Source organism: Actinia tenebrosa, unplaced genomic scaffold, assembly GCF_029948245.1.
Source record: "Actinia tenebrosa isolate PJP-AT-01 unplaced genomic scaffold, QUT_ActTen_1.0 PGA_scaffold9__36_contigs__length_13948895, whole genome shotgun sequence".
Classification (NCBI taxonomy): Eukaryota; Metazoa; Cnidaria; class Anthozoa; order Actiniaria; family Actiniidae; genus Actinia; species Actinia tenebrosa.
Genome location: NW_028292586.1, coordinates 4,314,675 through 4,386,005, shown reverse-complemented (window position 1 = coordinate 4,386,005; position 71,331 = coordinate 4,314,675). Strand labels below are relative to the sequence as shown.

Sequence of the window (71,331 nt, the reverse complement as noted above, 5' to 3'; positions counted from 1 at the left end):
TTGACCATACAGATACATCAAATCATCACGCTCATCATTTGACAACTCAATTTCCTTCAAGACTTTCTTTGTTTCTTCTAGGGCACTTTGTATTGCTTCGCACTGCTGACAGAATTCATCATGGACATGTGAGCAAGTCGACTCTAAATTGTTATTCTTACTGTCACCTAGGGCGTATACCATGCAGTGATCGGCGACTCGGGAGTCCTTTGAAATGTGAACCTAAAAGAAGACATTAAATTCATTAAACATCATTTTTACAATCAAGAACATAAAAAGGACTAGCCACATCATTGATATCATACAAATCAGGGGCGGATCCAGGAATTTGTTCAGGGAGGGGTGCTGCGCACAAAGTTAACCCAGGGAGTGGTGCACCCCTTAAAATCAAAGGGAAAAAACATTATTTTGTATTGGTTATCTTCGAAGTATAGGGGCACAAAGTCGAACCAGGGAGGGGTGCGCACCCCCTGCACCCTTCCTCTGGATCCGCCACTGCAAATACAAACTGTTTGCATCTCATTAGATATTATATATTTTATATGGTTTATAACCAAACGACAGGATGCATTTTTCGCGTGCTGTCATTGGTTCAAAGCGCAACATTTACACAAGACGGAATCAGAAGGTATCCCAGAACGGGTTTATTTACAATTTTGTTTTATTAAAGGATTACCTTATAGTCCGTCTTCAGGTACTGTTTACCTTCTTTCAGATCCTTCTTTAACAACATCAGTTTTTTCCTATCAACACCACTCTTCGCCTCTACTCTGTCAAGCAAGCCATAAAGATCATCAAAGGCTTTAGCCCCTTCAGCTGAAAAATAATCAAGACCTTGCAATGACCTCCGGACTGTTGCACTGCAGCATGACAATATGCGTAGCATGGTAGATGATCCAAACGGTTTGAAATTCGACTCCTGACAATACTGTTGATATTGTTGTACGATTCTTTGAGGGATGATTGTACGAATGACATTTGGAGTCTCGAGGATCTCTCCGGACGAAAGGTGTAAGTATCTCTGTCCAAATGGAAGGTCTTGAATTACGTGTGAGCTGGTAATAAAGGATAGAAAATGATCGAGTTGATCCATGTTGACACGCATTCTTGGACTTTTGTCTAAAGGTAAGGGAACGCCCCGTCCATATTTTAGTCCATGCATTCTTGCTATTTTGAACCTGTACTCAGTGAGTCCTGGTATGTACTGTCGAAGTCCTTCTAGGGTCGTTAAATCCGCCATGATTGACAAGATTTGTCTCCTTGTATCACATGTGGAGGCGTTTCTGTATGTTTCAGCAAGGGCGTCTAGGTATTTGTTGTCATCACTCTCTATGTTGAGAAGTTGTTCAACAGCTCGAGACGCTTTGAGTGCGTCCCACAGCAAACCAGGTTCTCCAGGAGCAATGACATTGAGGACAGCCACAACTGCATCTTTTGTCTTGATGATGCGATCTTGTTTGGCTCTTGAAGTGATATTACCAAAATTATTTTTAGAAGGCCCAACTGATGGTAGATCGCAAGAAGACAGGAATTCATTTAGTTTCCTTCTTCGGACAGCAAGGGATGCTGTGTTCAAACAAGCATCACTTGATGTACTAGACGCTAGCGATTCATGACTGCTACCAGCAACACTAGAGGAAGGGCTTGATGTAGGTTCGTCCAACAAATTCGCCAATGACATGTTCTTGAAGACTGCGCATAATTCTTTAAAATCATTTTCCTAGTTAAAAAGAAAAAATGACGTCATCTACAATGTAAGACAAATCTTATTGGAAATGCAGGTTATAATTATTGCACTATTCAGTTGAAACCCCCATTCCTGACATGTGAGGAATTCAACATTCAGCTAGTTTAAATTTCCAGCCCTATCCCAGATACAAGCGGGAAAAGAATTTTGTTTGACATTTTTAAAGTTGATGCTGTTAAAGTGGCAAAACTGTTGCAGTACGCTTTTAGTGTCCCTTGTCTCCGTGCATTCACGTTGTTAAATGCGAGTCAAGGCCCTGGTAACGCCGGGTTAATCCCCCGCCCTGTCCGGGGACCGGAGGTTTTAATCTATCGACCAGTGAATAAACGAAGTCTGTACCTCCGTGTTTTCCATTTCTGATATTTGATCACTTTGAGATTCTTCCTCCTGAAAGGCAGTGTCTTGTTCTTGACGCTCAGATTGTTCTTCCAGTTTCTTGCATTGGTACGACAACCTCATATCCTCAACCTTACGCAATCTTTCTCTACATCTTCGGCAAATTGCTAAGAACAGTGTGCAAGAAAATAATTAGATTTGTGTTTTTGTGTTTTTTTGTTTTTTTGTTTCTGTGTGTGAGTGTGTGGGGGGAGGGGGAGTAGCATCAAAAACTGTGTACTATTTCTTGGTTTATCCTCGTCATCATGTACGTCCACAACTCAGATTGGGTGGGTGGGGGGGGGGGGGGGTGGGAGATTGTTTACTCCACGTTTGTAGACCCACCAAAAATGTGTAATAAATAAAGACTTACGTGAGCCAACTGGTATCAGTATTTTTGTAAACTTGAAAAGGCGTTTGGATTGTTCCACGGTAATGCCTCGATCACCTTTTGGGGGTTGAGTTCCATGACCCGACCAGTCAATGGGACATGCGCAACTTTTCTTGTTACAGCGCCATCTTACACCAAATTGGTCACGATGCCTTGGACATACATTGTATCCAATAGAGAGTTCTTCCGTTTTGTCAAAAACACCTTGAGATCGAAATCAAATGCACGAAACATTAATTCTAGTAGGAAATATCTATGAGAAATCGCTTCTCATGCAAGCGCTCGATGTTTTGAGTTCTTACCTGCTCGAGCTAATAGAAGTTTTGATTCAGTGTCCAAAGCCGAATCTGACACGGCAAACAACTTCAGATGGTTCCTGATGTCTCTATTACATTGGCTTACTATCACACATTCTGCATTGCCAGGATTAAAAGTACTCGAACCACAATCACCACCAACGAGTGTCGAATAGCTACAAGCTGCCATGTTTCTGGAGAGCGCTGGCCGGTCTGCACGATTATCACAAATGACAGGTTGCGTTGTGCCGTCCCGTCGGAACCAGTTTTAAAGCTGATGTCTTGCGAGTTTTTTTGTTTCAAAATGAGTTTAAACTTTGCCCGAACTTTCCAATACTCTCGGCTATTTGTGGTTTTCAAATATCCAGTCATTAATTTATACATTATTCTTGAATTTATGGGTTTTTCTTTTTACAAAAAAAACCTTTTACCCTTGGTCGGAATCACTTTGACATTAATTATAAAGTAATCGACGTCTGCGATCGTCCGACTTCCCGACAATAGAGCTCGAGAAGTGAGACAGAGATTGCTCATATTAATTCGATGTAATCCTTATTCTTCAGCCGCTGATGCGATCTGGTATTTCTAACTGGATTTAGTTATTGACTTCTGATTAACAACTCCTTTTAGGCCATTTTTAACTTGGTAAAAAGTTTTCGCTAGTTTATTTTCTGTTATGCTTGTTTATTTACCGGATTGAAGTTCATGTCATCGTGTTTGAATTGGCCTAAAAAAATAACAGAATTTTTTGGCTTCGAAAACCCTTCAAAACTTTGAGATATGATCTATTGTATTAGTTTTTTATTACAAGCAATAAATTGTTCGGTAAATTTTTAAGTTCGCAATTTTTGAAAGACAAGTTGTTGATTTCGTGTTGTTATGTATAAGGTTAAAGGGTCACGATATTTACGAAAGTAGGGTAAACGTTCGACGCTCTTAAAAATTCCGATTTCAAGTGCCCAAGAATTTTATTTCACAAATTTGTAGCCGAAATATCAGTCTATCTGTCGAGTATAAAACCAACCGGCTAGTCCATGTACCAATTGGGTTTTTTGGGGTTTGAATTATGTGAATTTTTGACTACGGCAAAGTTGGTCGAAAGAGGGGTAAGTAAAAAAAACCCGAAAAAATTCCAGTTTTCGAAATACTTGATAAAGCGACTGGAATACTTCGAAGACATAATTCTTTATTGAGAAAACAAGCATTGACTAAGTTTCGTATTTGTTTAGTTGTCGTATAGAGCTGTTTAAAATCGGCCTTCTCGAGCCGCTAAAATCGGTCGATGAACGTCAAATCATAAAATGCTCGATAACTCGCCAAAAAAAGATCGGATGAAACTAAAAGTTATATTTTTGTGATAAGGGCTTTGAGGGTATTCTTCGAATGAGTTTTGAAAATTTTCGATTTTTCTATCCTTCATGGCCCAGCCGACGCTTACAGACAATTGCTCTTAAGTACTCTTGTCGCTATAAATATAAGATTGTATATGATATGCTAGCCCAAACGTGACAAAACTTCAAGTTGCATTTTTTCATGATCAAGCAGTACTTTTTATACATCAAGTTGATTTTCATTACACCAAGACCCTTGTGTTCTATGTCTAGTCATTTGTTTCGCTTGTCTAGTCATTTGTTTTTGATATCAAGCGCAATGTTTAAGTTGACAAGCAGCCATCGCAGTTAAAAGTCATTTTGGTCTTTGCGATTTGCATACAAAAGGGAACGCTAGAAGCACTCAGGAGAAGATTGATTTCGATCAGCTTGCGATCGATGAACGCGCTAGGTCTGGAAGCTAGTTGCAGGGCGGGAGGAGGGATGGCGTTGAAACGGGCATGAGCACTACTCTGCCTGTCAACAATGGTGGGCCGTTTGTGAAGGAAGTTCGGCTGACAAGAAGATCTTTCAGAGGTAAATTTAGGCTTGTTTATCTTTGTTTTTAGCTAATAAAACAATTTTATTGGTGTTAGAGAACACCCAAAACATGATAAGAGTTTTCATTATGAAGAATTCGCTAGTTTTGGTACTCAAAGAACCATTTTTCATGGTGTTTACGCTAGATTTTATATAGCAAATGCGGGCGCAGTTGCTAATCTACATTTGAGATGTCAAAAAACCAATCTTGCTCAAATTTGCTCAGTCTGATTTTTTTTCACATAAGTAGAACACTATATAAATATTTCAAAAAATATATAAACTAGGTTTTGGAAAACATTGTAATAAAGCCAAAAATCCCCTGCGCCCGCATTTGCTATATAAAATCTAGTGCCCATACCCGTTTCAACGCCCTCCCTCCTCCCGCCCTGCAACTAGCTTCCAGACCTAGTGCGTTCATCGATCACAAGCTGATCGAAATCAATCTTCTCTTGAGTGCTTCTAGCGTTCCCTTTTGTATGCAAATCGCAAAGACCTAAATGACTTTTAATTGCGATGGCTGCTTGTCAATACTTAAACGTTGCACTTGATATCAAAAACAAATGACTAGATAAGCGAAACAAATGACTAGACAAGAGAAACAAATGACTAGACATAGAACACAAGGGTCTTGGTGTAATGAAAATCAACTTGATGTATAAAAAGTACTGCTTGATCATGAAAAAATGCAACTTGAAGTTTTGTCACGTTTGGGCTAGCATAATATGAAGTTATGAGTTCATCAGTCAACTGAGGAATGAAATTCTCATAACTTCTAAAGAATTTTTAAATTACATTAAAATATATCTTCCTTAAACTTTCTAACTTAGAGCTTTATCAAAATATGAATTCGAAAAATTATGATTATGAAGCGGCATTCAATGGTAGACGTGACCTTGACCTTCCAATCCAATATCTATGCGATGACATCATAACTTATTTTAATAGATTGTTTATCATAAAATTGAGTTCTTTGAATAAGCAAAACCTTCAAAGATTTCATCTTTATTCATAGAATTATTTTTTAATTTAATGAATGAATGATTTTACTCACCGTAAGAAGTGTTGTAACAACCATGCCACTGAAGGTGCTTCCCATTTTGATTGAGGTTTTCTTTGGGTTTTTTACGATGATTATAGCTATCTTTGACTCCTGTGATAAATGAAATGTGTTATTAACACTAATCTTGTCAATATTTTACACCTTTTTACGTTTAAATGCTGTAACTTCATAACGAAGCAAACGTAGTTAAGTTTCCCAAGTCATGGTGCGACTAGCAACTATATAGACACAGTCTTTTCGTCTTTTCATATACTCTTATCCCTTAGAAAAAACATATTAAACTTACTACACATTCTTCAACCACAAAGCCACTTAATACTAAAGAGGATTCTCACCTGATACGAATGCTTGAACTTTAATGTATTTTCATCGTCATTACATGCAGCATTTGCATGCCAAATTTTCAGCTAAACCAGGTGGATGATATTACTAGTAGAATACTAGTGTAGACTGCGTCGGTGTTTCTGAATAAAACAGTAGGAACTTGTAGATAAATTGAATCACCGTAAAGAGATTAATGGGAACTGCCGCTTCGGAACTTATATAGTCCTTCGTCGGAGTAAGCTAAAGCGTCAGCTAAATCGTCTTCCTATAATTTACAGTGACTTTGTTTTGTTTGTTATACCTTTAAACCTTTGCTTTAAAGTTTAGATTTAAATAACCTTAGAAGATCGCGTGTAAGAGAGCCAAACAAACGGGAATATCCCTATATTTTTCAACACTTGTCTGCCGCGAATATTGCCAAGGAAAGAAGGAACGAAAATGATTGAGTAAGCAGTTTTTATTTGATCTCTTGTGCAATCTCGTACCCAGAGCCTGCGTTTCTTCTGGCCTGCGGCGAAGAAGGGCTCTGGCATTCTTGGACCTCCTTCCTCCTCCTCCTCCTTCCCTTATGGTTCTAGGTATTATTTAGTCTCCCCCACAGCCGCTGTCACTGTCGTCACGCGACGCTTTCTCAGGGGAAAGCGTTGCGTGACGACACTGGAAGCGGCTGTGGGTGAGACTAGTATAGGTATTATAAGACTGGAAAATACTTTTACTTTGAAATCATCATTGCAATAAAATCTCAATATTTACCTCATATGGATATATATTTTTGCAGATAACGAAGGCTACTCATTAGATTTCAGCCGTCGATAAGATCGTCGATAGCAGCAGCAGTAAGGGGGACTAGCGAAGCGGGTACAGAGGCAAAATAGACCCCCGGCCCCCCCTGGGCTTTTTCGGGTTTGACGAGGCCCTACAGGGGGTCTTGCGCGATCCGGGTACAGCCGCGCGATAAGTCCTTACTGCTGCTGTGTTGGGTACCGCAAACGCAGTAAGGGGGACTCGCGATCGATGCCGTATATTTGCGGGTTTAACCCGCGGAATTCCGAACGCGGGTACAGCAGATTCACGGGATTTCCCGCGGTGTGTTCTTACTGCTGCTGTGTTGGGTACCGCGAACGGAGGTTAAAATATCCTTTATATATAGATGGATACCATCAAAAGCATTAGAAATTAGTAGAGTGTACAGAATCCCATTTTCCCGGCAACCACTTTCGGCTACCTTTTTTGTGTTCCAAAAGATGCGTATGCGTGTCCCCAAAAGATGCGTATGCGTGTCCCAAAAGATGCGTATGCGTGTCCCAAAAGATGTGTATGCGTGTCCCAAAAGACGTGCATGTGCTAAAAAAGTGTCTCAGAATGTTAAGTATAAGGTTGTTAAATTGTTTAAGGGTGTAACTCAGCGTGACACCCTTAACGCACAGCCCAATGCCGTGTATTTTAGAAGAGTGTATCGTTTGTCCGCGCCTCGACTACCTTTTTTTGTGTTCCAAAAGAGTGTATGCGTGTTCCAAAAGATGTGGATCCGTGTTCCAAAAGATGTGGATCCGTGTTCCAAAAGATGCAGATCCGCGTCCCCAAAGGTGTCGATCCGGATATCCCCCGTAGAATGTCGACAATAAGGTTAAATCTTTGTTAAGTATATGTGGAAACTATTTCAAAGAGTGTCTTAGAATGTCGACAATAAGGTTAAATCTTTGTTTAGGATGTTAGAGTGTACAGAATCCCATTTTCCCGGCCGGCTACCTTTTTTTGTGTTCCGAAAGATGTACATCCGTGTTCCGAAAGATGTGCATTGCGTGTCCCATAGGAGAGTGTATGGATTGTCCGCGCCTCGACAACCTAAAAGACACCTTAGAATGTTAACTATAAGGTTGTTAAGGATGTCTGCATGAGTCGTTTAAAAGACACTTCAGAATGTTGAGTATAAGGTTGTTAAATCGTTAAAGATATCTCGCATGCTGTTTAAAAGACACTTCAGAATGTTAAGGACATACTGCACGAGTCGTTTAAAAGACACTTCAGAATGTTGAGTATAAGGTTGTTATATTGTTAAGGATGTGTGTATGCTGCTTTAAAAGATACCTTAGAATGTTAAAGATAAGGTTGTTATATTGTTAAGGATGTATCATATGTTTCTTAAAAGATACCTTAGAATGTTAAAGATAAGGTTGTTAAATTGTTAAGGATGCTGCTTTAAAAGACACTTCAGAATGTTAAGTATAAGGTTGTTATATTGTTAAGGATGTGCTGTTTTCATTAAGAATGGGATTTACACAAACCTTATTCTGAGACATCTCTTAAAATAGTAGTCTTAACAATATAACAACCTTATCTTTAACATTCTGAAGTGTCTTTTAAATGACTCATACACACATCCTTAACAATATAACAACCTTATCTTTAACATTCTTAGGTGTCTTTTAAACAGCATACGAGACATCCTTAACAATATAACAACCTTATACTTAACATTCTGAGACCCTTTTAGAATGGGGTTTGCGCAAAGAGTCTCAAATCCCATTCTTATTTTTATTTATTATTATTAAGAATAATGAATTAAGGATATTTAATAATAATAAATAAAAATAAGAACCCCTTTTAAAGGGCACTTGCAGAATTTAATAATAATAAATGAAAATGGGAACCCCTTTTAAAGGTATATGCTAGCCTACGCAGCCGGGGTCTCTATTATTCTTGTTGTTTTGTTATTGTTAATCCCTAACAAACAACAAGAAAAATAAAGTCGTATTTTCGAACTCTTTGCACAAACCAAGACATCTATCGACATCCCTAGAAATATGGATCTACATCCCTAGAAATATGGATCTACATCTTTTGGAATATGGATCTACGTCTTTCGGCTACTCCATCTCCGGAATTCGAGAGCTTGGTTTTTTTGGTGGCTCTGGAATATATTTGTATACAACTTTGGGTTCTTGTCTGGCGGCCCAAACAAGCGCTCCAATACCCAAGACGGCAAATAGCACATTCCCAGCTATTTGCCAGTCTATTTTCGTGGATATCTCCTCTACTTCTTCGGACAAATCCTCTGCCTCGCTGGATAGGCTTTCCAAATCGCCGGTTGGCAGCTGTTTCTCCAGATCGCCTATTCGCTCCAGCAATTCTTCCTTTGCTTTCCGTAGGTCGTCGAGGACAATAGCAAAAGAATCCTGCACTTCCAGGAAATGTTTCTGCAGATCCGTGGTTGGTGGCTTCTCGGGTATTGCAACCTCTACGCCATTTTCTTTTTCTATCCTGCGTATTTTGGGTATTCCTATACCGTACTTTTTGGCTACCTTCTGCAGCCCCATACCATTCTTTCGGTCTTCCAACAATTCGGCAATCTCCTCTTCGGATAGTATCTTTGGCGTGGCCATATATATCTGTGGACACATGTTTTTTGTGTCTAGACACCTATGGATCCATAGGGTATTCCATGGACAAACACTATGGATCCATATGGTAGATACCTGTTTGTCCACAGATATAGCATGTATTTGTACATAGCTACGGGTATAGCTGCATACATGCTGGGAAAACAGCGGACAATACAAATACTTTTGGAAATCTTGGAAGGTCTCTACCGAGCGCAAAAGACAATACGAGGAATTCGCCTACCGGGCTACGTAGCAACTTTGGCACAGCTACCGCGACGTCGATAGGGGAACGACTCGTTACCCTTGCAAAGGGTGCGGATTCTGGTGGATAAAAAATACTACCTGGCAGGAGTAGAAAAGGGCGTCATTCTGGCGGACACCCTTGCTACCAGCGCAGAGGACACAAAAAAATACTACTTTGTGCCTACGAGGAATGCCTGTGTGGGAGTAGAAAGGTAGCCGAAAATGGTTGCCGGGAAAATGGGATTCTGTACACTCTACTAAAGGCAAAGTCGGCGTCTAAGCGGTCCAGCACCTGAGTTCTGAGCTTGCGCACAGTTTTATTTCTAATGCTTTTGATGGTATCCATCTATATATAAAGGATATTTTAACCTCCGTTTACGGTACCCAACACAGCAGCAGTAAGGACTTGTCGCGCGGGAAATCCCGTAAATCTGCTGTACCCGCGTTCGGAATTCCGCGGGTTAAACCCGCAAATATACGGCATCGATCGCGAGTCCCCCTTACTGCGTTTGCGGTACCCAACACAGCAGCAGTAAGGACTTATCGCGCGGCTGTACCCGGATCGCGCAAGACCCCCTGTAGGGCCTCGTCAAACCCGAAAAAGCCCAGGGGGGGCCGGGGGTCTATTTTGCCTCTGTACCCGCTTCGCTAGTCCCCCTTACTGCTGCTATAGCACGTCATCTTTCTCAGGGAGGGTCTGCTTATGAGCTTTTTTACGGCAAATACAAATTGTTTACAGTTATCGTGGAACTTGAAATCTTCATTTTGTGAAAGTTGAATATCTCTAGCCATTGCTGTACGTGTTCCTTCTCCGTTGATTGTGGCGAGGGAAGAAGAATACCAGCATTGCTCGTGACCGAAGGAAAAGAGTATATGCGGAAGTAAGGGAATCTTGACCTTCTTGGAAAATGTTAGACTCTTCCACAGTCTCTCGCTCGTCCGTTCCGTCTCCACGCTTAGAGACTGTAACGGTACAATGACCGAAAGGACTTATGGGTCCCGAAAACTTGGACCCAGCGTGCTTTGGGAACCAAAATACTCGTCCACAGTCTCTCTCGTTTTCGCCGCCATCTTGAAAATATTGAAACGAGAGAGACTGTGGAAGTAAGAACTAAGAAGTGAGTAGTGAGGGGAGAACTCAGCTAAAATCCACCAAATCGTCCTGAAATCGCCACCAAACAACAATAAAAACATAAGGAACACCACATGAAGGTTTGGATTTATTTTCTTTATTTTTCACAGAGTTATAAGCTAGAGAGTAATTTCCCATACATTGCCTTATGAACCGTCCTGTTATATGAGATTGGGCTTCCTGTGCTTCTTTAACGGCCGTTCCGTACTTGACTCTGTTCGTACCATACCAACAACAAGGCGACCGCGCGATGCTCCTTACGTCAGTAATATTCAACCGTCCAGAGTTAATATGGTTAATCAAATTCACCCATATAGACTCTAATGGTTCATTTTAATCACAGGTAGCCCAAGCTTGGTTTCTGTGGTGTCCTGTTATAAGGAAATGTATGGAGATTCATCAAAAATTTCAATAAAATCATTGAAACGTGAAATAAAGCCTCGAAATTTTACCCGATCACTGAGAAATAGCCCCTCTTTCGCTCTGCGTGGTTATTTTTTGAATTTAGCCCGTTTCAAGGATTTTTTCCTCCACCAGTAAGAAATACTGACTATGTTTCACTTCCGGAAAGCTGCGCATGCGCCAAAAATGGATTATGCCCTCGTTTTTCGCCGCAGGCCGAAAGAAACGCAGGCTCTGGGAACGAGATTGATGAAAATCATGCTTTCAAACCTGCTTTCAAACAGAGTTCTGTGTTTACTTCCGTTCAACATAAGAATTAGAAATCGGGAACATATTTTTTTATTTTTGGCAAGTCTTTTAACGCATACGCTCTTATACCGGAAGTCCAAGAAATCCTGGTCTCAAAAAATGGATTATGCCAGAGCCCTCGTTCTTCGCCGCAGGCCAGAAGAAACGCAGGCTCTGGGTACGAGATTGAAGATTAGCCTGCGATTTAGGCATGCGCAGTTGAAACTTCCGGTCTGAGATTCATGGACCGGATACCGGATGCTACTGTAATAGCGCAGCGCAGCCGTGACGTCATAAAGAAACAAACAAACTTACAAGTTTACTTTCAACAGATAATTTTCACATCCGATCGCAGTTGATCTTACATGACGAGCTGGAGAGACCATTTTACGGTAAACAGCATGTAGTCTTGGTTGCTACAGATAATAGTTAATCCGATTTCTGTGATGTCAAGATGACGAATGCCAGGCAAAAACATCAAGCATCTGTAAATATGCCTACACTCGATTTATTTAGAGTTATAAACCAAGTCGTTCGCACAAATAGGTCGCTCGGCTATGAAAGTCCCAATAAGACACCCAAAACAATATACTTGTCATATAATCACTTATTACCTGTAGCATTAAAAATGCCAATGAAACAATTTGATTGAAATAAACATTTATGAAAATATATACCTTTAACACGCTCCCAAAAGAACAACACCAGCAACACAAGCTAAGAACAGACGTATTATGTACAAAACAGAAACAGAGTCACATCTATCACAAAACACAGTGATCTAAGTAAGCATACAAATTATACAGGTATACGAGTACCTAAGTACAAATGTGCCTACAGATCTAATACATAACACGGACAGCGATCTAAGTAAGGATGCGAATTATACAGGTATACGAGTACCTAAGTATAAATGCGCCTACAGATCTATCACAAAACACAGTGATCTAAGTAAGCATGCAAATCATACAGGTATACGAGTACCTAAGTATAAATGCGCCTACAGATCTATCACAAAACACAGTGATCTAAGTAAGCATGCAAATTATACAGGTATACAAGTACCTAAGTATAAATGCGCCTACAGATCTATCACAAAACACAGTGATCTAAGTAAGCATGCAAATTATACAGGTATACAAGTACCTAAGCATAAATGCTGCCTACAGATCTATCACAAAACACAGTGATCTAAGTAAGCATGCAAATTATACAGGTATACAAGTACCTAAGTATAAATGCGCCTACAGATCTATCACAAAACACAGTGATCTAAGTAAGCATGCAAATTATACAGGTATACAAGTACCTAAGCATAAATGCTGCCTACAGATCTATCACAAAACACAGTGATCTAAGTAAGCATGCAAATTATACAGGTATACAAGTACCTAAGCATAAATGCTGCCTACAGATCTAATACAAAGACAATAAAAGCACATCACATACATAAAATAACAGCAAAAGGGTTAGATAGGCAGTGATAATGTGTAAGAAAAACCTGAAATCCTTTGATCTTGGACAATAAGTTCATCGGAACGTTCTCAGTGACCCTTTCAAATAAAGCGCCACAGTAGAGTCACATGATATCTTATAACGACGTAAATATTGTTTCAGTGATGTAATGTGCCGTCCATTGATAGTGGCATGCTATGTGCTCATGCTGTGTTAATCCGTACGATGACATGCATTACGCAAGTATTCCCTATGCAATGAATAGAAATGAAATCTGAGACGAGCACTTTGAAAGTCACTATCCTTCTAAAACGAGATTGTGTGGCTTTCTTCCTGTAAATTCGCGAACTCGACTCGAAGTATTAACGTAAAGCTTATAGCTTTTTGTCTCTATTATTAGTTTATAGGTTTTTTTATAGGTTTAAATATCGACTCTACTATGCAAAGTGGTTCTCAGTAAGGTGGTTCTCAAAACTGCGCAAGCTCCCCGCGTTATAACTCAGGGTTTTTCCTTTTTTTTTGAAAAGGCAAACCAAGCTCTGAACCAGGATAAACCGGTAACGTCTATAAAATCCCCAAACTTTGCTGTCCTCAAAATTAGCTAGTCGCGCAAATCTTGACCTCTTGTTTGTCATTGGTAGTTGTTAAAAGCAAATATTTTGAGTTTTGGCTTGATAATAGAAAACGAGAGGAGCATCTTATCAGATATTTCCATAAACTTTACACCAACAATTAGAAGCAAAAATAGACTATGTGAAAAGCGATCGAATTAGAAGTGTGTTGAGAATGATTCGAAATTCAAAAAAGTTTTTGTAGTGTCCACACACCGTGAGCCATGCAGAGTAAAATATTTCAATCTATGGCATAGCTAGACTCTTTCCAGTCGCACCCAATACGAAAAGATACTAGATCTCTCGTATACATTAAGACATAAAATCAAAATTTGGTTCCAATAAAACTGAATAAAAGGTTTGAGACTGGTGATGAAGATGAAGATGGAGACACGTGTTGGAATCTCCTAAACCGGCGATTATTCATTCCATGTAGTTGGTGGACATGATTTTTAAAGAGCTGACTCTATTCGAATTTCTACTTTCCTTATAATTTAGGTATGGACCCGCAAAATCAAGAATAAAACATCGTTTTGATTATACTTACATCAAATCGGTTCTTCTCTAAGTTAGTGAATATAACTTCTTTGACCTTCCTGGTATTTAAGCCCAACTGATACGCTCCGCTGCATAAAAGCAGTCCCTATCAACCTTGGAGTCGTAGGTAACGGTAAACCCCGCACTTTCGAGTCGTTTACTCAGGATTTCCATACTAACACAGAGAACTACTAAGAAATAGTGAAACAAGATTTCTCGCAACGATAAAAAACATAGAACGAGGAGAAACACGATGCCGAAAACGCGAATTTGCTGTCCATCAACTTCACACGTTTGCAGCGGCTTGTCGCTCCAGTTTCTAGGTAACATCTTGATAAAGTCCATTGAAGACTCCTCGTTGAAGCGAGACAAAGTAGAAGACTAGTTGTTTTTTTTTTTCTTTTTCTTTTTTTTTCCCCGCCAAATTTATGTTTGAACAGTAAGGCCAATATAAATGAAATGTAAGAAAGTGCTAAAAGGTTTTCCAGGCCACCAATTTTGGTGTATTTTTATAACACTGTCACGCAAATCAGACACAGACTACCTTGCACAACCCACAATTACACCGAATTTATAGGAACAAAGCCACACGATTTCGTTTTGGAAGTATAGTGATAAATTTAAATTTATAAATGATAAATTTTGAAAAAAATTGGAACCCACGACTTCGTACCCACGACCCACGACCCACGACCATTAGGCAAACTCGCTTCACGCCGGTAACTAAGCCGTGTAGCTCGTCATGTACATGGGTTATTATTGTAACTTTAAGTAAAAATAATAAAATCGGTTCGTATAATCCTCGTAGCGGTTAAACAGAATGCAATGTTTGTCCGAATCTTTAAGCTATTTTTAGAATCAGCGCGCTGCGCTATTCGATCGACTCCTAAATTGAGCTTGGGATACCTGTGTTACAGCCACAGCCTCTCGTGTGGCGGTGCTGACCAAGAGGCACGTGGGCTCTGGGTAAGAGATTGACATTTTCCTAGACTCTTCCACAGTCTCTCGCTCGTCCGTACCGTCTCCACGCTTAGAGACTGTAACGGTACAAAGACCGAAATGACTTATGGGTCCCGTTAAAGAAGCACAGGAAGCCCAATCTCATATAACAGGACGGTTCATAAGGCAATGTATGGGAAATTACTCTCTAGCTTATAACTCTGTGAAAAATAAAGAAAATAAATCCAAACCTTCATGTGGTGTTCCTTATGTTTTTATTGTTGTTTGGTGGCGATTTCAGGACGATTTGGTGGATTTTAGCTGAGTTCTCCCCTCACTACTAAGAAGTGAGTAGTGAGGGGAGAACTCAGCTAAAATCCACCAAATCGTCCTGAAATCGCCACCAAACAACAATAAAAACATAAGGAACACCACATGAAGGTTTGGATTTATTTTCTTTATTTTTCACAGAGTTATAAGCTAGAGAGTAATTTCCCATACATTGCCTTATGAACCGTCCTGTTATATGAGATTGGGCTTCCTGTGAAAGAAGTAACGCTCATCGGCTATTCAAACCGTTTGACCTTTGGAATGAAAACGTCTGCATTACAACAGCGAAAGAAGGAACATGGACACAAGATAAGTAAACAAGTATAACGTTAATTTAATTCAAATAATCGAAAGGAAAAAAAAACCTATAGAAATCCAACCACATTCGGTGTCCTAGTGCCCTTGCTCTAACTATTCAGCATAGTATTACGTAGAAATCTGACGTCGAAGCATCCTGGCCATATTCTTGTACATGCGCAGTCAATGTCACAGAGTGTCAAGTTCTATTTCAAAACAATATCTTACTTGTATTCGATACACGTGTTTAGACATGTATTTTGACTTGTATTTCGCCTCATATCAGTGCCTTCGGAACCAAAAAAACTCTCAGTCTCTCTCGTCACAGGTCTTCTGCTTACTTGAGCAGAACATTCCTTTCCAATTGTTACTATGGGCCAATCGAAATCGGCTCGTTTGTCGAGGAGCCAACTAAAATCCTCAATAGAATTTCGCGCCAAAACCAAATGATTGCCGCATGCTGTCAAATTTTGTGTTGGAATATATTAGCTAAGGTGACAAAGAAGATCTGTAAAAGAAAACTTTACAAGAAACAACGCACTGATTTCTTTGTGGTTTCGAACCACCAAGCAACGAAAGAGTGAATGTTTTTGGAAATATTTCATTTGACATTCCGGCCTTGGAAAACCACAGGCAAGCCCAAACAATGTATCCGTTGTGCTGTCTTATGCTGAAAAAATCATACCTTGATCTTAACTTGTTCTTAGTGGCTTTTAACTTCTTCTAACTATCAATATGGCCACCAGACGTACTCAGAATTACTAAGATTGTGTGTATAGTGCCATGTCATACATCTTCAGTACAACATCCTTTCTATCTATTTTAAATAGAATATCTACAAACTCATCTACTTTTTTTGCTTGGCTGATCATCACTTTGAAAACATCCTCCATAGGGTTTTCTTTTGCTAAATTCTCTCTCTGATAGTATTTCAAGCCAATTTCCTCAGCTACCTTGCGATAGTCATAGGCTTTTAGCCTTTGTATAGGGTTAAGCATTAGACATACTTCATGTGTGACGTCATGGGGCATATCTTCAACTTTGGGACCATATGTCTTATGAATCAGTTCTTTTTTCTCTGTTTTTGCCCTTTCTTCTTCAGGATTCATAGGACGGCTTGTATGCCTTCCTGATACTAGTACTAACTTTGAGCCAATTGGTCCATCTTCAGACTCCTGAGAGTTGTCCGTTCTTCCTTCAATCCTTCCAGAGGTAGGCTGCTGTAGAGGAGGGTTGTCCCTTTCTTCTTCAATCCTTCCAGAAGGAGACTGTTCTAGAGTAGGGTTGTCCGTTCTTCCTTCAATCCTTCCAGAAGGAGGATGCTGTAGAGGAGGGTTGCCCCTTTCTTCTTCAATCCTTCCAGCAGGAGACTGTTCTAGAGTAGGAATGTCCATTCTTCCTTCAATCCTTCCAGATGGAGGATGCTGTAGAGGAGGGTTGTCCCTTTCTTCTTCAATCCTTCCAGAGGAAGGCTGGTCTGGAGGAGGGTTGTCCGTCCCTCTTGCAGGTTCAGCAATTTCTTCTAGTCCTGTTCCAAAACATCATTAATTTATTCATACTTGAATGTAAATTAACATGAAATTTATCAATTTATAATTAATTCATTCATCCATCCGCACATCCATTCGTCAATTATTGTTTGATTGTACTGAAACTGTCCTTTCTTTCTTTTAATGAATGAATGAATGAAGGAATGAATGAATGTATGAATGAATGAATGAATGCATGAATAAATGAATGAATAAATGGATAGATGAATAATTAAATGAATGAATGTATGAATGAATCGATGGATGAATGAATGGATGAATGACATTACATTTATGGAGGGAGTGAATAAACAGGGGCGGATCCAGGAATTTTAGAAGGGGAGTGATGATTACAAATTTACCAGGAATTCGAGGTAAAGGAGAGTGACTGTTACTAACAATAATACTGAGAAATTTGAGCAAAAGGGGGGTGACTAGTCACCCCTTATACCACTCCTTGATCCCCCTGATAAATTTTAGTATTTCTGTTTTGAAGGAGGCAGAAATGGCTAAAAAATGACAGGGAAGAGGGAGAAACAATGCAAAAATATACGGAGAAGGGAGAGTCGGCACAAAGATCAGAGAAAAGGGATAAGATCACTATTATTCAAATTAGCAGTAAATTTGTTTGAAGAGGAAGAAATGGTCAAAAAAATTGGGAAGGGAAAGAGATGGCATAAAAAATAGAAAGGGGAATATTAAAGCCCGGGGGGTACTCCCCTATATTTGCTATACGGGTATGTGCCACCCTATAGGGTATGGTTTTTCGGCTTTTGGGTCTGGGGTAGGGTATCATTTTTTGACATTTTGTCTGGGATAGGGTATCATTTTAGTCTGGGTTAGGGTCAACGATTTGGTCATTTTTGTCTGGCGAATAGGCTACGCTTTCTGCCGGCACAAAAACAATAAAAACGTTAGTAAATATTGATTGCAATCTGTTGAAAAACCGTCTTTTCCGTCTTTTAGGCTGGGATAGGGTGTACAATTCTTAGTTTTAGTCTGGGGTAGGGTATGTAAAATCAAAATTTTAGGTCTGGGATAGGGTCAGGGTTTTGAGGTCCTGGTGGCACACCCCTACCCAAGTTGGGGTGGTAGTACCCCCCCCCCCCCGGGTATTAAAATGACTGTTTCTCTCTGCTCTATTATATACTAATGATTCATAAAAATACTTAGTAATGTGATTTGATTTACTTATTTACTTTACCTTTTAAAAGGAAACAATACTTTTTAATTCTGCCGTTCTCCTTCTTGTAGCATCCAATCACATAGCTTTCATAGATTGATGGACGAATCAGTAGAACACCCTGCTTTTCCAGCTTGTTAAATTCCTTGTCAAACCGACAATATTTGAATGAAGTCTCGTCTTTTTTGAATCCACAAAAGGAATTCTCCCTAGGTGAAATTTGGCTTGAATTGTTGTGTAAGAGGAGGTCTGAGCTCCATTTTTTTAAAAAAGAAGACTTTTGGAAATGTTTAAATTCTGGACAAGGAATGACAAAATAGTTATCACTGTGATAATTTTCAAAAATCGTTTTACTGTTATCCTCATCTACCAAAAACTCTTTTCCTCGTACCTTTTTATAACGGTGAAGTTTCACCTCAATTTTCGTACTGTTTTCATTCACTTCTCTTCTACATGAGTGGAACCAAGGCACAAAAATGAAATACTCCATTTCAATATTTGTTTCCACTTTAAGAATATTTCTGAGGCTTTCATCTTTCTTTGACAGATGTATAACACAACCCACCAGCTCTACTTTTTTGTTGGTACTTCCATCTATCAGTCCAACTTTGGCTATTCCTTGGGTATCATCTGGTTGATTTCCAGCTATAGTTTTTTCATACCTCGCCATATTGAATGAATAGATCTTCTGATGGGTATATGCAAATAAGAATACGAATAATTTTACATTGAGGTAATAACATTCTACAGAGTTTATTACAGATCAAAGGCAGATTATGGGATGGTTTGAGCCTGCAATTCAACCAGCCAGGCTTCCCCATTCGACCTCTTTACCTTGGGTGTAATCTTTTATAATACATTTCCCATCTCAGTCCAGGTAACATTCTCTAGATTATCACTACTTTGTTTAATGGTTGCACATGAGAAGGCACATAAATAAATATACAGTCAATGTCATTAACGTTGTCACCGTATAAAGACATTTATTTACACATTCACACATTTACACATTTAGACTAAAAGATATATCAAGTGTTTTATTCTGTATTAAAAATAATGTGATATCCCCTTCCCTACCTCCATATTTTTCTAAAAGTAGGGGGGAAGGGACAGCCCTCACCTTTTGCTATTACTAATGACCCTCCCATCTGAATCCCAACCACCCCCCCCCCCCCCCCCCCCCCCCACCATATAAAGAACGTACTCTTCCCTAACAAGCTTTCCTAAAAAATGTACCACCATTTAAAAAAAATTGCTGACTTGTTCTCATCTTTAAAAAAATCTAAAAATCTAAGAGTCAACTCTCAACTTTTAGTATATTATTAAATGCATAATTTATCATTCCCCACCTTGTAACTTTAGTAGTATAGGGGATGGGGGTTCCAGCGCAACGACCACCGGAGGATTACCCGTCTAAAGTGAATTCCTCGATTCGTGCCGCGATTACCCGCATCCCGTGTTTATGTAGTTAAATATGTTAGTCTATATATGGAGTGCGAAGAATGTAAGAGAACTTTTAAGAAAGAAGTGGACTTGAAGAAGCATTTGAAGATGAAGACGAAATGTATGAGCAGCTATGATTGTGGATGTGGTAAGAAGTTTGAGACTAAGGTTAAATTGTTTTGGCATTGTCAGGATTGTGAGTATGACTACGACGATCTGAAAAGGGTCTGGAATTAGGTATAAGATATTTCCTATTATATAGATGGAATCCCAAAGCAATTTCGAAACGGTGTCAATGCCTGGTAACGGTGAGATTGACGTTAGACAGTTTTGGCGTCAGACAGAAAGGAAGGTCAAGAGAACGCTTCGAAAAGGTATAGAAGAATTAGGAGCCCTGAAAGCGAGTATAATGGTAGAAGTAAGTTTGTCAAAAGATGAGGTAACGACGACAGCAATGCTGCGATCAAAGTCACTGGTTATATTAGAGTCCACGAATCTGGATAGGTCACTCAGCGAAGCCTTAGAAGCAATAATGGAGTCGCTGTCTAACTACACGAAAGAAGGATCAGGTTGGACAGTGGAGGAGGTAGAAGGTATGGAGGTTAGCATGGCAAGGTACGTGCCAATATGAGGAGGAAGTTACGTGCCCCTGCCGGTGTGGGTAGAAAGGAAGAAGGCAATCGTTAACGTAAAGAATGACGACAACCGTTGCTTTATGTGGGCAATACGATCCGCACTGTATCCAGTAGATAAGGATCCATGTAGGCCAAGCAAGTACCCAACAGACGATTTGGAGTGGGACGGCGTGGAGTTCCCAATGCAGCTGACAGACATACCGATATTCGAGCAGGAAAATGACCTAGCCATTAACGTTTATGGAGTCAGAGACCAAACGATAGTACCACTAGTGTTGTCAAAGAGTAAAGGAGAACGAATACACCTTTTCTACCACGGCGGACATTATTCGTGGGTTAAACATATTAGCAGACTGTTTTACAGACACACCAAGCACAAAGGTAAGAAATACTTCTGCGATTGCTGCTTATTATCGTTTACCAGCGTTAAAGCTCTAAAGGATCACGACGAAGTATGTCGCGGAGTCGAAGAAGTGGCGCAACGGATCCAGATGCCCACAGATAAGAACCTAGCGTACTCAGACCATCAAAAGCAGATGCAGGTGCCTTACGTGATATATGCAGACTTTGAAGCGTTGATAACTAAGGAAGAGCAGAAAAGTGGTGCCACGAATAAGGTGGGATTACACGAGATCTGCTCCTTTGGTTACATAGTAGTCAGTTCAGATGGTAAGGCCGACCCTCCTGTAATTTACCGAGGTAAGAACGCAGCTAATGAGTTTCTAGAAGCATTGCGAGAAGAGGAGGAAGAGATAAGAGAACAATTAAGACGTCCAAAGAAGATGGTATTTACCAAAGAGAACCAGGAGGCTTTTACCAAGGCAAAGAAATGCCACATTTGCCAACATACGCTTCTCCAGTTTGGAAGACGAGCCAAGAAAGCATGGGACGAAGATGGAAAGTATCTAGGAGAAGCTCATTTTAAATGTGGTAGGTATGCAAGGAAGGGGGAAAAGCCCGACAAGCCTTCCACCCACTGCATTCATTGTCATAAAGCATTCGTTGAGGATTTCTATGTAGATAAGGTTAGAGATCACTGCCACATCACGGGTAAATACAGAGGAGCGGCTCATTGGAAATGCAATATAAACTTCAAAGTAGATCCAGAAATGGAAATACCCGTATTCTTTCACAATTTAAGGGGTTACGACAGTCACTTACTTTTACAAGGAACAGACGGCTCCGAAGTAAAGTGCATACCCAACAACAAAGAAAGGTACATGTCCGTAACTGTAGGCAAGCTAAAGTTCTTAGATTCGCAGCAGTTTATGGCGGACTCCTTAGCAAACTTGGTTAAATACAACACGGAGTTCCCCATTTCCAGTCAATACGGCGCGGAAAGGAAAGGAGTCTACCCATACGAATACATGGATTCCTGGGAGCGATTCGAAGAACCCCTACCGCCCAAAGAGAGATTCTACAGCACCCTAAACGAGTCTGGTATAAAAGACGAAGAGTACCAGCATGCGTTAGATGTGTGGGAAAAGTACTCCTGTGAGAATATGGGGGACTACCACGACATCTACCTAAGATCGGACGTTGTACTACTAGCGGACGTCTTCCAAAGCTTCAGAAAGATGGCTATGGAATACTACGGGTTGGATCCAGCGAACTTTTACACAGCACCCGGACTCTCCTGGAGTGCGCTCTTAAAGAAGACAAACGCGCAACTGGATCTCCTAACAGAATACGACATGTACCGCTTTATGGAAGACGGTATCCGCGGAGGCGTTTGCGGACCCAGCAGACGTTACGCCCGCGCAAACAATCCCCTGGTAGAGCACGACCCGGAGAAGCCAACCACATACATCTTCTACTTAGACGCAAACAACCTCTACGGTTGGGCAATGTCGCAGTACTTACCTGTACGCGACTTCGAATGGGACAACATAAAGCCCATAGAGTTTTACCTAAACGTAGGTAAAGAAGACGACAAAGGTTACGTGCTGGAGGTTGATTTGGAATACCCAGAGCACTTGCACGACGCGCATGATGAGTTCCCATTAGCACCAGAAGCAATAGAGATACCATTTAAGCAGCTGAGTCCGCTGCAAAAGCAAATGTGTCCCGGATACAAGCCATACAGGAAGCTAACGATGAACCTGATGGACAAGAAGAAGTACGTGGTGCATTACCGCAACCTGCAGTTCTATGTGCGCCACGGCTTACGCGTGAAGAAGATCCACCGCGTTTTGAAGTTCACGCAGGAACCATGGATGCGCTCCTACATTGACTTTAACACACAAAAGCGTACGCAGGCAAAGAATGACTTCGAAAAGAACCTGTTTAAACTAATGAACAATAGCGTATTTGGTAAGACAATGGAGAACATCCGCAAGCGCGTAAGCATAAAGATAGCCAGCACCAGAGAGGAAGCAGAAGCATACGTGTCACAGCCTGGATTCGTTAGATACGTAGAAATGTTAAACTTCTACGTGATTCACATGAAGAAAGCGAATCTATTCCTGAATAAACCCGTATACACGGGGTTTACAGTGTTAGACCTATCAAAGCTACTCATGTATGAGTTTTACTACGACAAGCTAAAACCGAAATACGGTGATAAGTGCCGCCTCTTATATACCGACACCGATTCCTTGATACTAGAGGTGCAGACGGAAGACATTTACGAAGACTGTGTTCCCGACATCGATGAATACGACACTAGCGATTACCCACGCGACCACTTTCTTTACTCCCCTAAAAACAAGAAAGTAATCGGGAAAATGAAGGATGAGATGAAAGGAAAACCCATTGTGGAATACGTGGGCCTGAAACCCAAGATGTACAGCGTACTAAAGCTGGACGGTGTAGAAAAGAAAGCTAAAGGCGTAAAAAAATACGTGGTTAAGAAGGACATAACCCACGATTCCTACTTAAAGGTCCTGCGTACGCGTAAGGAACAGCGACATAAAATGAACAGCCTGCGCAGCTACGGACATCAAATACACAACGTTACACAGGAGAAGGTGTCACTGTCTGCATTTGACGGTAAGAGGTGGATGTGTGATGATGGTATCCATACGATAGCATTCGGACATCACACGATAAGCAGTTCTTCTTTGACGAACCCACGAGTGGGACCATCATGAAGATAATACAAGATGGGCTGACCCTTCTTAGCTAGCGCACTTCGGATCTGGTAAGTTTCCAAAGACCAATTAGGATCCGTAGCTCTTTTGGATCCTCCTTCTAATTCACCCGGCTCATAGAGATATCGAACCGTGACATCACCTTATCTCTTTTCCTGGGGGAAGACCGCCCTCGAACTTCTGACGAAGGACTTGTGTTCCACGTGTTTCTTTTTTATGGCATCCTTGGGTTTCATTCCCGTAGCCCTGGCCGCCTCGTTGTTCAAAGCCGCGACGACCTGGGGGAGCCTCTGAGTCCATTCCCTGTTGCGTTTGGAGGGATCTTCCAGCTCCTTCCAATACTGGTACCCAAAGAGGCGCTCGGCCAGGGTCTTATTGAATCTTTCAACAATGCTCTGACCCCTGTGGTACTCTGCCTCGGCTCTCCTAATTTTAGTGCTGTGGTCTTTCAGGGTCTTAGTTACCACGCCCATGAACTCTGTCCCCGCATCCACTTGCAGCAGCTTAGGCCATTTCAAAACGCGCTTATAAATCCTACCTAGGGCTTCTGCGACTTCCCCAGAATCCTTGCTGGTTATGGGTTCGGCGTCCTTATATCTGCTTGCGATATCAACTACGGTCAAAGCGTACCTATAGGTCTTTTTTCTCACCTTATCGTGCGGCAAGAAAAGCAAATCCGCCTGATGAACTTCATTGGGGGCATTTACGGTGAAGCTGGGCCTGGGAATGTACTTAGGCACGGGAAGATAGACCTGCCAGAGGGTTTGTTTTTTTAACCAGTTCTTAGCCGTTTCTTCTGATACCCTGGCCGCGGTCGCAAGTTTCTTGATAGCTGACGCTCCTCTCCAATAGCCCTCAGGCCCGTAGTAAATCCTTTTGAGTTTGTCCTCTACGCGGCCCATTATATGAATTCCAAAACAAGATTGATCTTTTGCCCGTTGAAATCCACCGTCTTTCCGTCCACTTTAATGGTGATGTTTATGCTTTATACCAAATTAGACAAGTCATAGCTTAAAGAAATGGGAGTGTATTCTACCAGGTCAAATGGATTACCTTTGGGCAGAAACTTGGACATGAGAGAAGACTTTTCTCCATTGTTGTAACTATGGACCAAGTCGCAATAGACTTCGTAAGAGGATGCGACTTTCCATTTCACAGGTATGGCTGTGTCGGTAATTGTCTTGCCCGAGGCACATAATAAAGATCCCAATGGGTCAAACTTTCCAAAAGTTACTGAATAGTTTGGCATATTATGTTTGAGGGTCATTTCGTGTGGTAATCCCATGGTGAGAGTATAACCGCGCTTGGCGAGCTCCTTAGCAAGGGTGATTGGCGTGTAATGTCCATCGGGTAGCATTTCACCTTGATATTTGTTAGGCGCCTTAAGTACGGTGACCAAGGCATTGACTAAATTATACCAAGAATTGTACAAAGAGCAACTAACCAGCCGAACCTTATGGGCTTTGATGGGGGGATTCAAATAAGTTGTAAAGTTATTTTTATCGCTTTCCAAAAAGACGATCATATATTTCAGGAAACACAGTTCCCCTCTAGTGATCTGAGCGCAGCTCAGAGCAGATACGCCAAAGCTACGCCTCCCGCCAGCCCTGCGACTCCTACAAAGACCAGCTCATTGTCTTTTTGTTTCTTAGAAGGCTGATAGTAATTCTTAAACTGAGGCTTTCTCAACCCCGTCGATGCCGCGGGGTGTGCTTGCGCATAGAGCTTAAAGGCGTAGTCGGTATTTTCGAAGTTCTTATCCGCCTGCATCTTGTCTTCGTAATTCTTATCCAACCAATCCCTGTAAGCTTGTCTTTTTTCATTCCAAGCCGCCACGTCCCGCTGATATTTCTCCAGCGCTAAGTCGTGCCTTTTCCTTTCCGCGGCCAAATCTCCGCTTTTGTCGCCTCTAACTAATCTATCCAAATATTGACCGCCATAATTAGCTCCAGTGAATGCTAAAGCTGCAATAACTCCACCTACGACCGCGCTAGCCATTATATATTAGAAAATCACAGAGATTTTCACGAGTTACGTCGTTGGCAGGTACTTTTCCTTCCGTAGGTAATCCTTTACCATGATAGCCCCACCCACGGCAGCGGTCATTTTAGCAAAATTAGCGAAGCTTTTGCTTGGGTCTTCAGTAAAGTCTTCTTTGAGCACTTTCTTACCTACCCAACCAATACCCGCAACGATGGAAGTAATAATAGCTGCTTCTTCAACAGTTTTCAATAACGCGGTTGACATTATATTACAAAGCGAGAAGGTTATTACTTCATTTCAGGGATCTTACTTTTTCTAACAGCCGGTTCCACGGGTGCGTGCACGGGCGCGTGATATGTTGGCGGTTCTACCTTTTTCGTTGCCCGCCATTGTAAGTAAAGGCTGCCTGCAGCTACGATGACTCCCAACGCGCCAATGACGTACCCAGGATTGATAAAGGATTCCTCTTCTCTTTCCTCCACCTTTTCTCCTTTTTTGGCTTTGTTCTTTTTATTCATCTCCGCGAGCTTCTTTCCGGCAGCGACTCTGCCTGGAGATTTAGCCTTGGTAATCTTTTGCTCCTCTTGGGGCTGCTCTACCTTCGACTCTGGTTCACTCATTTATATCTAAGGACTTGAAGGACTTGATAAGTACTTGAGAATGACTTAAGTAAGTACTTAAGGACGACTTGACTAAGTACTTGAGGCGACCTGGGCAATTCCCGCGAATGACTTAACTAAGTACTTGAGGCGACTTGATCAGGTACCTCAGCAAGTGCCGCCTGGAAGACCTTTTCAACGTCCCTGTCCTTCTTAAAGTCCTTCCAAGAGGCCGTAAGTTCCTTCAAGTCGACGTGCTGAGCTACGTGAAGTGCCGCAGAGGCGACTGCCATTAACTTACCGCACTTCAAAGACAACCACCCGCAGGTTATCTTAAGTTCTTGGGCGATGACATAGTCCTCGCTTATGTCCTTCCGCAGTTGCTCCACGTCGTCTATGGGCAGCGCAAGTCCAAGCAATTTAGTTGCCAGCTTAATGGCGGAGTCTGCTACGGCGTCCGTGGTCTTACTTGCAAGGGCGGCCTCGTACCTCTTATGGAACTTTTTGACTTCCTCTTCTGACAACTTATTAACCTGCTCATGGGTAAGTTCCTTGCCTATCATTTCTTTACACTTCCCAGAAGACACAAGGATGTTGAGTTGTTCCTTAAGGTTACTTTCGTCTAACTGTGTGGGAACTTCATCTAAGAGCTGCTCAATCTCCATATACATTAGGAATCATAGATTCCAACCGTGTACGGAAATCTCAAAGAGAAGATCATCTTGGAATGTTGGTGCGTCTTTAAATGCCGCATGTATTCATGCCACTGTCCCTTGCTTATCTCGCCGCCGTAGTCGCTCAAGATGGTTTCCAGGTCTGACTTGCTCGGAGTATAAAATACGACAAGTGAACCTATGTTTTCCCTAAAAGGCTTGGAGACACTGGTAAGCTGCTGGGAAAGCAACCAAACGCTAATATTGTCGTGTCTGCCGCTGAAAGCGAGCTTCACTAATTCGGAGGTGCGTCTTTTTACGTCGTCCCCGCAGGCGATGTCATCCAATATGAGGAGTGTCTGCGTATCCTTAGGGAATTGCTTGTGCCAAAACTTAAGATGGCTGGATAACTCGTTAGGGTCTAAGATATCTACGAAGAAGTCGTCGTCTTTCACTCCTATGCCCGTCCAGGTGCGGTTATTCACGTAGGTGGGGCATAATAGCACTATGTAGTCGAAGCGGTATCTAAAGGGTCCTAATAGCTGCTCTACCACAAATTGGGTCTTTCCGCAGCCGGTGGGTCCTACTATCAGAGCGTTACAAGGCATGTGATCTGGTTTCATTTATATTTATATATGGAGCCAGTGGAAGCAGTGCAAAGAATTGTCGCCGACGCAAAAGATAAAAGAGACACCATAGAAATGCAAAGGGAGGAGATAGACCGGTTAAAAGAGCGCGTGCAGGAGTTGTACGATGAAAAAGTTCAGCAGTAGGCAAATGTTAAAATACCACGTCGAAAAGAAGGTTTGTCAAAAGAAAGCGCGCGAAAGGCGTTGCAAGGAGTGTAATCATCTGTTTAGCACTGCGCAGATGTTGGCTTACCACGTGGATAACCGCGTTTGTTTAAAGGACGTCTGCGAGCGCTGCGAGGAGGATAAAAAAGAAGATTGGCACGTACACCGGTGCCGCGGTAATTACGACTTAGGAGGCGTAGCTTGTTTAAAACATGGTGACGTCGCAGCTAGGTGTTGTCCGCGCGAGACTAAGCGGCTGTTAACGCAACGTAAAAAGGAAATCGATCAGCGCTTTGCGATGTTTGACCGCGCTGAAGGAGTGCGGTGGGAGGACGCAGAATATTGGGAAGCCGACTGCAAGCATTGCGGCTGTCCAAGGAAAGGCAACGATCATATTTGGCAGTGCTTGTATCCGCAGTCCAATCCCTGCGGCTTTAAAGAGTACTTAGATACGTTCCGCGGTTGGAGCGCTAAAAATGAGAAAGACAAGATCGCCCGTAAGGCTTGCGTAAAGAGTCTCAAATCTTGATCTTATATTTATTTATTATCATTAAGAATAATAAATAAGGACAGAAACCCCTTTTAAAGGAGGTCTGCAGGATTCAATAATAATAGATAAAGATAAGGACCCTTTTTTGATATATGCTAGCCTACCTAACCGCATTTCTTGGAGGATTCCTGATCGCCCTTTCAATATATGGACTGTATTACATGCGAACTACCAGCTGATTGCATTACGCCTGAAATCCCCAAGCCGCCCACTCCTGCACCGCGTAAAAAATACACCTGCCTTCATTGCGGCAGTGCATTTCTCAAAGAATCCTTTGTGGGGCATTGGTGCTCGGCTGACCCAAAGGCGCAGCGGACCCTATTAGACGTCCTTACGACTGCAGAGGACTCTCAGGCTCATACTTGACTACGTCGAATACCCATTTACCATCCTTTTTACCATGACTCATAACATGGGTAACGTCCTGCCCTTCGATGGCGTACCTTATTCTATCGGGCGCCCAAAGGGTGTATGTTCTTTTTTTATTCTTTAAGACCAAGCGCAGGCGGTCCAAGTCTTCAAAGACCACATAATTCTTTATCTCGTAAATCTCCCCCACCGCCAAATCGCGCCAGTGCGTTTGTATGAACTTTAACTCGGTGAATTTATCCTTGTCCATTATACCTATGGAATATCCTTAAATGCGTTGCCAGAGTCTGCGCGCTTTTAAAGCGCTTGCAGCAGCACCTACATGGCAGGCGAATTCCTCGCGCATACTCCGTGATCTCCCTGCAAATGACATCGTAGTCGTTGCCAATTATTACCTTATAGCCGTTTTCTTTGTACCTCTGTAAGAGTAGTCGTTGATCCTCAGATAATACCCCGTTGCCTTTAGGGGTCTTCAGCTCTACGCAGAAACCACGGTATCGCACGTGTGCATTAAGAATTAACAAGTCGGGTTGACCGCGTTGATATCCTTTCTGCCAGCACTTTATACGTTTGCCGTCCGAATCCTGCAGTTCGCCTAGACCAGGGGTCACGAGCATTTGGGGGTAAAACCTGCGGATGTAGTCCACTACCTTTTTATGCAGGTCGAATTCATTTTCGATCTTAAATACCAACTTGTTTGGACCGTCAAACCGCTTTTCTATTGCATATCGACCGTCCTTACGCAGCGCGGGTAGGACCTCTTCGAATACCCAATCCTGAAATGCTTCTGCCTTTGGCATCTTTGAACTACATATTAATCGATAAAACCCAGGTTCGGATATGAACACGGAATGTGGGTGAATAGTAGAAGGGATGCGATTCGCTACCCTTAACTCACTCAGCCTTTTCTTATGTTTTTCAGAGACGTGGTCACTAATAGCTTTTTTGGTGTTTTCGTATCCTAACGCAGACGCCACCTCCTTTGCTTTAAAGTAAGGCTTGTCGCCTTGCACTATGCATTGCAGTTTGGTTTCGTTGTTTTGAAATACGCGAAGCATATTATACGTAAGGAATATTTTAATAGGCAACGCTCTTTAGCTGATTCATTTCCACGCTCAGTTGCGCGTCAGACACCACGAAAACGTAGCAGTTTATTTTGTCGCCGTCGCTCGCACTGGCGTTCTTAGTGCGCTTGATCTCCAATGTTATGCCATCCTGCGTATTTACTAGACGTAAACCCTGACCATGTAGGTCTTCGTCGTTCGTTGTGCGCATGTCGATCCACAGCGCATATTTATCATTAAAGAATTCCTCGGGACTTACCTGGTCGCCAAACTTACGCTTTGCCTCCCTGTAGACGTCTGCGGGCTTTATTCCCTGGGAGTAAACCTTGTTTGGAACGCCGTTAACGCTTACCCCCACGTTAGTAATGTTGGGGTTATGGAAGGCCTCGGAGTCGCGCTTACCGGCTTCGTAGGGTTTGGCAAACACCAGCATTAACCCCGTGAGACTTCTTCGGGGGAGGTTAATGCTTTGGTTGATAACCTCATCCGTCTTATCCAAGAAGCTAAATGTCTTATACATCACTACGTGGTCGTAAAGGAATGCCTTCCCTGCACTGTATTCCATACCGGCGCTACGGGCCAGCTCTTCGCTGTACACGGTCTCGTACTGCAGCTCTAAGTTGGTAATAGAGTATGGGGTTGTTGTGGTAAGTGCAGTGCTTAGCCCACCAATGATGTTATTAGCATCTGCTAAAGTTACTTCAAACTGTAGCTCGGATAACTGTCTTGGGTAATACACACCGTGATTCGTAATCACTTCAAAGTCCAGTGGTATGACATACTTGCTACCATAGGCGGTCTTTATTCGCTTTGCGTCTGCTACTGCGGTTTCCCCACTGCCGTCAGTAGGTTGCGTTTTCGTAGGTGTGCGGACCTTACGTAGAATGACACTACCAATTCCTTGTTCTATCCTTTGCGCGCGGTCAAATGCTGTTAACCATAAGTCTTTGTAGGTGGTATACAGATCGTACCTATTTAAGTCCAGCAAGGATTCCCCGGCGAACTTTACGCGCATCTTAGAAACAATGTTGCGACCCACGTTGTTAACGATAATCCTTTCATCTGTGGGGCTTGACTGTACCGCTAGGTCGAACCTCAGCGCCAAGGTTCCGGGTACTAAGACTAGGTTATCCGTTAGACGGGGCACGCCTACGTACAAGGTTTCTCCTGGTTTTGCGCTGCTGGGCGTGAATGTGACCCGATGAAAGGTGCGTTCTGCTTTCAGCCCGCCAACCTGCTTAGGTAATACGTTGAGGTTTAACTTTGAGCTTATCATATATAATGGAAGTAGAAGGAACGGATTTTGATCCCCTTACCGAAGAAGGTCAAGTTGACATTAACGACGACGAATTCGACGCATGGACTAAAGGCGCGGAAACCGACCCCCTGGTTTACGACGCAGCCCTAGAAAACCAGTATGGTGCTAAATGGGAACGCTTCAAAGCTGCCTTAAGAGATAAGTGGATATCTAAGAAGCCTAATGAACCCATTCCCGAGTACTTGGAACTTCAAAACGCGGACCAGCCGGAGGAGGCAACCGCGCGGGAAACCGTAGAGTGGGCAAAGCAAGAGCTAGCGCAGCGCTATCCCCACCTCGATGCTGACGGCGTAAAACTTACAGAGCGCGGAAACAAAGTCCTCGTAAGCGTCAGAGACCTGAGGTATCCCGACAAAGACCGCTGGACGAAACCACAGCTCCTTTTCGACGAAAATGGCTCGGTCAAGGTTAACGTGGCAAGATTAAGGGGCTTCCAAGTGGCTACCCGAAGTGCGTTAGAAAGGTTGGAAAATTTGAATGAAAGGGTCGCACTAGAAAAACGCGCTATCGAACTGCAAAAAACGTTAAAAGAAAGGGAGGAAGAATACGCAAAGCAAACTCAGCTAATTGTCGATGCTGAAAAAAAGTTGGGTAACGAAAGAATGATGGAAATGAGAAACCAGTTGGATAAAGCCCTGCGCGATAGGGATAAAGCGCAAAGGGACCTGGAGGAGGCCAAAAGCTCTGGCGCCTCAGTGGAAGCGCTGCGGGAAACGCTGGAAGAAAGGGAGGAAGAATACATGAAGCAAAACCAACGACTCGCCGACGCACATAGAAGGGAGGTCGAATTTAAAAATCAAAAAATAGCTGAGTTGGTAGACCAAAGAACCCGAATTCGACGTGAAAGAAATCAGGCTCAAAGGGCTCTTAACCTCGCCCTGCAAGAGTTAGACTTAATTAGAGACGATACCGAAAACCTACAAACCACCATAGCTGGCTCTTTGGTGGAAAGGCGGCGGTTAATGGCTGAAATCAATACTAAGGAGGAACAAATCCGGCAAAGAGATCAGGCCATCGAAGACCTGGAGGGGCAAATAGAGCGGCAGCAAGAAGTAATCGAGGACCAAACTCGTACCGAGGAAGAAAGGGAAGCAGCTCAAAAGGAAGTAGATACGCTCGAAATACGCCTTGTGGAATTGCGGGCTCAAAAGGAAAACCTGGAAAAGGAGTTGGGGCTTACCACCTAGGAAAAGGTAAAAAGAGCCCTTTTGAAGTATGGCGTTCCGCTGGCATTTGCGGTCGCCATTTCGAGCGTAGTAGGCGTGATCCTATCCGCGCTTAAGGCTACGGGCGCAGGCGTAAAGAAATTAGGCAGTGGACTAACGGACTTGGGAAAAAAGATGGCAGCCGGTCTTCCTGGGCTGCTGGGTTCGGTCGTTTCCTTGGCACTTAAAACCGGCGGCGAACTGTTGAAGTTCGTGGGTAACAACATTTGGATCTTGGTCGTAGCTATTGGAGTGGTACTCCTGAAGAAGATGAAGGCTTAATCTTGTCCTTGTATGTTACTGGGGGCTTGTCGTCGTCAGGCGCCCGAGGCATCCTCGACTGGGGATAAGTAAAGATAGTATTCGCGCCGCCTTGATAATTTGGTATCAGGGGTAGGGCAGTCATAGTAGAAATGGGTTTATGGCACCAAGCAGCATCAGCGGAAGCAGCGCCTTGACCATTTATTCGAAAGTAGGCAACGTCGTTGGGAAGAACCTGAAGCTTCGCATATTGACAATTGGCTATCATGTGAAAAGTTATTGACGTTATGTCCTCTGTGCTTCGCGGTGGGGGCTCCGACGAAAAATGGGTCGGGTTCCTATTATTATCTTTTTTTCTGTAAGGCAGTAATGAATAGTCATTCTCATCGACAATCCTAAACCCAACATTGCACGAATACCCCGTGTTAATGGTAATAGTACACACGATTAATCCCAAGCCCCCAACCTTCACCCACAGCCCGGTGTCATACCAATGCTGTTCTAAGTATTCCTTCTCCTCCAAATAATGAAGAAACCAATCTTCCTTCGCGTGTGGGTTCATATATTTCAGGGAATAAATTCCCTTCTATAGACTCATTACCGTAAGAGTGCTAATGGTCTTGTGATTGTAGATAGTATCCCTTTGATTTTCTATGCTGTTTATGCAAACACTCCCGGTGTCATCTACTCTTATCTGCAGCTTTACCTTCCCGTGGCAATCAGCAACCATGTGGAAAGTCCAAACCGATAAATTCTCGGTGCTCAGGGGGTTTGGCTCTACGGAGAAATGCGCAGGCTCCCTGTTGTTCGTCTTATTTCTCATAGGCTGCAGTATGCCGTTGTCATCTAGAAACCTAAAGCCCACGTTGGCGTGACTACTCGTGCCAATGCAAATACTACAAAGGATCAATTTCTTTCCTGAGTAATTCAAATTCACGGACATGCCCGTGACATCAACCCAAGATGCCTGGTTGTATTTTTTCTCGCCTGTGTAAGTCGTATAAACACAATCTACTCCAGCTACGTAGGGGTTGTTCATCGCCATATATAATAACTCAGACCAACGCCTGCGGCGGCTAAGCCGGCCTTTAGCAGGTTATGGTCATATTCCTCAGGTATCGCAGGCAAAACCTTCTTCTTTACGTTCTTTGGTGCGGGCTTTTCTACGTGCTCCTTCTTAGGCTTCTCCACGAAATGGGGGATGCTTCTAAGAGTGTCAGAGTTCACGTCGTTCACCCCAAACTTCATGTCCTTGGTAGCTCGCTGCAGCTTATTGTTGTAACCCACGACGGAATTGGCGTTGATAACCAAATTACTTGGCATCAACCAACAACCAGGCGACAAAGCGTAATCCAGTCGCACTTTAGACTGCTGCACTGCAAGTTGATATCTCTGCACCGACTTAGAGATCTCATTCTCGATAACAGCGCTTTCGAAGAGGACAAGGAATACTTGTTGCGTTTCCTGCGACGCACCGGAGGCATCTACGATGGGGCTGCGAGTGCTAACCTGGGCCCCTAGAATGCAGTAAACAAAGGCTTCGATGCTTCGATTAATCCTTGCTAGGTTTTTCAGTCCAATGCCCTTTGCGGCAAAGAAAGGCGCCCAAGGATACTTTTCTTTGCTTTCTATGTAGTAAATTAAATTACCCTTCGTTCCGCTGCCTCCTAAGTCCGAGAATTCGTAAGAGCTAGGATACCCCATGCCCGGCGTTTCTATGCTGGCACCAACATACGAAGCATAGGTGTAAGTCTCTCCTAAACCATGGGCGGTACCCTCTTTGTTACGAAAATCGGGGTTGGTAAGCTTAAACTCATTCCTTAATCGCTCCCATGCAACTTTGTCATACTTGTTATCCTTTGGGTTAAAGATAGCGTCACTAGGAAGCGGCGCTCCTAACTCAAACAATATCCTGCGAATAGTAAAGGCAACGTGGAATCTTAGGAAAGGAATATGGAACATATCCGCGGCTATACCACATCCTTTAGTAGCAGCCCAGACAGCAAAGTTTAACTGCTGCGGCCAATACCGCATGTTGGGACCTGATAACCATTCTCTGGATTCTTTCCCTGAGTTATGTTTCATGGCAGTTTCTCTAAAGATGTCTCTGACTTTTGTCTTGAAAGTCGTAGGACCCACGGGGATTTCTAAGGAGGTAACCATCTTAGCAAAGTCATCCGCTCCACCTTTGTTGTCGTAAAATGGGTAACCCTCTGTTGTCGGTAATAAATTCTCCGGGAAATTAGGCTGCCTTTCTTTATGCTTAACGGTCGCCTTTGGCTCCAAGTCCGCATTGCTGTACATTCTTTCGCCGTTGAAGTAAATCCCATCAGGTCTGCGCTCAAACTTACTGGGGTCTGCATGCGGAAACATCTTCCTAAAGGCCCTCCAGTTGGCATAATCCCGGTTGTCATGATGTGGCTGCTCCTCGATATCATTCCCAAAAGCGTCGTACATTAGTATATATAATGGATGTTATACCTTCAGCACCTAAGTTGTACCCAGATGTTCCCTATACTACACCTAACGAACTAAACGCCGAAAACTTCAGGCTTAATAAAGCGAACTTAATCCTGGCTTACTTGGAAGGGCAAACAAAACACTATGAAAAAGTCCGAAAAAAGTACGTCAGAGCCCGTAGCACGCTACATAAGATTGCGATAACTTCAGGGTCCATATCTGTTGTGTTAACGGGCTCCGGCGTTGCTACTTCGCTTACTGGACCGGGAATAATTGTTGGAGTTCCTTTGGCCGGCGTTGGGGCAGCCTGTGGTATCGTTTCTGCTGTTGCTACGGGTATTATGAAACAGTTGTCAAGCAAAATATCCAAGCATGACACGACAATAGCTCTGTCAAGGGCTAAAGTAAATACAATTACCGATCTTGTCTCAAAGGCTTTGCGTGACAGAAAGATAGACGACGTAGAATTCTCGCTTATCTTAGCCGAAGAGGAAAAGTACGAGAAATTAAAGTCGGACATAAGGAATAAAAAAACAGTCGTAAAAGATCTTTCCGAGGAATCTCGCAAAAAGATCTACCAGGAGGCAAAAGAAGAGCTTCAAAGAAAGCTTGCTCAGTAAACATCTGCTTTGAAAAAAGCGTGACAGGATTCTATTTACATATTGAACGCCGGCTGTCTGGTTCATATGCAAATTAGAGTGTAAGACATAAATATAATAATTTTCACATACATAAGCGTCCAGATGTGTCTGGCGTTCGCTTGTGATCGTGGACTTTGGAGCTGGGGAGGCCTAAAGTCCCGAGTTCAAGCCTCGCTGTAGACGCATTTGGACCGGTTGCTGTGAGTGAAAAAAAAGCCTCCCCCACTCACAGCTTTCTATCTTTTCCACCCCTCCCCCCACGGTTGCTGTGAGTGAAAAAAAGCCTCCCCCACTCACAGCAACCGTGGGGGGAGGGGTGGAAAAGATAGAAAGTGCGATTCAACCCCGCGATGGGGGGTTTCGCGATTGGAAAAGTCAGGGGGTGTCTCGGGACGCTGTCCGGAGTTCACCCTCTGGTGGGTCGTAAGAAGGATATATGTGTATGTACTAGAGGGCCTCTGGCGCGGGATGAAATAAGCCCCGTAAGCCCAAAATGCAAAAAACCCCACTGGGGATAGCTTGGTGTTCTGCGCGATGCATTCCCCAGTGGGGTTTCTGGCAAAATAAACGCCAGTTTTGCATTTTTATTTTCTCGGAATCCATCCTAACAGGGGGTGGTTGGGGTCTATTTTGTAAAATATTTCGTAAATTACGTCAGGGTAATAAGGAATATCCTTATCCAGCCGACAAAACATCCACTCGGCTTTTGTCATATCAGAAACCTCGGGAATAGACTTACCGGTAATTTCAGACAAAAGATAGGGAATAGCTTTGTAATATTTCCCTAGCTTTAATTTTTTCAGCGTTTTTCGTAGACTTTGTGGGGTTGGCTCTTCTAAGTGGTCTATGATTTTCTTCTTTACTTCGTTGTCTAAATATACCGGTCGATAACCTTGGATATGGCTCATCCAGTCCCTAAAGTATTTTATTCTCTTATAAGGTGTTTTCTTACGACCTCCATTGGCGTAATATTGCTCTCTGGTAGCATTTGGTACGGCATTACGAATATTCTTACCACACTCGTAACACTGTGCTGACGTGTCGTCTTCTATTTGCATTTTTTTACCACAACAAATATACTTATTTGGCTTAGTAGGTACAAACTTGGGTTTCAAGCACTTTACACAGAAATCATAAGCAAACTCTTTACAATCTTCGCACTCCATATATAGACTAACATATTTAACTACATAAACACGGGATGCGGGTAATCGCGGCACGAATCGAGGAATTCACTTTAGACGGGTAATCCTCCGGTGGTCGTTGCGCTGGAACCCCCATCCCCTATACTACTAACTTTTTAGTCATTGGAACGACAAGTCGACAAAGAAAGCTCACTTCTTTCCGTCCCACCTCAAGTAAGTCTTAACAGGATAAGTAGAAAGAAAGAATTCAAAGTTTTTTTCAATCAAAAAGAATGAATTCAACGAGAGAGAGACGTCTTTTATATTTTTAGTTTTGAACAACCAAGTCACTGACAAGTCTGAGACATGCTTGTCTTTTCGTTCTCTTCGAATCGGCGCGGTTTCCCCGAAATCAATATTATTTTTAAAGGCTTACCTTCTTTATGCTTTATCAATTGCAAGACAGAATATAAAGTTTTCAAATACTTGTCTTTGAAGATGTGTGAAGGCTAATAAAGTTTTGGTTTCCCAGAAATCTAATGGGCTAGAATCGGTACACACAGGTAACCCAATAATAAATTATGTGTTTGGAATTTGTGAAGTATTTCCGGGCACAAAACACTCTGAACCGGAAATAGTAATCATTGTGAGCCTTAAGTCCATTTCCAATGTATAAAGTATGACAATTAATTCTAGAACCGGATTTTATTTTGGTGACCGGAAGTAGAACTTTTGCACTGGAGTTGCATAATTTTTTCTCGTTTTAAACATTTATTATAATCTAAGATTTGTCAAATAGATTATTTACTTTGACCAGAAGAGCCGCTTGCATCTGAACACAGAAATGGGAAATGGAGACAAGCAGAGAAAGAAAGTTGTTTTACGTACTGCATTAGATTTGAATAACATTGGTAACAGCCTACTGGTAGGGACAACAGATCTAGAGGAAGGGCTGTCGGGCCCTAGCAACCAAACCTATATACCACACCAACACTTTCCCACAAAAATCTCTACTCTATCATATAGGCACTTGGTAGTGCCACCCAATCAAAGAAACACCAAGTGCCTTCCCCCTCCTAATTAATAATACAATGGGATGTAAACATGTACAACTTTATTATAATAATAATAACAACTTTATTTAATGAGGGTGGCACTAAATAGTGTACTACGTACACTAATAAACTTGTGGCCCTCAATATAAAACTACTAATATTTACAAATTAAAAAATATAAAATATATGTAATAACAACTATCAACACAAACTTATTAGAGAAATTGACTATAGTATAATAAAACATTACATCAAGATTAATATGAACTATATATAAATTTAACTGTGAAGCTCAGCAACACCACGCGGACGACATATATTTCAGCAACTTTGAAACACCGCCCCATGAACACGACGCTGCCAAACTTCACAGCCAAATTAAATAGGAATCTATATCTATATCATATTATTATATTATCTATTTATTACAAATTCAGACTAGAAATATACATATGCATAGCACTTACATTATAAGTTGTCATACAACATTTTACACTACAAAGACTTTTTTATTTTATGTATTCAGCCAAGCATTGAAAAACATTTTCATGTATTACAATTGGATCCAGCCAAGATTGTAAAGCACGTGTAAATGCAAGCTTTGACTTTTTTTTTAGTTTCATTGGCAAATTCTATAGCCAAAAAGCCAGCTTTCAGGCATAAAATTGATTTGAAGAACTAAAAGAAGAATCAATCTGCTTGCATCATTGTCTAATACCTCTATAAATAAAGTCATTCACCAATTACATTAGTTATTGTCACAAAAATAGTCGGGTTAAAATATTAATCATCATATCTTTTCTATTTTGCATTCATGAAAAATAACAACACGTACATATATTTGTATTTTTAATTGGCTTTTGTAGATAGCACAACATGCAGATTCTAAAAACAGCTTAAAGACCCAGACAAACATTGCAATCTGTTTAACCATGTTGAATATTACACAAACCAATCTTATCATTTTTACTTAGAATTAATAACCCAATAAAATTAAACTATTATTAAACTAAGTTCTACTACAAACAGGTATAAAAATTATCTGCTAAGAGTAAGTATAAGTTTGTTTGTCTGTGTTTTATCTTTGTTTTTGAGATCACATCTGCATGCTTTGCTATTTAAATACAAGCATTGACACCTTTTATTAGTTCATTGGTAATAAATTCTATACTCAAAAAGCCAGCCTTTTAAAGTTACAGGTGATATAGAAAACTAAAAGAAGAATCATGTGCTTGCATATGTCTGAATGGTAATTAAATTATATTAAAATAAATATAAATCTTCCAAATTTTGTGTGGTGCTAATACATGTTCTTATAAATGTCTTATTATCAGGACCGTATCTATACTATGGATAATTTATTCCTATGGATAATTTCTGGTAATTATATGATTGTACACATTCCTAGGTTTTATATAGCTCCCTTACGTACATCTACATGTTAGTCAAAAATGAAGATACATTGTAGTTAAAGAAGGTAAAATTAGTGTAAAATTTTAAAATGTGGCTATTTTTGTTTGTTTGACTACTCATGTTCTTACTTGTTTACTTTTTCTCTACTTTTTTTTTTCCTTTTTTAACAAATAGTAAAACTGTAATCGCTACTACTACCATTTTTCTATAATTTTTTTTTTTCGCTTTTATATTGTAATTTAACACTTTATTATCTGATACTTATGCGTGGTATTTCCTCTCGCTTACCATATCATGTTGATCATCATCAACAGTTGGTCAAAATGTCATGTACTCGCAAGGTTTAGTAAAAAAAAACTTGCAAAAAATTTGAAAGAAACTGGTATTGTTGGTATGTCCTCTTATTTAATCTTCTCACCGCTCTCAACAAAGACAAAAAAGACAAAATTAAGGGTAAAACAAACATCTTAGTATAAATCCACTCTGGCAAACTTTGGGAAACCTCATATAATCACAGCTCAAGCAGTGATTATCCTCTAATAATCACTGATTGCTCAACCAATCACATTGTGTGAAACTCTATATTCAAGTCTAAAATTATACTAATTACTATAAAATAGATGGAAAATTTACTCAATTCTATTTGATTGGCTGAGCTGAGCAGTGCTGTTACTAATAATACTGCAGAAAAAAGTTATTTCCACAGCAGTGAAAATTAAAAATTGTTTGTAAATTTTTCATGGTTATTATTGAGTAATCATTTGGCTTCTCTTTCAATTTGTAATTTTAATTAAAGTTTTCCATAACTTGTTTTTCAAAAAGCTCCTCATCCAAATCGCACTCTCAAACCCATATGATTACCTAACACTCTCTTCTCCACGCACTCATGTAATATCCTCTATTTATTTGACCACAGCCAATCTTTGTTTATGTAATAACTATTAAAAAAACTTCTGCATCACGTGATAGTATTTGCACCTCTTATTCATCTTGCTTATGAGAAGACAAATAAATATACGGATACAACTCAAACAAAGAATAGTATTCTTAAAGTGTCTATGATCCCTAACTCAATGTTTTCAGCATTGATTCTACATCAAGTTAAAAGTTAAATAGTAAATAATTTAATATGATTTGAATGATGCATCTTGGAGATATGAAGGTTTATACTTCCAGTATGCTAATGAGTGTGATGTCATAGTAGGCATTTGGGTTTATTTGTCATCATTTTAAAATCAAAACACTGATTACTATGAGGAAACAAATTTGCAATAATCTTTCTATAAACCCTGAGTAAGATAATTATGTTTTATACAGGATATTTTTCTACCCCAGTAAATTTTTGTATATTTAATAATGCAGAAAACAATAGCCTTTAAACATATCCTTTTATTCGCATGAAAAAATGACGATGGCTATCTAGTTGTTTACATGTAATAACATCAGGGTCAAATTACCATTCTCCTGCGCTCTAGGTTTCTGATTGTTATGGTAATGTTTTCAAATTCATTCTACAATTTGATTGGTTCCTGCTGTCTAGGTGGCCCTGATTGTGGTATAGTCACACTGTAAGTGTTCATAACTACAGCTAGTAATATAATTAAGCATATTAAGAGTATAATGTGTATAGTTCCAGAACATATCCATCCCCCAACCACAGAGGAAATTTGTAAAAGGACCCCTGTACCCCCAGGAACTTCCAATTTTCTTCCATTCAAACTCCGTATTTTTGTTTTTTCTCTAACCCCTCCCCTCCAGAACTTCCAATTTACTTTGTGGGTGGGGTATGGATATTTTATGGAACTACACAGTAGCTGTCAAGAAAGATGTCACAAGAGATTTTTTACTGCATAGTAATAATTATAAAAAGGTAAGTAGTTATAAAAACTTACTGCTTCTTTTGCAGCAACAAAATGTAGCCAGCAGAGCGAGAAAGATAATGACCACTACGACAATTGTTCCTGTAATCCATGCATTGTTTTGAAATAATGTGCTCTCTCCACTATCCTTTCCACCACTATAAGTAGTAATTGATATGGTACTTGGTGCACGAGTCGTTGGAGCACAATTTTTTGCAGTCTGTAAAGAACATTGTTTTCCCATTGGCACTACTTGTGGAATATTACATTCAGGTACCTTCTCATTAGTCTTATCCCCACAACACCGGCTGCAGGGCTTGCAGTGTCCTCTGTCCCTATAATAACCACGTTTACAGGTACATCGTATAGTGTCATTTTCTTGTGTACATTGTCCACTCTGAACTTCATTTTCTTGACAACGAGTACATTGCTTGCACTGACTAATGTCGTAGGTGTCTGAGTACGTATGATTGGCAATGCATTCAACACAGTCAACTTTAGTTTCTTTAGGATACCTTCTCCCACATTCGTCTGATAGCCCTAAACCAGGTGCACATGTAGGACATTTCCATATCATGACAGAACCATTAGAACCACATAAACCATGTCCAAATTCATTATACTTTAATTTATTATAATTACAAACTGGTGCTGCATTCAAGTGCATCATCAAAAGACACTGTGAATATAATGGAATAATTAATACTTTAATCATGATAATTATAATTCATTATTTCTTATATGCAAAATACATAAAGGTTTTAACAAAAGGGCCTATAATATAGCTAGCAATGGCATTTAGCAAACTTTCATCTTATAGGTGATAGAACATTGCCATATGTTGATGGTTCATAATAAAGTAGGCATGACAAACAAACCTAACATATACCAGACATCATGTCCAATAAATTGTGGGAAATGAGTATAAAAAGTGAAAATGTGTAGTGATGACAGAGATGTTTGATGAATATTAGTTGACCCATTTCATTCCAACATTTTTAGAGCACTAAAAATTCAAATTGATACAGACTCATAGAAATGTTGGTGTGATGTCAAGAAAATGTCTGTTTGAAATCAAACTTCAACAGGCATTCATCCAACGTACAGTAATATCATCATATCCTGACACTGTCAGCACACCATGACAATTGATTTGGGAGTAAAAAAAGATGGATTATTTGATTGTAACGCCATGAATAATTTTCAAAAATGTGCCTCTTCTCACAGAAATAACTAACAGAGCTTTTACTAAGGCATCATTTATAATTTAGGGTACAACTAATAAGGGCTGGAAATATGGCAGTTTTGAGTTTTCTTTACCTCATGGTTAGCCTCGATTTCATGCAGAACATTCATATTGTGTTCCAAAGGTCCATGAAATTTCAAAGTGTCTATATCGTTGGAGTTGTTCATTCTTTACTTTACCGTTGGTATTTGTGAATATTTAGACACTGATACGAGGCTAAACCTGAGTCTAAGTCTGTATCAAGGAACACAGTGGTCATTTGGAACTCGAAAAAAGCCTAATATGAAATATATATATTAAGCATGGAAATTTTCTGATGTTTTAATTTGGATGAAACTTCACTCTAGAATAATCTTTAATGGTATAATAATCACTGGTAATAGTTTTTTCTTTATATTCTGATAGGAAGTAAGTATTTGTTTGCAAATAGTTAATGTCTGGAGTCTGTGATGTCATTTACTCACACATTGAACCATAAATTTCTTTGTAATTAAAATAACTTCTAGCATAAGCCCAATGGACTCACAATATTTGTAATTATAATCCATAGTTTCACATATTTTCTTCAATAATTAGTATGAAACTTATTGATATAAATAGAATTCCAGTTGAATTGAAGTTATTTGGAATCAATACCAAATAGGATAAACTATAACAAATGACTATTTAAGAAGAACAATTAAAACAACTTTCAAATTTAGATAAAAGACTGTTGCAATAATTTGCTAGCAATTTCATCACAGGAACATCATCCATGTTAAAAATATATGAAAATAATGCTCTTTTGTCAAAACCACAGAACCAAATATTTAAACTACATAAATTATTCAAAAACTCATTTCTTTCATTTCTTATTTCTATCAATTAATTCATCATGTGAACATGACATCAAATAATGATATTCTTCACATATCTCATTAAAACTATATAATTTACATTTGCGAACTTCATATATGATCTTATTATAGCGATCAGATTCAACCCCTATTTTAAATACTCTGGTCGCTATATATAATAAGATGGTATATGAAGTTATGAGTTCATCAGTCAACTGAGGAATGAAATTCTCATAACTTCTAATGAATTTTTAAATTAAATCAAAATAAATCTTCATTAAACTTTCTAACTTTGTAGATATCATTCTAATCTATAATTTCATTATAGACAGCCAATGAATGTCCACACTAAGCCGGATAAATTTGAATCCGAATTTTTATTTATTCCGTTAGGCCTACCGTTCACACTAGTCCGGGCGAATCCGGAACAATTCTTCACCGAAAACGATTTTTTTCGAATACAGTCTCCAGAGTGGAACAATTTGAAAAATCCCGGCTAGCTGTATTAGTGTGGACGGAAAACATTTCGCATCCGAAACTTTTCGAATGCGATGACGTCATGATCGTCATTGGAACATGATGGGAAGGCTAAAAATTCACCACAGGCTCAATTTCAGCTTCCATGCACATGCTCATAATGTGCAATAAAGCATTTTTGCTGCCTCTGATTGGACTAGTGTGGACGCGAAACATTTTATCCGTTTTCATGTGTGGATGGGAAACTTTTTTTGGTTTTGGTGTGAAAGTTGCGGATTCAAATTTATCTGGCATAGTGTGGACGGGGCCTTACAGTATAAATTATAGATTGATTATCATAAGATTGAGTTCTTTGAATAAGCAAAATCTTCAGATATTTCATCTTTATTCACTGAAATAGTTTTTAATACTAACTCAAAATTCTTATTTTTTTAATATTATCAAAATGAATGAATGATTTTACTCACCGTAAGAATTGTTGTAGTAACCAAATTACTAAAAAGGGTACTGCCCATTTTGACAGCAGTTTTTTGGGGTTTTTTTTACGATGATTATCGATGATTACGATGATATGCAGGTCCACATCAGTTATATAGCTGCCAGTTTTTAGACCTGCTGAAACAAATAAAGTTGTATGTATGTATCGCTATCTTCGACTCCTGTGATAAATCAAATGTATATTAACACATATCATGTCAATATTTTATAAATTTTTAGGTTTAGCATAAATTTTATAAAAAAACTCAATTCCGGCATAACGAAGCTGCGTTTAAATTTCATGCCATGGCTTACGATAATACAGTATTTGCGTCTTTTCCTCGACTCTTAGCTTTTCGAAAAAGTACCTTAAACTTTAAACATCATATTAACCAAAAAGCCGCTCATTGATACGAGGATTCGAGATAATCTTCTCACCTTATTCTATGCGGGAATTTCACCAAATCTTTCGCCTATCGTCTTCTGATTACAGTTTACACGTTTCTGTTAAGGATTAGACTAACAAAATGTATAAAGATCGCGTGTAGAAGAGCCAAAGAAACATGAACAAAGAAACAATTTTCCTGCGTCAAGAAAATATGTACGCAGACCGACATGCAGCGCAACCCAACAAACCAACCACAGACAGCCCAAACAAGGTTCCTGTGTATGGTTTATAAGGGAATGTATGGTAGTTATGATAAAGTTACGAAAATAAAATGTTTCACTTAACAATTTGCCTCAAAACTTGCTGCAGTTATTGCTTTTACTTTGTTCAGTCTTCTGGCGAAGTTTCAGCGCGATTTGAGGCCGTTTAGTGTTTGTTTTTTTTAAATCCGCTTTTCTCTACCTAAATAATCTTGTTTGGGCTGCCTGTGCCCAAACTCCCTACGTTTATACACTGATTAAGAGAAAGTATCGGGATTTAGAATATGCCGTATTTCATTTGGAAAAACGTAAATAAACGTTTTTCGACTTACCTGTTCTGTCATTCTATTTCTTTTTAACTCCTGTAAGAAGCCTCAGCGAGTTTTGAAGAGTATTTATTTTTAAATTCCGACACTAAGAATAGTTCCTTGGTCATTCCACAGGTAGCCCAAGCTAGGTTCCTGTGGTGTCACGTTATAAGAAAATGTATGGCGCCGCAATAAAATCGTTAAAATGTGAAATAAATAAAATTGTTTTTTACCAGTGGAGTAAAAAAACGTTAAAACTGGCTTAATCCAAAATCTAAGTACACAGGGCGAAAGAGGTACTACTTTTCAAAGGTCAGCTAAGATTTCTTTACTTTATTTCACATTTTGACGATTTTATTGCGGCGCCATACATTTTATTATAACATGACACCACAGGAGCCTAGCTTGGGCTATCTGTGGTCATCCCCGTACTACAAAACTCGATTATATAGTCAAAATTGGCCATATGGAAGTCACACCGAGTCAAGTGTAAAATTATGGAGTCACACGTACGAATACCGAGAAAGATGCTCAAAAAATCAAATTTAGTTGAAAACATAAAACGAAGCAAAACGGTGTCTGTCAAACTTCATTAATTTATTTTAAAATTCCAAAGAATGCGTGCATAACTTCACGTACTGATCCAAGTCACGATTCGGATTTTCAGTGACTTTTTTGTGGACAGAGCCCTAATGGCTTCTGGGAATTATTAGAATGGAATATACTGTTACTTTGAAATTATCAATTTTTACCTCATATGGATATATCTTTTGGCAGATAACGAAGGCTATCCATTAGATTTCAGCCCTCGAAAATCGTCGATGGGTCGTCGATAAGATCGTCCACACCACTTAATCTTTCTCAGGGAGGGTCTGCTTTTGAGTTTCTTTACGGCAAATACGAATTGTTTACAGTTATCGTGGAACTTGAAATCTTCATTTTGTGAAAGTTGAATATTTCTAGCCATTGCTGTACGTGTTTTTTCTCCGTTGATTATGGCGAGGGAAGAAGAATACCAGCAGTGCTCGTGACCGAAGGACAAAAGAGTATAAGCGGAAGTTAAGGGAATCCCGACCTTCTTGGAAAATATCAATCTAGACTCTTCCACGGTAGAGGGCTTCCACAGTCTCTCGCTCGTCCGTTCCGTCTCCACGCTTAGAGACTGCAACGGTACAATGACCGAAAGGACTTATGGGTCCCGAAAACTTGGACCCGGCGTGCTTTGGGAACCAAAATACTAGACTCTTCCACAGTCTCTCTCGTTTCAATATTTTCAAGATGGCGGCGAAAACGAGGGTAATAAGTTGTACCGTGGTAGTCTTGTCCTATATGGCAGACATGACCTCTGACGTCACGCTGTACATGGGGCCAATCATATCATATGATTTATTGAGGCTACACACGGTTAAGACTGGGAACCAAAAGTTCGTGGCAGTCGTGTCTTTGAGGAATTATACGAAGGAGGGTATACTGAGGATTTTTGGAACTGCCATAATAATGCAAGTAGAGGTTGTATCTGGTTTTACTTTAACTATGAGTTGGTTTGACTCATACGTACCACTTTAGAATTAATTGGCACTGAGCTAGAGTTGAGGTAACGTACGGCAAGCTAAGTTATATCTACTTCTCTCATGTTAGATTAATGTTCACAACTACTATATTCAATATTAAAAAGCGTGTAAACCATACTATCGAACCGATATCATATTTTATAGGCACTGACTGTTTGGGAACTTAAAGTTACTTCACTGCGCTGTCGAATTCGCCCGCCATTTTGGATTCCTGTTGGATCAGATTTGATTTATGTTATGTTCAAAAGTTAAACCATTCTTATGTACTGTAAATAAAAATGATATTTACAGTCAAAATGGATCACATGCACAGAATCCATTCATGAATTCATCTTCAAATATCCAGACTCCAAACTTTAATATAGATTATCTGCCTGCTGGGTTTTGATTGAATTCTTAACAATTGCATGCTGTGGTAGAAAAACCCCTCACAAAGACCTAGCACCATCACACAGAATTTTAGCAGTTTATTGTAAAAAGTGAATCATCAACTGAAAATTTAAATGACAATATCACTAATTAACTCTTGGGTATGCCATTGAGCCATTTCGATTGAAGTAATGATAATGATTATTATTCATTAAATCTTGTGTTGGTAGACTGCTTCTTTTTCATGAAATATTAATATTGTTTTGCTTATTCTTCATTTATAGAATGATCTAAAAAAAGTATATTTTTTGGATTTTTTACTGAAGCTAGATGCATGGGAGGGTACACCAAGGATCTTGCCACCTGCTGCAATCAAGTTGCATGTGCAAGCAATGACAACTACCTTGATTTATTCATATTCAGTTATTTATTTTCAGAACTGATTTTCACTCATCCTATACAATGATACCAGCCATCTTACTTTTGAAACATTAGAAAGAGAATTTCTGTTTCGTGATTAAGGAGTTCGTTATCAGATAAAAGGAAATTGAGATTTAAAGCAGTAATATTTCTCCATGCTTACCTTTCATAAGCAAAAAAGTTAACCTCAAATTAATTTTTGCAATTGCATTGGCATCGTACACATTTCAAAAGAATAAATTAAACATCAAGTGCAGAAAACAAAACTATTTTATTAAAAGGATCTATGGCACCTGGTATGACATAACAAAAAAATTAATGAATTTTTGTTGAATTGTCCAATTTTTAAGGCTTTCCTTTTACAGAGGTGTCTATTAATATTCCAAAAAAATTATTCACCCAAAAAGATTGTGGTTGTAGTAATACTTAAATTATGGCGACGATGAGAGAGCATAAAGATACTGGCGCTACTCTATGTTTGAACAAAAGCATTGTGATGATATGTCAAGGGTTTTCATTTGTTTTATCATCCAATCGGTGTCTGGTTGGCACATAAATAACAGAAGCTTATGTCACTCTGAGTATATACTACATTCTTGCTAATAAGTATCCATGGCAAGAAGTATATTTGATAAGAAGTATATTTTATACATGGCACTATCATCAATAAATATATACCACTGTCAAAATAATATATTCTCCCCTAAAGAAATCATAATTACTAAACACCCCCTATTTCTACTAAGAGCTGTACATGCCAACATTGAGGTGTTTGCCTCAAAACGTTTGATCATAGTTAATAGAGGGGAATGGTTAGGAAACCTATTGTTATAGGTCTTTTTTCACTTTTGATATTGAACCGTTCTTGACCGTGCACAACGTTTGATTTATGCTCATCCGAAATTGCAAAATTATTAAACATAAAATTTGTCTAAGTGATAATTGTAAGGAATATTCAAATATCTCTTATAAATCTTTGAGTATTTTGAACTAGCAGCCAAAAGAAAGATTTTGGTCTATTCACTCAGCCATCGCCAAGAAGAGTAAAACAATGATGAAACAAAAGATTGTGCACGGTCACGCTTGAAAAAACTGAACAAAGACTTATAACAATAGGTTTCCTAACCATTCCCCTCTATTAACTATGGTTTGAAAACTAATATAAAGTTCAAAATGAATGTCTTTAGATACATTTACTATAATGTTACTTTCTTTGTGCTATACTTGCCATTTGTGTAAGACATTTGTATAATTATGTAATTACAGACTCTGGTCCTGGAAATGCACTGGGATCAATCTTGCCAGTTTTTATTCTTACACTACGTTCATTATGTACGGTTGGGGTGAGGGTGAGGGTCAGGTAAAATTCTTCATATTAAGAAGATCCACCAATCACCAACAATTTAAGGAAAATTTAAGGAAAGATCAAATAAGAATTTAGTAGTTGATTTAAGATTCTCAGATTCTTTCTCAGAATAATAATATTCATTCACCAAAATGGATTCCCCAAAATAATTTGTAATTGCCCCTTACCCACCCCTCTTTTAACATGCTTCATTACCAATGGTTTTATTTCACGAGTGACTGGAAAATATATTGGATCTTTAGCTAAAGAAAATATGGGAGGTGAGCTGAGATAAAAATGAGATGAAATTATATGCATTGGGTGAAATGAGAAGAAGTAAGAGAAGAAGTGGTGAGGTGAGAGGAGACAAGTTGAGATGGGATAAGATGAGAAGATGAGATGAGATGAAATTATATGCATTGAGTGAGAAGAGATGAAGTGAGAGGAGATAAGATGAGGTGAGGTGAGATGAGATAGGATGAGATGAGATAAGATGAGGTGAGATGAGGAGATCATTTGAGATAAGATAAGATTTGGTGAGATGATATGAGATGAGACAAGGTTGGAGGAGATGAGGTGAGATGAAATAGGATGAGATAAGATTAGGTGAGATGAGATGAGATGAAGAGATCAGTTGAGATGAGATGAGATGAGGAAATCGGCTGAGATGAGATGAGATAAGATTAGGTGAGATGAGATGAGGAGATGAGTTGAGATGAGGTGAGTTGAGATGAGGAGATCATTTGAGATAAGATAAGATTTGGTGAGATGATATGAGATGAGACAAGGTTGGAGGAGATAAGGTGAGATGAGGTGGGGAGATGAGATGAGGAAAGGTGAGATGAGATAAGGAGATGAGGTGAGATGGTAAGATGAAATGAGATGGGTGAGAGCCATGAGGTGAGATGAGATGAGACAAATAAGGTGATCGTTTGAGATAAGATTAGATGAAATAAGGTGATTTGAGATGAGATGAGATGAGATGAGATGAGATAAGATTAGGTGAAGTGAGGTAAGATGAAATGAGATGAAATAGGATGAGATGACATGAGATGAGATAAGATGAGGTGAGATGACATGAGATGAGGTGAGGTGAGGTGAGGTGAGATGAGATAAGATGAGGTGAGATGAGATAAGATGAGATGAGGTGAGATGAAATGAGATGAAATGAGATGAAATAGGATGAGATGATATGAGATGAGGTGAGATGAGATGAAATAGGATGAGATGAGATAAGATGAGGTGAGATGAGATGATCGAGGTGAGATGAGATGAGACGGGATGATGAGACGAGATGTAATGTGATGAGATGAAATAGGATGAGATTAGATGAGATGGGATGGGATGATGAGATGAAATAGGATGAGATGAGACAAGGTTGGAGGAGATGAGATAAGATTAGGTGAGATGAGATGAGATGGGATTAGTTGAGATGATGAGATGAGACAAGGTTGGAGGAGATGAGGTGAGATGAGGTGGGGAGATGAGATGAGGAAAGGTGCAGAGATAAGGTGAGATGAGATAAGGAGATGAGATGAGGTGAGGTCAGATGGTAAGGTGAGATGGTGAGGTGAGATGAGATGGGTGAGAGCCATGAGGTGAGATGAGATGAGACAAATAAGGTGATCGTTTGAGATAAGATTAGATGAAATGAGGTGATTTGAGATGAGATGAGGTGATTTGAGGTGAGATAAGATTAGGTGAAGTGAGGTAAGAAGAAATGAGATGTAATGACATGATATGAGATAAGATGAGGTGAGATGAGATGAGATGAATTAGGATGAGATGAATTAGGATGAGATAAGGTGAGATGAGATGAGATGAGATAAGATGAGACGAGTTGATATGAAATGAGATGAGGTGAGATGAGATGAAATAGGATGAGATAAGATATGATGAGGTTAGATGAAATGAAATGAGGTGAAATAGGATGAGATGATATGAGATGAGGTGAGATGAGATGAGATGAGATGAAATGAGATGAAATATAATGAAATGAGATGAGATAAGATGAGGTGAGATGAGATAAGATGAAATAGGATGAGATGAGATGAGATTAGTTGAGGTGAGTTGAGGCAAGATCAGCGAGATGAGATGAAATAAGGAGATAAAATAGGATGAGATGAGGTGAAATGAGACGGGTTCAGATGAGATGAGATGAGGAGATAAGTTGAGGTAAGATGAGGTGAGATGAGATGATCGAGGTGAGATGAGATGAGATGAGATGTAATGTGATGAGATGAGGAGATCATTTGAGATGAGATAGGATTAGGTGAGATGAGATGAGATGAGGTGAGATGAAATAGGATGAGATAAGATGAGATGAGATAAGATGAGGTGAGATGAGATGATCGAGGTGAGATGAGATGAGACGGGATGATGAGACAAGATGTAATGTGATGAGATGAGATGAGGAGATCATTTGAGATGAGATAGGATTAGGTGAGATGAGATGATCGAGGTGAGATGAGATGAGATGAGATGAGATGAGATTAGGTGAGATGAGATAAGATATGATGAGGTTAGATGAAATGAAATGAGGTGAAATAGGATGAGATGATATGAGATGAGGTGAGATGAGGTGGGGAGATGAGATGAGGAAAGGTGCAGAGATAAGGTGAGATGAGATAAGGAGATGAGATGAGATGAGCTGGGTTGATGAGACGAGATGTAATGTGATGAGATGAGATGAGGAGATCATTTGAGATGAGATAGGATTAGGTGAGATGAGATGAGATGAGATGAGATGAGGTGAGATGAAATGGGATTAGGTGAGATGAGATGAGGAGATCATTTCAGATGAGAAAGATAAGATTAGGTGAGATGAGATAAGGAGATGAGGTGAGGTGATATGAGGTGAGGTGAGGTGAGGTGAGGTGAGATGAGGTAAGGTGAGATGAGATAAGATAAGATGAGATGAGATAAGATGAGATAAGATGAGATGAGGTGAAATGAGATGAGGTGAGATGAAATGAGATGAAATAGGATGGGATGATATGAGATGAGATAAGGTGAGATGAGATGAAATAGGATGAGATGAGATCAGATGAGGTGAGATGAGATGAGATGAGATGAGGTGAGATGAGGTAAGACTAGTGAGATGAGATGAAATAAGGAGCTAAAATAGGATGAGATGAGACGAGATGAGATGGGATAAGGTGAGATGAGATGACGAGATCATTTGAGATGAGATAAGATTAGGTGAGATGAGATGAAATAGGATAAGATGAGATGAGATGAGGTGAGATGAGATGAGATGAGGTGAGATGAGGTAAGACTAGTGAGATGAGATGAAATAAGGAGATAAAATAGGATGAGATGAGATGAGATGAGATGGGATAAGGTGAGATGAGATGACGAGATCATTTGAGATGAGATAAGATTAGGTGAGATGAAATGAAATAGGATAAATTCACTATTATTCAAATTACCGGTAAATTTGTTTGAAGAGGAAGAAATGGTCAAAAAAATTGGGAAGGGAAAGAGATGGCATAAAAAATAGAAAGGGGAATATTAAAATGACTGTTTCTCTCTGCTCTATTATATACTAATGATTCATAAAAATACTTAGTAATGTGATTTGATTTACTTATATACTTTACCTTTTAAAAGGAAACAATACTTATTAACTCTGCCGTTCTCCTTCTCGTAGCATCCAATCACATAGCTTTCATAGATTGATGGACGAATCAGTAGAACACCCTGCTTTTCCAGCTTGTTAAATTCCTTGTCAAACCGACAATATTTGAATGAAGTCTCACCTTTTTTGAATCCACAAAAGGAATTGCTCCTAAGTAAAATTTGGCTTGAATTGTTGTGTAAGAGGAGGTCTGAGCTCCATGTTTTTAAAAAAGACTTTTTGAAGTATTTTAATTCTGGACAAGGAATGACAAAATACTTATCACTGTGATAATTTTTTTAAATTTCTTTACTGTTATCCTCATCTACCGAAAACTCTATTTCTTTTCTTTTATTTCTATATCGGTGAAGTTTGACCTCAATTTTTGTACCGTTTTCATTCATTTCTGTGGGTCTACATGAGTGGAACCAAGGCACAAAAATGAAATACTCCATTTTACAATTTGTTTCCACTTTAAGAATATTTCTGAGGCTTTTATCTTTCTTTAACAGATGTATAACACAACCCACCAGCTCTGCTATTAGGGTACTTCGATCTATCAGTCCAACTTTGGCTATTCCTTGGGTGCCATCTGGTTGCAGATTTCCAGCCATAGTTTCTGCATAGCTCGGCATATTGAGTGAATAAATCTTCAGATGGGTATGCAAATAAGAATACAAATAATTTTACATTGAGGTAATAACATTCTACAGAGTTTATTACAGATCAAAGGCAGATTATGGGATGGTTTGAGCCATGCAATTCAACCAGCCAGGCTTCCCCATTAGACCTCTTTACCTTGAATGTAATGTTTTATAATAAATTTCCCATCTCAGTCCAGGTAACATTCTCTAGAGTATCATTACTTTGTTTAATGGTTGCACATGAGAAGCCACATGAATATAATTTATAAATATATTCTTGAGAATATAATTCTTTGTTTAAGTTGTATCCATATATTCATGCGTTTTCTCATGCACAACCGTCAAACAAATGAACAATACTCTATATAGCAAATGACACAGTGTGAAATGGGAAAACATTTCACCCAAGGTAAACTGAGAGGTCTATTATATCATATCCACAATCCACGATTTAAAATGAAGCTTCTTCAGTTCTGAATTGTATTGGTCTTCCTGTGTTCAATGCAGAAATGGTTCAGATCACACCATAGGAACCACAGAGGGGAAGAGGCTAGGGTGCTTTAGTCTCCAAACTTTTTGTTAACATCCACTAAATAATCAATCTACCTTCACCCCCCTTCACAACCCATTTTAATCTTTTGAATATGAGCCTTTTACATTTTCCAATGTACAGTAAGCTCCGGTCCTGTACACGGTCCCATACCTCAATGCTAATGAGTCTGAGTAGAGATGAATGGAACATGTCTTAGTCTGCATGTGTTGTTACAAAAATTTCATGGTTTGACTGCTGACCTTCATTCAATAATGTGACAAACCCCTTCCCTGACTCCATATTTTTCTAAAAGTAGAGGGGAAGGGACAGCCCTCACCTTTTGCTATTACTAATGACCCTCCCATCTGAATCCCAACCAACCTCCCCCCCCCCACCATATAAAGAACGTGCTCTTCTCTAACAAGCTTTCCTAAAAAATGTACCACCATTTTAAAAACAATTGCTAACTTGTTCTCATCTTTAAAAAATTTATGACGCAAATCTAAGAGTCAACTCTCAACTTTTAGTATATTATTAAATGCATAATTTATCATTCCCCACCTTGTAACTTTTTAGTCATTGGAACGACAAGTCGACAACGAAAGCTCACTTCTTTCCGTCCCACCTCAAGTAAGTCTTAACAGGATAATTAGAAAGAAATAATTCAAAGTTTTTTTCAACCAAAAAGAATAAATCAAACGAGAGAGAGGTCTTTTATATTTTTAGTTTTGAACAACCAAGTCACTGACAAGTCTGAGACATGCTTGTCTTTTCTTTCTCTTCTAATCGGCGCGGTTTCCCCGAAATCAATATTATTTTTAAAGGCTTACCTTCTTTATGCTTTATCAATTGCAAGACAGAATATAAAGTGTTCAAATAGTTGTCTTTGAAGATGTGTGAAGGCTAATAAAGTTTTGGTTTCCCAGAAATCTAACGGGCTAGAATCGGTACACACAGGTAACCCAATAATAAATTATGTGCTTGGAATTTGTGAAGTATTTCCGGGCACAAAACACTCTGAACCGGAAATAGTAATCATTGTGAGCCTTAAGTCCATTTCCAATGTATAAAGTATGAAAATTAATTCTAGAACCGGATTTTATTTTGGTGGCCGGAAGTAAAACTTTTGCACTGGATTTGCATAATTTTTTCTCATTTTAAAAATTTAATCTAAGATATTATCAAATAGCTTATTTACTTTGAACAGAAGAGCCACTTGCATCTGAACACAGAAATGGGAAATGGAGACAAGCAGAGAAAGAAAGTTGTTTTACGTACTGCATTAGATTTGAATAACATTGGTAAAAGCCTACTGGTAGGGACAACAGATCTAGAGGATGGGCTGTCGGGCCCTAGCAACCAAACCTATATACCACACCAAGGCTTTCCCACAAAAATCTCTACTCTATCATATAGGCACTTGGTAGTGCCACCCAATCAAAGAAACACCAAATGCCTTCCCCCTCCTAATTAATAATACAATGGGATGTAAACATGTACAACTTTATTATAATAATAATAACAACTTTATTTAATGAGGGTGGCACTATAGCTAAATAGTGTACTACACTAATAAACTTGTGGCCCTCAATGTAAAACTACTAATGTTTACAAATTAAAAAATATAAAATATATGTAATAACAACTATCAACACGAACTTATTAGAGAAATTGACTATAGTATAATTAAACATTACATCAAGATTGATATGAACTATATATAAATTTAACTGTGAAGCTCAGCAACACCACGCTCACGGGGACGACGCAGCTGAACATGAAATATATTTCAGCAACTTCGAAACACCGCCCCATGAACACAACGCTGCCAAACTTCACAGCCAAATTAAATAGGAATCTATATCTATATATTATATTATGATATTATCTATTTATTACAAATTCAGACTAGAAATATACATGCATAGCACTTACATTATAAGTTGTCATACAACATTTTACACTACAAAGACTTTTTTATTTTATGTATTCAGCCAAGCATTGAAAAACATTTTCATGTATTACAATTGGATCCAGCCAAGATTGTAAAGCACGTGTAAATGCAAGCTTTGACTTTTTTTTTAGTTTCATTGGCAAATTCTATAGCCAAAAAGCCAGCTTTCAGGCATAAAATTGATTTGAAGAACTAAAAGAAGAATCAATCTGCTTGCATCATTGTCTAATACCTCTATAAATAAAGTCATTCACCAATTACACTAGTTGTCACAAAAATAGGTTAAAATATTAATCATCAAATTTTTTCTATTTTGCATTCATGAAAGATAACGACGACACACACATATACATACACCACACAGTCTTTTCAGGTGTTACAACTGGATCCATCCATTGTAAGGCTTTTGTAAATAGCACAACATGCAGATTCTAAAAACAGCTTAAAGACTCAGACAAACATTTGCAATCTGTTTAACCATATGTTGAGTATTACACAAACCAATCTAATATTATTTTTACTTTGAATAATTTCTTTAGTTAGAATAATAACCCAATTAAACTAAGTTCACCTACAAACAGGTATGAAAATTATCTGCTAAGAGTAAGTATAAGTTTGTTTGTCTGCAGAAAAAAGTTATTTCCACAGCAGTGAAAATTAAAAATTGTTTGTAAATTTTTCATGGTTATTATTGAGTAATCATTTGGCTTCTCTTTCAATTTGTAATTTTAATTAAAGTTTTCCATAATTTGTTTTTCAAAAAGCTCCTCATCCAAATCGCACTCTCAAACCCATATGATTACCTATACTAAATTTTTCCCCTCTTCAATTGCAATTTCATATAATTGTTCTACTACATCACCTCTGGAAATTTTATAAAGCTCATCAACAAAAGATTCAAGAGTTATTGACTTACCAACCATTATTTCAATAATATACTCCATTGGGTTTTCCCTTTTCTCCAGCCCCTTTTTATCATAGTAATTCAGTTTGCAAAGACAATCTAAATTTCTATAGTCCTTGTAATCAATTGGAATGTTGAGCATCGTGCACAGTGTGTGCATGACATCGTGGTTTAAATCTCCAATTTTTTTACCAAGTGTTTCACAAATGAAAGAAATCTCTTCTTTCTTTAATCGTTTTGCTGGCAGTAAAGGTTCTACTTCATTGCATGCTGACAAGTAAAAGCATAGAAAGTGATAAATGAATGAATGAAATATTTCACTCAAATGATTGACATTATTTCCCACTAGGGAGGAGATATGAGAATCAAGTGTTGTGTAGTACTGGTACGTGCAATTTGAGGTCTCTGGGTTTGATTCCTGGACTTGGCAACACATGTGAGTAGAAGTTGTTTAAAGTTCTCTCCCTTGATTCAAGGATTCTCTGCAAAACCTTGAATTGTAACATCCTAAATTACATCCCAATCAGTGAATTGAAGTAAGATCAGCCATAAATTTATTGTTTTAGGGTTCCACCTGTGAGTTAGCCATGCCCTGACATAGATCAGCCAAGAGGTTGTTTCAGGGTTTGATCTGTGAGTTAGCCTTGCCCTGGCTTAGATCAGCCCAGAGGTTGTTTCAGAGTTCAATCTGTGAGTTAGCCATGCCCTGACTTAGATCAGCCCAGAGGTTGTTTCAGTGTTCAATCTGTGAGTTAGCCATGCCCTGACTTAGATCAGCCCAGAGGTTGTTTCAGGGTTTGATCTGTGAGTTAGCCTTGCCCTGGCTTAGATCAGCCCAGAGGTTGTTTCAGCGTTCAATCTGTGAGTGAGCCATGCCCTGATTTAGATCAGCCCAGAGTTTGTTTCAGTGTTCCATCTGTGAGTTAGCCATGCCCTGACTTAGATCAGCCCAGAGGTTGTTTCAGAGTTCAATCTTTGAGTTAGCCGTGGCTTGACTTAGATCAGCCCAGAGGTTGTTTCAGGGTTAATCTGTGAGTTCGCCATGCCCTGACTTAGATCAGCCCAGAGGTTGTTTCAGGGTTCCATCTGTGAGTTAGCCATGCCCTGACTTAGATCAGCCAAGAGGTTGTTTCAGGGTTTGATCTGTGAGTTAGCCTTGCCCTGGCTTAGATCAGCCCAGAGGTTGTTTCAGAGTTCAATCTGTGAGTGAGCCATGCCCTGACTTAGATCAGCCCAGAGGTTGTTTCAGGGTTCCATCTGTGAGTTAGCCATGCCCTGACTTAGATCATCCCAGAGGTTGTTTCAGGGTTTGATCTGTGAGTTAGCCTTGCCCTGGCTTAGATCAGCCCAGAGGTTGTTTCAGAGTTCAATCTGTGAGTGAGCCATGCCCTGATTTAGATCAGCCCAGAGTTTGTTTCAGTGTTCCATCTGTGAGTTAGCCATGCCCTGACTTAGATCAGCCCAGAGGTTGTTTCAGAGTTCAATCTTTGAGTTAGCCGTGGCTTGACTTAGATCAGCCCAGAGGTTGTTTCAGGGTTAATCTGTGAGTTCGCCATGCCCTGACTTAGATCAGCCCAGAGGTTGTTTCAGGGTTCCATCTGTGAGTTAGCCATGCCCTGACTTAGATCAGCCCAGAGGTTGTTTCAGTGTTCAATCTGTGAGTTAGCCATGCCCTGACTTAGATCAGCTTATTGGTTGTTTCAGGGTTCCATCTGTGAGTGAGCCATGCCCTGACTTAGATCAGCCCAGAGGTTGTTTCAGGGTTCCATCTGTGAGTGAGCCATGCCCTGACTTAGATCAGCCCAGAGGTTGTTTCAGGGTTCCATCTGTGAGTTAGCCATGCCCTGACTTAGATCAGCCCATTGGTTGTTTCAGGGTTCCATCTGTGAGTTAGCCATGCCTAGCTGACTTAGATCAGCCCAGAGGTTGTTTCAGAGTTCAATCTGTGAGTTAGCCGTGGCCTGACTTAGATCAGCCCAGAGGTTCTTTTAGAGTTCTACAATATACAATTATAATTATTGAGTTAGCCATGCCCTGACTTAATTAGATCAGCCCAGATGTTGTTTAGAACTTGATATAATAACCAAGAGATATACAAAGAATAAAATAATGTAATAATGACTGTAGACAGACCTTTAGATCCTGCATGAAATTCAGCAGTAGAAGTCGGCTTCAAATCTACATGTGCTTCAACTGGCTTATTGCTGTTAACATCTCCAACAGATTTGTCTTCAGAAAGTAGTGTAGCTAAAGAAACAAAAAATGTCAGCATAATTGTTTTAGTACCAAACACACATCTTCATGTCAACATCTAGGTGTCCTTTGTTGAAGGGTTGTACAAAATGACACGCAGGTCCTCTAATCCACCAAAATTTAAGATCCCACAATATCATATAATTGGGTCTCTTCCTATTGTTGATTGCACCAATAGTTTTTCTCTCTCTGAAAAACCTTAAGGAGGCTGGAAAGTGTTTTGTGCCTTCATATACACTCACAATTATCATAAACTAAAATAATTAATATGGCTATAATATGACAGTAAGTAAACCTGGAAAGCCAAAGACTATAAACCAAAGATCATCAATGAACGTGAAAAAATGACGTAAGATGTTGCCATGACAACTTCAGAACCCTTGGTATGCCATCAAAAATGTTCATCAATATGTTTAAAAAATCATAACTCAGGAACCAAATGGTGAATTTTTTTAAAAACTGGAATATTTAAACTTTGTATTGTAATCTTCTTTTTGATGAAAAAGGAAAAAATTCTGTAAAATGGAATTTTTAAAAATCAATAAAATTTGTTTGGAATAGTTCCCTCTTACAGAATTTTTAAAATTTTTCCTTAAGTTTTTGAAAACATAAACCAAAGCCATAAGCAAAATTTGAAGAAATTTCACCGCAGAGTTTTTGATTTTTTTCAGTTTGAATATTTAAATTTTTGAGGACAAAAATTTCCTTGAGCTAGTAGTACTACATCATCGGATCCGGAACTATAGCGCGCGCGCGCGCTCAAGAAAAACCATGTCAAGTCTCCTTAATAGTGCTTATTACAATTTGATCTGCAAGTTATAAATGACCTTGCTGTGATTTAGATCTATTCAAAAGTCATTTTCAATATTAATTGATAAAATTTGCAGATCGATGGAAGGTTTGCAATATGTACATGTACAACCGATGTATATTAAGAAATAAAACAGCTTTTTCTTGATAGTAGATTAATAGATTGATTAATTGAGGGAAATCACTCAAAAAAATAAATAAATAAAAAGACTGCAAAGACTAATCTCTAATCTCTTACTTATTTTCTGTCTTTAAAATCGTGTGTATTATCAGTTATCCAATGACAATTTTAACTAGCAACATTTTAAAATTTAGTCTATAACTAAACTCCATTCTCTGATCTCTTCAAATGTGGCTAATTAGAGGCAAAATATTGTCTCCCCCCTTAGCAAAAGTTGACATTCAACCAAACAATGAGGCGATCAAATAGTAACAAACATGCAAAATGTTGCCATTAAAAACTTAACCGCCATCCGCTGTACATAGGAAAATTAATAATAATAATAATGATAATGGAACTTATATAGTGCACATATCAAAATTCATGGCGCTTCACAATAAAGGCCCATTTACACAGAAAGATTTGCCGTGCGCGACTTGACATATACAGCAAATTTTGGTACCATTTACACGAGCACAACTTGTCGCGCGCGGCACGAAAAAAACGTGAGCAATTTACTCGTCATTACAGCAAATGTTTCTTGTAAAATGCCACTATACACAGTTGAGAAGTGCAGTAAATAATCATGTCTACCTTGTTATTTGATGAGATCATTCAGAATTTTTGCACTTCGTGTTTAATTACCGGTAAAGACGTTTTCATAGAAATCCGCCATTTTGTTTTGGAATCAACTAGTTTCAGTCCCAATCTCGATCGACAAGACCCGATTTTGAGCTGATTTTGCCGTATATGTCAAGTCGCGCGCAGCAAATCGTGCCGTGTAAATAGGCCTTAAGAAATAAAATAAATAACAGGCGTACGTATGTTACAATATTAATGAAATGTCATAGTTATTTGGTGTTCACTTTGAACCAGAGGAGACAAAGTTCTTGAACAAATGAGTTTTCAGTTCTCTTTTAAATAATTGGATTGAAGAACTTTTCCTAATTTGAAGTGGGAGGTCATTCCACAGTTTAGGGCCAGCAACGTAAAACGATCTGTCACCATAGGTCACCAGACGAGATCATTGTTCTTCTATATCCATGATACTCCATGGTTGTAGATCTGAGAGTGTGCAAATTTTTCAAAGCCATCATGAAAGCACTTGTACACAATGAGCAATATCTTGAATATAATTCGGAAACGGACAGGAAGCCAGTGCAATTTTATCAAAACTGGAGTGACATGATCAAATTTACTCGCTTGAACTACTAATCTAGCTGCACAGTTCTGAATATACTGAAGCCTTTTCAAAAGATATTTCGGGAGACCATAGTAGAGTGAGTTACAATTATAGTCCAACTTGGAGGTAATAAATGCATGAAAATTAATTAATTAATAAGAAAAGATTACCTGAGCTTGATTCATTGGAAGTTGATCCACTATTTTCACCTGAATCACCATCAGAAGAATTGCCTAAAAAAACAAAAATATCAAAAATAAATAAAATTCACCAAAATATGATCATTAAAGAATTGATTTAACTGCAAACTTAACCGCCATCCGCTGTACTAAGGAAGATTAATTAATTAATAATAAAAGATTACCTGAGCTTGATGCATTGGAAGTTGATCCACCATTTTCACCTGAATCACCATTAGAAGAATTGCCTAAAAAAATGAAAATATCAAAAATAAATAAAATTCATCAAAATGTGATCATTAAAGAATTGATGGATAAAATGAATACTTTTTATCATATAATTATCCATAAATTACCTATATTTCTCCTTTTCGAAAAACTGATATTTTCACATGTGAAAATAACATGTTATTGTTATTTTCACGTGTGGAAATATCGTTACCATGTGTATTTAAGCTATTAGTTTATAAATAAAGACTTTTGATAATAATAAAAAGCTTATTAAGTTGATTTTATGGATAATTATATAATAAACAGAATATTAGATGGCCGCTTGGAGATACGAAATTTATCTTCTCGTGTTGAAAATATTGATAGTATTTACACCTCTTATTTGTCTTGCTTATGAGAAGACAAATAAATATACAGATACAACTCAAACAAAGAATAGTATTCTTAAAGTGTCTATGATCCCTAACTCAATGTTTTCAGCATGGATTCTATACCGAGCTAAAAGTTAAATAGTAAAATAATTCAATATGATTTGAATGATGCATCTTGGAGATATGAAGGTTTATACTTCCAGTATGCTAATGAGTGTGATGTCATAGTAGGCATTTGGGTTTATTTGTCATCATTTTAAAATCAAAACACTGATTACTATGAGGAAACAAATTTGCAATAATCTTTCTATAAACCCTGAGTAAGATAATTATGTTTTATACAGGATATTTTTCTACCCCAGTAAATTTTTGTATATTTAATAATGCAGAAAACAATAGCCTTTCAACATATCCTTTTATTCCCATGAAAAAATGACGATGGCTATCTAGTTGTTTACATGTAATAACATCAGGGTCAAATTACCATTCTCCTGCGCTCTAGGTTTCTGATTGTTATGGTAATTTTTTCAAATTCATTCTACAATTTGATTGGTTCCTGCTGTCTAGGTGGCCCTGATTGTGGTATAGTCACACTGTAAGTGTTCATAACTACAGCTAGCAATATAATTTAGCATATTAAGAGTTTAATGTGTATAGTTCCAGAAAATATCCATCCCCCAACCACAGAGGAAATTCCTGTAAAAGGACCCCTGTACCCCCCAGGAACTTCCAATTTTCTTCCATTCAAACTCCGTAATTTCGTTTTTTCTCTAACCCCTCCCCTCCAGAACTTCCAATTTCCTTTGTGGGTGGGGTATGGATATTTTATGGAACTATACAGTAGCTGTCAAGAAAGATGTCACAAGAGATTTTTTACTGCATAGTAATAATTATAAAAAGGTAAGTAGGTATAAAAACTTACTGCTTCTTTCATTGCAGCAACAATATCTAGCCAGCAGAGCGACAAAGATAATGACCACTACGACAATTGTTGCTGTAATCCATGCACTGTTTTGAAATAATGTGCTCTCTCCACTATCTTTTCCACCACTATAAGTAGTAATTGATATGGTACTTGGTGCATGAGTCGTTGGAGCACAATTTTTTGCAGTCTGTAAAGAACATTGTTTTTCCATTGGCACTTGTGGAATATTACATTCAGGTACCTTCTCATTAGTCTTATCCCCACAACACCAGCTGCAGGGCTTGCAGTGTCCTCTGTCCCTATAATAACCGGGTTTACAGGTACATCGTATAGTGTCATTTTCTCGTGTACATTGTCCACTCTGAACTTCATTTTCTTGACAACGAGTACATTGCTTGCACTGACTAATGTCGTAGGTGTCTGAGTATGTATGGTTCTCTTTGCATGGAACACATCCAACTTTAGTTCCTTCAGGATACTTTCTCCCACATTCCACTAATTGTCCATAACCAGGTTGACACGAGGGGCAATGCCATGTTGTGCCATTAGGACCACATAAGCCAATTTCATCATGCTTTAATTTATGAAAATTACAAACTGGTGCTGCATTCAAGTGCATCATCAAAAGACACTGTGAATATAATAATGGAATAGTTAATACTTTAATAATGATAATTATAATTCATTATTTCTTATATGCAAAATAACACAGTATTATTTCGATACATTTTAAAATGCATAAAGGTTTTAACAAATGTGCCTATACAGTACCGGAACCGAGTAAAGTACCATCCACTCGCGAGTACGAGTAACGAGTGGCCATGGTCACTCGCGAGTGATGCATAACGGAATATTCATGAAAGCATCACTCACTCGAAACGGAATGAGTGGCCTTGGCTCGTTTGGCTCGTTTGGCTCGCGAGTGTAACGAGTCTTTTAAAAAGAACTTTTGTTGGACTGAAAGAAAATTAGTTCGAGAGTATCTGTACTGCATGTAGTTTGAATAAATTATTTGGTGTTGATAAGCATCGCCCTCTCTGAATATAAATCGCTAACACAACATTTAAGCGTTCAAAAGGCCATTACTCAACAGAATGTAAAGCACTAGCTAGCTGTTGAGATTCCTCTCGCTAGAACAAGAATAATGTAAAGCATGTTTATCAGCAAATCGGCTGATTAAAAACCACCGAATTGTTAAAGATTTACAAAGCTGAATAAAGGACGAATATTTGTTGTCGTAATATGCTCTCCGTGTTATATTTCCTTCAGCATTAAAATAAATTAGGCTTATCTTTAGAAATATAAAATGTTTTGAGAGAAAGTCTTTGATATGTCCAATTCGTCGAGAAAAATGCTTGTCAAAAAAAAAAAAAAAGATATACGATTGTTTGCTAAAAAACACACACCTGAATTCTTGAACACTTCTTGATCCATCTTTGACTACATGAAAGTTTTTTTTTGATTGTTTTTGGTCTATAACTTGTCCTAAAGCGATTTTTTCTGTGCATTTGAGAGCTGCATTGTGAGTAGTTTTGCTTTGACATCAAGTGGGATTCCTGTGTTGTGTACATGGACGTACGTATGTATGTATGTACGGACGGAAGGAAGTGACGTCAGCCAAGCCATGAAAAATCAACTTGATGGTTTACCATTTTTTCTTAAGTATGGTCCTTTGGCCAGCGCGGGAGCTCTGCTATAATAATCTTTAATCCAATAAATACCAAATAGGATAAACGATAACAAATGACTTTCTATTTAAGAAGGACAATTAATACAACTTTCAAATTTAGATAAAAGACTGTTGCAATAATTTGCTAGCAATTTCATCAGAGGAAAATCATCCATATGTTAAAAATATATGAAAATAATGCTCTTTTGTCAAAATCACAGAACCAAATATTTAAACTACATAAATTAATCAAAAACTCAATTCTTTCATTTCTTATTTCTATCAATTATCATGTGAACATGACATCAAATAATGATATTCTTCACATATCTCATTTAAAATACATAATTTAAATTTGCAATCTTCATATCCAATATCTTATCATAGATTTTAAGTACTCTTGTCGCTATAAATATAAGATTGTATATGATATGCTAGCCCAAACGTGACAAAACTTCAAGTTGCATTTTTTCATGATCAAGCAGTACTTTTTATACATCAAGTTGATTTTCATTACACCAAGACCCTTGTGTTCTATGTCTAGTCATTTGCTTCGCTTGTCTAGTCATTTGTTTTTGATATCAAGCGCAATGTTTAAGTTGACAAGCAGCCATCGCAGTTAAAAGTCATTTAGGTCTTTGCGATTTGCATACAAAAGGGAACGCTAGAAGCACTCAGGAGAAGATTGATTTCGATCAGCTTGCGATCGATGAACACGCTAGGTCTGGAAGCTAGTTGCAGGGCGGGAGGAGGGATGGCGTTGAAACGGGCATGAGCACTACTCTGCCTGTCAACAATGGTGGGCCGTTTGTGAAGGAAGTTCGGCTGACAAGAAGATCTTTCAGAGGTAAATTTAGACTTGTTTATCTTTGTTTTTAGCTAATAAAACAATTTTATTGGTGTTAGAGAACACCCAAAACATGATAAGAGTTTTCATTATGAAGAATTCGCTAGTTTTGGTACTCAAAGAACCATTTTTCATGGTGTTTACGCTAGATTTTATATAGCAAATGCGGGCGCAGTTGCTAATCTACATTTGAGATGTCAAAAAACCAATCTTGCTCAAATTTGCTCAGTCTGATTTTTTTTCGCATAAGTAGAACACTATATAAACATTTCAAAAAATATATAAACTAGGTTTTGGAAAACATTGTAATAAAGCCAAAAATCCCCTGCGCCCGCATTTGCTATATAAAATCTAGTGCCCATACCCGTTTCAACGCCCTCCCTCCTCCCGCCCTGCAACTAGCTTCCAGACCTAGTGCGTTCATCGATCACAAGCTGATCGAAATCAATCTTCTCTTGAGTGCTTCTAGCGTTCCCTTTTGTATGCAAATCGCAAAGACCTAAATGACTTTTAATTGCGATGGCTGCTTGTCAATACTTAAACGTTGCACTTGATATCAAAAACAAATGACTAGATAAGCGAAACAAATGACTAGACAAGAGAAACAAATGACTAGACATAGAACACAAGGGTCTTGGTGTAATGAAAATCAACTTGATGTATAAAAAGTACTGCTTGATCATGAAAAAATGCAACTTGAAGTTTTGTCACGTTTGGGCTAGCATAATATGAAGTTATGAGTTCATCAGTCAACTGAGGAATGAAATTCTCATAACTTCTAAAGAATTTTTAAATTACATTAAAATATATCTTCCTTAAACTTTCTAACTTAGAGCTTTATCAAAATATGAATTCGAAAAATTATGATTATGAAGCGGCATTCAATGGTAGACGTGACCTTGACCTTCCAATCCAATATCTATGCGATGACATCATAACTTATTTTAATAGATTGTTTATCATAAAATTGAGTTCTTTGAATAAGCAAAACCTTCAAAGATTTCATCTTTATTCATAGAATTATTTTTTAATTTAATGTAAATATACTGAATCAAAATTCTTATTTTCTTAATATTATCAAAATGAATGAATGATTTTACTCACCGTAAGAAGTGTTGTAACAACCATGCCACTGAAGGTGCTTCCCATTTTGATTGAGGTTTTCTTTGGGTTTTTTACGATGATTATAGCTATCTTTGACTCCTGTGATAAATGAAATGTGTTATTAACACTAATCTTGTCAATATTTTACACCTTTTTACGTTTAAATACTGTAACTTCATAACGAAGCAAACGTAGTTAAGTTTCCCAAGTCATGGTGCGACTAGCAACTATATAGACACAGTCTTTTCATATAGTCTTATCCCTTAGAAAAAACACATTAAACTTACTACACATTCTTCAACCACAAAGCCACTTTATACTAAAGATTCTCACCTGATACGAATGCTTGAAGTTTAATGTATTTTCATCGTCATTACATGCAGCATTTGCATGCCAAATTTTCAGCTAAACCAGGTGGATGATATTACTAGTAGAATACTAGCGTGGACTGCGTCGGTGTTCCTGAATAAAACAGTAGGAACTTGTAGATAAATTGAATCACCGTAAAGAGATTAATGGGAACTGACGCTTCGGAACTTATTAGTCCTTCGTCGGAGTAAGCTAAAGCGACGCTAAATCGTCTTTCTATAATTTACAGTGACTTTGTTTTGTTTGTTAATACCTTTAAACCTTTGCTTTATAGTTTAGATTTAAGTAATCTTAGAAGATCGCGTGTAGGAGAGCCAAACGAACGGGATTATCCCTATATTGTTCCACTCTGTCTGCCGCGAATGTCGCCAAGCCAAGAAAGAAAGAAAATGATTGAAGTAGTTGATGAGTAAGCAGTTTATATTTTTGTGCAATCTCGTACCCAGAGCCTGCGGCGAAGGACGGGGGCTCTGGGCATGATTCTTGGGCCTCCTGTGAACACTTCCCTTATGGTTCTGGAAAGACTGGAAAATACTTTTACTTTGAAATCATCATTGCAATAACATCTCAATATTTACCTCCTGATTTACCTCATATGCATATATTCTCGTGCATAACGAAGGCTATCCATTAGATTTCAGCCCTCGAAAACATCGTCGATAAGATCGTCGATAGCACGTCATCTCTTTCAGGGAGGGACTGCTTTTGAGCTTCTTTACGGCAAGTACGAATTGTTTACAGTTATCGTGGAACTTGAAATCTTCATTTTGTGAAAGTTGAATATCTCTAGCCATTGCTGTATGCGTCTTTTCTCCGTTGAATATGGCGAGGGAAGGAAAGAATACCAGCAGTTCTCGTGACCGAAGGACAAAAGAGTATCAGCGGAAGCTTAACTTCCTCCCGAACCAAGGGAGCACGGCAAATGCGCGCAAGCGCGCGGCTTTCATATTCGGGTTTCCTGTGGTAAAAAATGGGCTTCCTGTGGTAATGACGAATACGGTTTTTCGAAAAAATATAGTGCGGGCTCAATCCAATATGGCGCTACACATAAGTTAAACGGTAGGGAATCAAGGTTGTCTCGCACATGCTCCAGGATTTCTTCCCAGCTTTGTCCATTTTGTTCTTTATAGCAACGAAGAACCAATTCTTTTTCTGGATTCGTAATTCTAGTACGCTTACGAGATGGACCTGTATACGAGAATTTGCATTGCATAAGTGAAGAATGAGTGTTGACACGTTCTGTGTTACACATGAAACAAAGGCTAAGCAAAACACTTTCTTTATAACTCGACCCATAAAATGAAAATTTTCACAAATACCTTGCTCTGACTTATCCGTACTACTCATGTAGGATCCTTTCTTTTATCTTCACTTGTAACTAGCTCGTCTTATGTAGCTTGCGAGAAATGACGAAAAAAAACACTTTCACAGTAAGCTAATGCAAGAGAAAATGAACTACAGAAAAACAAATGGTTTAAAAATAGCATCAAACTGTGCACATGATGGTTACAAGGCTATATAGGAGGGATTCCTTCTCTTAGCTCATATTCTCTTGGCTAATGTCATTGCGCTCTTGCTACAATTAACATTAGCATTGTTCATTTTCACACCTACTCACTAAGGTATTTAACTCCAAGATGAATGCGCTCATTCGCTTGTGGTCTTTTTTATTCAGTTTGTAATTCATGAACTGAATGATGTCGAAGATAAAGAGGAGGAATCATGTAAGAAGAAAAAAGACCCGGGGGGGGGGGGGGGGGGGGGGGTTACTCCCCTATATTTGCTATACGGGTATGTGCCGGAACAAAAACAATAAAAACGTTAGTAAGTATTGATTGCAATCTATTGAATAACCGTCTTTTCCGTTTTTAAGTCTGGGATAGGGTGTACAATTCTTAGTTTTAGTCTGGGGTAGGGTATGTAAAATCAAAATTTTAGGTCTGGGATAGGGTCAGGGTTTTGAGGTCCTGGTGGAACACCCATACCCTACCCCCCCCCCCCCCCGAACTTTCTATGCTGTTTAGTACTATTTTGCCTCTTTTGACACCATATAAACACGTCTTCGCTTGTGAATATTCAAAATTGTTTGCAGCGCGTTGTAGTTCCTTTGATACTTGTCCTAATTTCTCTGGGCGGTCTTCCGTTGACAGAGTCGAACATTTCATTGATCAACCGTCTTCCCTTTGGACCGCACTTACCTTTTTATGGGCGTGACGTGTTCACCATGTATCGTCGACATCGATATTTGTTTTGGCTAAATACTGGTGAATTACCCTAGACACTAGAACAGATAGTTAGCGGATGTTTCTCCACAATTATGTCGTACTAATAGAAATGGGAACATTAGACAGAGGCAGAGAAGAGGAAAACTGAATATGACAAATCAAGTGTTACTGGTCATGATCTGGCTAAGAAAGTATCCCTATCTTGATAGCCTTGCATTGTTATTTGATGTAAGCACTCAAACTGTATCGGCAATTGTCTATCATGTAGTTCCCGTTCTTTGGAGATATTTTCAAAGTCAAGTTACTTGGCCCACCATAGCTGAATGGAATGTTATGCGAGGCTCTTGGGAATCGTTTCCAAACGCGGTAGGGTGCATTGATGGTACTCCTCACAGGATATATAGGCCACGGGTAGAACCACAGCGTGATTTTTATAGTGGACATCGTCATTATTAGCCATTATAGCCAGACATTAGCCGATCAAGGATACCCTGATATAGAACCCCTTGTGACACCGTTTCGACAGCAGCAAATCAGACAAATGAGAATAGGAAAAAAACGCCGTGCCCAGAAATTCAACCGACACCCAACTCACTACCGTGTTTCAGTGGAGCATACGATCAATGACATGTGAAGACTTATAAAGCTATAGGATCTCTCTGGCGTCACCCACGCTGGTTCCAACCTGTTGCTGTGGAGCTGTGCACATTTCTAGCACAACGCCACATAGAGCTATTTCAGACAGTTTGAGACATGAGATATTACCAAAGTCCCTATAGGGCCTTAGTGAATGTTAATGGCACTTTATTTATTCATGTCACTTTGACTTGTTTTTGTTTTCAATGAAATATCATTTTTTAATTCGTAGAACAAAGTGTTTATGATTTTAATACAGTCAGTTTCGTACACGCAATGCCTGATCGGGTGGTTAGTTAAACTCATTTGCATATTTTGACTCACATTATCATAAATAGTGAGTTAGTGAGCTTACACGGAACATCTCTAATTAGGTGTTGTATTAACTATGGTCAGGTCTAACAGTTAAATTATACATCTATTTACATAAATTCTTACTCCCCACAGAGTACAAACACTAAAAGTATCCAGTACTTCGTACTATTTAGCACTTTGAAAGAAAGAAAACAATATAAACTAGAATAATTGAATACTATTTAGTAAAGTTTTAATAGGTTGCACGCTTTTAGTCTTTGTACTCTTTTCGATATCTGTCAAAAACAAAAAAACTATTATCAGATAATAGTTTTTTTATTTTTGATAATACACATATAATAGGCTCTGATAACAGTCCGCAATTATTTGCATGCTTCAAGCTTAGTAATAATCAAAAGGATTTTTATTCTTTTGTAGAATATTGGAGGTTGTTTTGATCTCTTGTTTTCTGGTTTCATGTCGTAGAAATAGTCAAATACAATAGTTTGAAGATTTATTTTGACATGTTTTGACTTAACATCCACTAGTTGCCCCTCAGTCAACTGCTCGTTTGGCCCCAAGTTAACTCCAAAAAAGTCACATGATTGATAGCAAACAATACAGTAAACTAATCACTAATTCTTACTAGCTCTGGACTACGCGAACATTTTGGACAATAGAGTGCAACCCATATATCTGTGAAATAGCACAAAAACTAAATAACACTACTCTTTCTACTCTGTATTTCTTTTGTTTTCGATTGTTTCATTGGTGCTATTTTGTACTAATTAGTTAGTGCTGTTTCACTCTGATATATGGTTTGCACTCTGACATTCTTTTAACTCAGCATAAAGAACTTTTTTTCACTGAATAGTCTTTGTTTTATAATAATCTCTATGATATAAATACAAGCCCAGGCGATGAAATCTATTCATTCAACTAGGCCTGGGTCCACTGGCGTATTATATATGTGGAACCCACCCTAAAACGCCTGCCATCAACATACTTCCAGACGGAGCAACGTGGGGATTTAATTCTAGGTCATTTACTATGATATTAAATAGATTGGTCCCAACTTAGTTCCTGTGGGACGCCTGCACAGACGGGAAGACACTTGGACACGCTTTGATCAAGCCTAACACATTGTATACGATCTGAAAGAAAGCTTCATATTCATTTAGTAGTGAGTGGAGAACGGTGTTTAGAATAGAATAGAATAGAATAAATCATATATATAGCGCCAAAATCCTAAAGTTCAATGGGGCTTAAATACAATGCATTATAAATACGCTATACAAACGCCCGCAGCCTGTTTTGCAATGAAGTGTAAGAAAACTGCATATTTGTTTCTATAGAGCAGTTAATTTTGTTCTAGCACAAAGATGAATCAGATACCTATGAAAATCTTTGAAATCATCATGTACGGCTCTCGCCGGCCCTCATCCATTCTGAAAAGAAAAATTTTTTTATTGGTGATTACTTTGTACATTCTTTTCGCTGCTATCTGTTTACGGTGTTCAGTCCTGATCATTAGTTATGCTCTGATCAATAATCCCGAAGTGTCATATCCCACGAGGTACTTTTAAGCTTATACATACGTGGGATATTCCGGGATACGGCTGCTGTCACGAGAAAGCACTGTATATTAACTATTTCATCTCCCCGACTAATGAAAATTCCCAGGGCAATGTCTGATGGGAAGGAACAATAGAATACCGTCGAATATACAACATTGTTTTGATTTCTGCATTCTGATAGGTGTACTTTCCATG

The 71,331-nt window shown here is 39.1% G+C and overlaps 6 protein-coding genes and 1 long non-coding RNA gene across 16 annotated transcripts in view; 1 reads left to right on the top strand and 6 right to left on the bottom strand.

Annotated features, from left to right (window-relative positions):
• The window catches only part of LOC148904548 (uncharacterized), a 7,141-nt gene extending 5,425 nt beyond the window's left edge, over positions 1–1,716 (bottom strand). Inside the window, exons 1-2 of the mRNA XM_089024923.1 lie at positions 677–1,716; positions 1–222 (exon numbers count right to left, since the gene is read on the bottom strand). The exon at positions 1–222 is cut by the window's left edge and continues 781 nt beyond it. Of these exons, the coding sequence (XP_088881049.1) occupies positions 1–222; positions 677–1,681 (1,227 nt within the window). The 5' untranslated portion in view covers positions 1,682–1,716. The remainder of the gene's footprint in view (positions 223–676) is intronic.
• A 334-nt stretch (positions 1,717–2,050) lies between these two features.
• Positions 2,051–3,042, bottom strand: LOC148904547 (uncharacterized). Its single transcript, XM_089024922.1, has 3 exons — positions 2,816–3,042; positions 2,496–2,717; positions 2,051–2,250 (listed from the first exon to the last, which is right to left on the bottom strand). Exons 1-3 carry the CDS (start codon positions 2,997–2,999, stop codon positions 2,051–2,053), a joined length of 606 nt encoding a protein of 201 aa, XP_088881048.1. The 5' UTR covers positions 3,000–3,042.
• Positions 3,043–15,736: 12,694 nt separating this feature from the next.
• LOC148904546 (uncharacterized) lies at positions 15,737–37,174 on the bottom strand. The gene is made up of 3 exons (XM_089025285.1): positions 37,063–37,174; positions 18,457–19,123; positions 15,737–17,251 (listed from the first exon to the last, which is right to left on the bottom strand). Exons 2-3 carry the CDS (start codon positions 19,103–19,105, stop codon positions 16,485–16,487), a joined length of 1,416 nt encoding a protein of 471 aa, XP_088881411.1. The 5' UTR covers positions 19,106–19,123; positions 37,063–37,174; the 3' UTR covers positions 15,737–16,484.
• Positions 37,175–37,725: 551 nt separating this feature from the next.
• Positions 37,726–47,038, bottom strand: LOC116293349 (tumor necrosis factor receptor superfamily member 19-like). 4 transcript variants are annotated; one of them, XM_089024846.1, is made up of 4 exons: positions 45,698–47,036; positions 44,428–44,508; positions 43,980–44,124; positions 37,726–41,632 (listed from the first exon to the last, which is right to left on the bottom strand). In XM_089024846.1, the coding sequence occupies exons 3-4, from the start codon at positions 44,025–44,027 to the stop codon at positions 40,973–40,975; spliced, it is 708 nt and encodes a 235-aa protein (XP_088880972.1). In that variant the 5' UTR covers positions 44,028–44,124; positions 44,428–44,508; positions 45,698–47,036; the 3' UTR covers positions 37,726–40,972. The 4 variants fall into 4 exon arrangements, with proteins under 4 accessions (XP_088880972.1, XP_088880973.1, XP_088880975.1 ...); XM_089024847.1 differs by having other exon boundaries at positions 44,428–44,493; XM_089024849.1 differs by lacking the exon at positions 44,428–44,508 and having other exon boundaries at positions 45,698–47,038.
• Positions 47,039–52,782: 5,744 nt separating this feature from the next.
• Positions 52,783–54,948, top strand: LOC148904545 (uncharacterized). The gene is made up of 3 exons (XR_016118834.1): positions 52,783–52,929; positions 54,022–54,075; positions 54,653–54,948. It is a non-coding gene; the product is annotated as an uncharacterized LOC148904545 (long non-coding RNA).
• On the bottom strand, positions 54,935–67,309 carry LOC148904544 (uncharacterized). Of its 7 annotated transcripts, none has more exons than XM_089024839.1 (9): positions 66,983–67,309; positions 66,369–66,497; positions 66,036–66,134; positions 63,822–64,118; positions 62,413–63,046; positions 61,074–61,136; positions 60,880–60,942; positions 58,437–58,550; positions 54,935–56,573 (listed from the first exon to the last, which is right to left on the bottom strand). In XM_089024839.1, exons 4-9 carry the CDS (start codon positions 63,984–63,986, stop codon positions 56,203–56,205), a joined length of 1,410 nt encoding a protein of 469 aa, XP_088880965.1. In that variant the 5' UTR covers positions 63,987–64,118; positions 66,036–66,134; positions 66,369–66,497; positions 66,983–67,309; the 3' UTR covers positions 54,935–56,202. The 7 variants fall into 7 exon arrangements, with proteins under 7 accessions (XP_088880965.1, XP_088880966.1, XP_088880964.1 ...); XM_089024840.1 differs by having other exon boundaries at positions 66,995–67,309; XM_089024838.1 differs by lacking the exon at positions 66,983–67,309 and adding an exon at positions 66,658–66,815.
• A 2,079-nt stretch (positions 67,310–69,388) lies between these two features.
• LOC116292280 (uncharacterized) overlaps positions 69,389–71,331 on the bottom strand; it is a 7,168-nt gene continuing 5,225 nt past the window's right edge. Inside the window, exon 4 of the mRNA XM_089025205.1 lies at positions 69,389–71,007. Coding sequence (XP_088881331.1) covers positions 70,976–71,007 — 32 coding nt within the window. The 3' untranslated portion in view covers positions 69,389–70,975. The remainder of the gene's footprint in view (positions 71,008–71,331) is intronic.

Bases quoted from the DNA above. Each gene is read 5' to 3' on its own strand.
- LOC148904547 (XM_089024922.1), bottom strand. From the start codon at position 2,999: ATGGCAGCTTGTAGCTATTCGACACTCGTTGGTGGTGATTGTGGTTCG. The intron at 2,718-2,815 runs GTAAGAACTCAA...TTCGATCTCAAG, and splicing joins ACTTCTATTAGCTCGAGCAG to GTGTTTTTGACAAAACGGAA. The intron at 2,251-2,495 runs GTAAGTCTTTAT...CACTGTTCTTAG, and splicing joins ACTGATACCAGTTGGCTCAC to CAATTTGCCGAAGATGTAGA.
- LOC148904546 (XM_089025285.1), bottom strand. From the start codon at position 19,105: ATGGCGAGGTATGAAAAAACTATAGCTGGAAATCAACCAGATGATACC. The intron at 17,252-18,456 runs GTAAAGTAAATA...GTTTTGGAACAG, and splicing joins GTATTGTTTCCTTTTAAAAG to GACTAGAAGAAATTGCTGAA.
- LOC116293349 (XM_089024849.1), bottom strand. From the start codon at position 44,027: ATGGGCAGTACCCTTTTTAGTAATTTGGTTACTACAACAATTCTTACG. The intron at 41,633-43,979 runs GTGAGTAAAATC...TTATATTCACAG, and splicing joins TTACTACAACAATTCTTACG to TGTCTTTTGATGATGCACTT.
- LOC148904544 (XM_089024839.1), bottom strand. From the start codon at position 63,986: ATGTACACAACACAGGAATCCCACTTGATGTCAAAGCAAAACTACTCA. The intron at 61,137-62,412 runs GTAAGTTTTTAT...TCATTTTTTTAG, and splicing joins TTGCTGCAATGAAAGAAGCA to GCAATTCTTCTAATGGTGAT. The intron at 56,574-58,436 runs GTCTGTCTACAG...TTTACTTGTCAG, and splicing joins ATTTCATGCAGGATCTAAAG to CATGCAATGAAGTAGAACCT.